Here is a 60,948-nt window from a genome sequence, read left to right as displayed (position 1 = left end):
CTTCACTTTTCTTTACTATACCTCTTGCATTCCATAATCCGATTTTTATTTTTGACAATGTCATTTGCTAGAAATTAAAACCTGAACTAGGTCGCGAAAAGCCTTGTTCGACTCTATCGTTTCCATGACTAATTTGAAGAGTTGATCCAGCCTAGTGCTTATATCGACGATTGCCTTCTCCAAAGTAGACAGATTCCTGTTTGGGTTGCAGTCGCCTCCTGGTATATGTGCGGCAGACTGCGGAGCTGCGGCGCTGGTACTGCTCGGAAGGTTATTCCTTGCCATGTCTGCATAAGAAACGCCGTCTCTGGTAGCTGACATGGAGAATAGTTGTCCGTGTCGGCTTTCGTTGATCCTGGTGTTTGTTGGGTTGCTCAACCTTATTCCAGATTTAAGTTTCCTGCTTAGTTCCATCCTAACTTTGCAACCTTTAAAACCGGCAGGGTGATTTTCTCCGCAGTTTCCACACATACATTTGTTGTTAATGATTGACTTGCACGATTTGGAGTTAGTAGGATGATCTCCGGCACAATTCCCACACATAGGCTTTATGAAGCAACAATTTTGAGTGTGCCCAAAATTTTAGCATTTAAAACATTGGACGAGGTCCTAGAGCGCGATTGTTGCCTTGTTAGCTCTATCCCAAACTAGTTTGACTTCTAGTCCAGTTTCCTGTCTAGCGTAATCCCTAGGTACTTGGCGCTACCGCTGAGGGAGAGTGTTTCTCCTGATAGTTTTGGAAGCCTTAAGTTGTTGAACGCATCTTCTATGTCTAGAAAAGAAATGAGTGCGTATTCCTTGTCACTAAGTGCCTTTTCGACGAAAGTAGTGAACTCGTGGAGAGCCGTCTCCGTGGATCGGCCCTTCCTATACGGATGCTGTGATCCCGAGATATCATCTGGGTTGATGGTAAGATTAATGTGAAGGCTGATTAGTCTCTCCATTGTCTTGAGGAGAACGGACGATAGGCTTATAAAGTCCTTAGGGGTGCAGTGCGAAGGTTTTCCCGCTTTGGGTATGAATACGACCTTCGTCCGCAGCTGAGCCGGAACAATGCCATCTGGGCCTGGGGATTTGAAAGGTTTGAAGCTGTTTGTCGCCCACCTGTCACTCAATAGGTATTCGAGTTGGTTAGGGAGGGAAGGGCTGTCCCCTCTGTCTCTGCGTTTCCAGGGTTGTTTCTTCTAGAAAGCCGGAAAATGTCCCGCTGTGAGGGCCTCAAGGGTTTCTTTGCTGGACGTGGTCCAATTACCTTCCGAGGTTTTAATGTAACCTACATTTGGTGCAGTTGTTGCGAGGACCTTCCGGAGTCGGGAGGCCTCCGATCAGGGCCGTAGCTAGAGCCTCGGGGGCCCTGGGACAACAAGTAAATTTGGGGCCCCCTATACGGAAGTCTTTTGCCCCAATGGCCCCTTCCCTTCGGGGGCCCTGGGGCACCGCCTCACCTACCCCATGCTAGCTACGGCCCTGCCTCCGATGTCTGTTGAATGTTCGTGCAGAACTAATTCTATTTATCTATGGTCCAAGAAAGAGTGTTTCTCTAGGAATCCCCATCTAACAATCTTGTCAGCTAGGGAGTCAGAGTAAAGAGTAATGTTAAGTACTTCTCTTCTGTTCTTGACTATGAAGGTGGGTTCTGTACCCCTGTTACCCACCAGAAGATTGGAGCCTAGGATAAAATCGAAGATTTACTCACCCCTCTCGTTCGTGTCAGTGCTTCTCCTCTGATAATTGCCCACTGATGACCGTTACATGCTAGAATCCATACTTTAACCGGTGCTCCGACCTTTCCTGGGCTTTCACGGTCTCCTCGTTGCGTGTGAGGACGATATGCCTCCGCAGTTCTACCGCCTCCTCCTTGGCGGAGGTCCTGGGTCGGATTGCACATCCTAAGCATTGTCAGGATGGTCTTAGGGTCGGCTGACTATTCTGTGAGCCACACTCGCGCCCTCGGTTTGCTTGTGATCTCCTCCCAGTTAACGGCCACCAGCTTAGCTCCGGAGTAGACCTCTCCAAGCGATGCTACCATTCGCTTGTAGGTCTCTACCGGTCGCGCGTCTTGGCAGGCCTTGACGCTACCCTGCTACCATCCTGCGCCTTCGCATTCTGGTGGGGGTCCTCCGCTCTGTAGCATCTCCTCCCCGAAACGTCAATGCAGCTCGTTGATCACTTGTCGCCAAAGGTCCTTGGGGATGAGCCCATCTTTGGAACCCTTGTCCAGGACTCCAATAAGGGTTCTTCCCTTCGTCGCTTCGGCGAACGAGCGGTTGGACGGCTGCGGCTGGGTTTCCTCTTCTTGGCTTGGGGGCTCCTCCCTCCGTGGCTCTCTGCCTTTTCGCGCTTTCCGGTTTGAAGTCGGGCAGGACCTCCCTTGCCCAATAATCTCATAATAAAATGAAGGCTGCTCGCCTCCTATCTTTATAAGAGCACTGCTGCGTCGAGTGAGACGCTCCCGGACCAAGGTTCGCCTTAGGGGCCCCGCCAGTTGGTTTAGAGGTTGACCCTGGGGTCTTTCGGCGTCTTCCTCTCCACGCCGTTCGGTGGTCCCATGGCTAGCCCCGCTTTGGAAGAAAATGCCTTGGCAGTCTCCTACGCACCGGCGCTTCCCGCCTCCAGATGTTGCCCCTCTGTGGCTTCTCCATCTCAGCAACTCCTTGGCTTTTGAGGGCCTTGGAGTTTGGCGGGTCACTGACCCCATTTCCGGAATTTTTTAGGAAGTTCTCCGCTTTGGTTTTTGTTTGGTAAAATGTTATTCATGTTTCAGTCCTACGAGTAGGCGGGAGGGGGTTCGTCCATCATGACATAGCCCGCTTGTCACGATAAGCCTGGTTGAAATTGGGAGTTCGGCGGGACACCCAGAACACGCAATCTCCCACCTTGGATTGGGGTGATTTGAGGAATACTACAATTTGCCAGCATCCACGGCAGAGACATGACCTTACTGGGACCCGTTTCCAGCCGCCCTGACGTGGAGAGTATAGTCGCACGTTACGGCACGCAATTGCTTGCTGACGGCCAACTCTGATTATAAAAACACCAAAGTTATGGTGTTTCCGATCAATCAGCTACTTGCCACCTATAAGATATAGTCGGCCGATCCCGTCAGTACTGTGTGCAAAGGAAAGAAAGGTGTGTGCAAGTCGATACCTTCAATACTGATAGACTAGTTCTCATAGAAACCGACAGACAGACGGACATTGGCCGAACTACCATATTATCAACGACTTTTCCCATTTCCCCACATTAGAAAATTAAATAATAACACGTTATTGGGTTTTTGTTTTATTTCACATATTTTTCGGTTTATTTTGAGTCAAGCTAAACATTACGCTCCGTCATCGCCGTTTTGAACTCTCGTAATAATAGTTATGTATATATATATATTTATATAAAAAATGCGGGTTGTGGCTGAACTTTATTACTTTTGTTTTTCATTTTGGAAACATGACGTGAGCGAGTGTGTGTGGACGTGGAAGAGAAGAGTGTTCGAGTGTCGTAGCATTTTTTTTTTGTTTTTAAGAGTGTACACGTGTCTGTTTAGATATAGTAACAATTTTCACACATTTGACGAAGAAAGGATAGGAGATTGGGAAATGCTTGGTACAAAACTGGAACCATCCATCAAATAATTGCGTATATAACTTATATATTTAATAATAATATTTACCATAATAATAATATCTTAAACAGTACAATACAGAATGCAGTTTTACAAAAGTAAACAAAGAAGCAAATCAATCGGGAGTAGTAGCCACATATATCTCCAAGGAGTATACGGACCCAGTGTACATGTATATTGGATGTGATTCAGAATGAAAGAAAATAACCATTAGTGTGTTCGGCTTCCCGATTACAATCATTTTCAATATATTATTTATATCTCATCTCCTTCTAATCGTTTTGCTTTTAGTTTAAAAAAAATTACAAAAATTGCATTAAAAATTTGTTTCGATTCATTTCGTTTACAATTATAATTGGAGATACTTTCCCATTTCTAGCGTTTTAAGTGTTGTGTGTGTGTTTTTTTTACTTTAGACTATTTTGTATACGTTTAATTATATATTAAGATGTATTTATAAAAAGCTTTTCTGTGTGGTTTCTTGTTGTGTTCTTTTTTGTTTGTTTGCATTTTGCTATTTATTTTAAATTACAAAAAAAAAAGAATAATAATAATAATAATAGTGTATAATAATATATATGCACGCAATATAAAAGTGAACAAGAGACGTATTATAGCATTTATTGAATTGCATACTTTAGGCGTTCTAAGATCGATTACATTAATAAGCCTGCGCTTTATGGATTCACTTTTATTTATAATTTAGTTTCAACATTTGATTGTGGGAAAAATACAAAAATTTGGAAATCAATGGAGGAAGTAACGAAAGCGCAACGACAGATTCTACAAAACCTGCCTTGCGTGCGGATCTCAATGATCTGATGGTTTTTGTGGGACATCATCTTGTTGCCTAAATAATATAGTTTATGTATATTACAATGCAAGTTACTCGAAATACAATGCTTTTCCCTTGAATTTTTTTTGTTGTTGGAGTGTCGCAAATAATTTTGATATTCTCTGCTGTGTGGTGTTTCTTGTTTTTAGTCTAAGTTAATTATTTATTAACATATCGTTCTGTTCTTTGTTTTTTTTTTATTTTTTTCTTGTTTTATGTATTCCTTTCCAGTTGATTTTTTTTTTTATTTATCCGTGTGGCCGTTGTTGTTGTTTGCTGCTGCAGTTGTTCATCGTGTGGTTGTTGTTGCTTGTTTCATGTTTTAATTTTATATTTTAGTTTTTATTTTGTTGTTCCATCCTACAGCAATTGGCAGCAATGAGAATTGGGCTTCGGCGGCTGTTTCACGTCCGTCTGACGTTGTTTTTTACGCGATGAAATATCCCTGATTAGATCATAAAATACCTAAACGGAATACAAAGCACACCATTAGTTTTCGGTTACATTATCATGTGGCATAATTGTTATTTTTGTAGTGGTGGGTGGGGTTAAGTTTGTTTTCTAAAATACAGAAATTTTGAAGAGCTTCTAGAAACCAAAGGTGAGAAGTAAACCAAATATTTTACACCAGAAACTAAGGTTTTTGTTTATTTTTATAACCAAACCAAACAAATTTCAGTAAAAACTTCAGGCAAACTCTAGAAAATCAATGAAATGCTTAAAAATAATTTCAAAAAATGGTTTTTTTTTTTTTTTTTTTTTGAAAAAGCGTGTTTGTGTGTGTTTTTGTACAGGAGTGTGAGTGTGTTAGTGTGCTATTCTTAATTTAAATAGACTTTTTAGAGACCCATTATGAAACTTTTGTTCATAGCAACCCTTAACCTCTCTTAGTCGAAAAGATCAAGTTCAAATATCCGGCAAAGAGCAAATATTTATCAAATGTTAGTGTTTCCGAGTGTACCTTGTGGGCAAATCAACAAATAACTGAACGATTAAGAAACTCAATCAGAAACTATATGAAAAAGGAATAAACCAAGTAGATTAGTAGAAACAGTGGCAAAGCAAAGCTAGGGGGGATTTCAAGCCAGGGATTGTGCGGTTACTGTGTCTACGGGTTAGGTGGATTTAGGGGAAGTGGAGTGCTCTACTAGTAGTCTAGGGTAAGGTAGCTGGGTAGTTATAGAGAAAGATAGATAGAGAGAGATTGTATAGATATTGTATGCACCTAATGCCTAAAGTAGGGTACACTTAAGTCTCCGCTTCTTGCATCTATCTTTAGCACGCCCGCTCGTGGCTTTTGAATCTTCGGTTTTTCGTGATCTTATTTCGCGCATCAAATCAAAAAACACCTGCAATTGTGGATTGGGAATTAAGTCATGTTCAGAATCAGAATCAGAATCAGCATCAGAGTCATAGTCAGAGAATGAAATAAAAAGTCAAAAACCAACACACACATACTATCAACTACATTGTCTTGGCATTGGCATTTATTACAAAATTATAAAAAAAAATAATAAATAAACTAAAAACACATTTAAAAAGCATTGTTTTTTTCGAGTGCATTATTTGTAGCTGTGTTGGTGTGTATCTGTGTGTGTTTTTTCGAGAAAGATTCTTAAAAACTAAAAGCCTAACAACTAAAAATACTTAATACCCTACACACTGCTTATGTTAAGTCTTATAATGACTGTAATCTCAAGCCCCCACTAGACGTTATCATTTGGCAGAACCTTGAATCAAGTACCCATAAAGATAGAAAAACCCAAGAGATATGGAGTTATTGTAGACTCCCGGGTTAATTTTTAAAAACTAAGCAAAAAAAAAAAATGGAAGCCCAGCTGGTACTTTCCCTGACAGATTAATTTTCTGGGCAAAGGAAAAAAATTCAAAAACTATCAAAATATCAAAAAGGTTATCAAAAATACTTAAACAATCGATAAGAAATACAACGAGTGCTTCGAAAATACTCAGCAACTTGTGGTTTTTTTTTTGTACTGGGTCTTGTTTTTTTGTTTCACAAAAACTAACAATCAAAGCTTAATCAATCCATTAAATATTTGTGAAATAAAAGTCAACTAAGGCGACATACACATGTAGAAATAAAAGTGCATTTATTTTGTTCGTTTTCAAAACACTTCTTAGCTTGCCAATTCCAAAGAGGTTTCTGTTTTCTTCCTAAATATTTATTTTCTGTTCTTTTCAATTCATTAATGTCCTTCGATGGCAGGCGAGTGCCGACCCTTACCTTGTCTACGTTCTCGCGCGTCTTGGCCGAGGTCTCCACGTAAGGCACCGACCACTGCTGCGCCCGCGACTGGCACTCGCTCAGCGGCACCTTCCGCTTGTCGTTCAGATCGCACTTGTTGCCCACAAGCAGGAAGGGTATGCTCTCGTCGTTCTTCACCCGCAAGATTTGTTCTCTGCAAGAGGGTTTAAATGGTTAATACTGGATTTGAAAAGAGGACTTAAATGCAAACATAATTCAAATGGTAGTTTCAAGGAGGTATAAGCATAACATGATACCCGGTACTTGGATGGTGGCTTTCTGTTTAGGTTTCTCATAGCAACAAGCTACTATACCTCACATACTAGAACTGGGACTAGGATACAAGAACTAGTTAAGTTTCATTAGTTTCAAGCTTTATAGTTTTAAAGTATGCAACATTAAGTCTTTCCGTAGGTATGTACCATAATACCATAATGTACTAGAAGATATAGTCGGTAGGGCTTTTCAAAATTTTCTATATCCCACTAGGTCCTCAGAGTATAAGTGTTAAGCTTTCAATTAAAAAAAAAAGAAAATGAAGGAAATTTTATAAATTTGACTAGCTAAGGAAGGTATAATGGACGAGACCACCTTTAATTATAGTATCTTGAAGAAGATAAGCTTTAATTTGTTATAAAGCCTTATATCATCCTAGAACTCCATTATCATCCGTTTGGTATACAATGTTTAAAAATAGCTATAATATTCATTTATTTTGTGGCAACTAACTTTTTTTCAAACACAACTAACAAGCTCTAATTTTGTGAATAAATTCCGAGCTTCTAACGCGTCGCTTCCACAGAGACGCCCCTCTTTGAATAACTTGACCATTTTCCCATCAGGCCAGTGCGATTATCTCGCCCACTTCCATCAGCCTAATTGAGTTATTCAAATCGGGCCAAAGCTATAGAACTGCAGGCGCATAAATTCCAACAAAGGCTGGCGAGGGCGTGTTTAGGCCCTCGGGGGGCTGGCCAGGCCTGGTATTTATGCGCTGCCGCATCCAGGTGATGATGGGCTTGCATAACACCAGAATACGAGGCACATTGCTGTGCATATGAGTGCGCCGGCTTATTGTTTATTTGCCGGCCATTAACTGGCATGACACACGCACTCTCACACGTACTCGCTCTGAGTCATTCCGAATCAGAATTGCAGGAGTGATAACCACTTATCTGTCACATGTTCCCCCTCTGCATGGAATGCTTATGTATTTCGTTTCTATTTTGTAAACAAGTGAGAGTCGAGTGACGAAAGTGGCCGGCACGATATTTATAAATTGAATTATAAAGAGCTATATGCGGCTGTTGTTTGGTTAACTTTTGGTTAGTCAGCAGACTTCTCACCTCAGGTGGCAGGTACTTTAAATTAAACTCTCACGTTAATTTATTGAAAAAGTTTGAATTTTACCTTTGAAACTGTGCTGATCAATACTATTATTTTGAAGTATGAGGAAGTATGAAGTATAAATATAACGCTTAAAAGGCTATAGTTTCACAAAAATACGGTCGCATAAACTAAGTGAAATTTATGGCTTTCGATGCTTGTGCGAAAATGCGTCGATGTTGTCTGGCTTTCTATTAGAAAAGTCTTAGGCCTAGCTTTAAGTAAATGCCTCTATAAGTAAATGATTCTTGATAATCCTATGGTATCTAAACTCTGAATTCTAGAGCTAAGGTGACAAAGGAAAAGAATATTAAGAACTTTCTTAGTGTGACTTCCCTTGAGGAGAGACTATATCATAGAAATGATTTAAAAACTATTGATAAACTTTCATGATCTTCTTTTGAATACAAAATAAAAACTAGTACAAATAATTACAATTAAAGAAAATACATTATTTCATTATTGTGATATACAAATTTATATTTATTTCAATATATTTTAAGCTCAAATAGATAGTTAAAAGTCCTTTCAAGAACCCCAAGACTTAATTTCATTTAAAATCAACAAAAATTTACAGTACATCATTAAAAATATAATACTCCTTGAAAAGTAATACAAGGTATTTCTTTACTTATTCTCAAAGCCCTCTGGGCATGAATAAAGATTTATTGCACACACTTAAAACACACCACCAGCCACCAGCACCCCCTCTCCGCCACAAGTTTCTGTGACTAATTAGCAAAGCTAAAAAATAAAACAAATAAAAAAAAAAACAAGATGCAAAGAAAAGAAAAATGAATGTACTTGTTGTGTGAGAAAGAAAACCACGACACTTGTCAGCTAGAGACAAACAAACCGGCGACATGAGACCCCATGACATGCGACTTGGGAGGGGGGCAGGCAGGATGGCTGGAAAACTCGGGGGGAAATAGCCCACGAGGCGACACCGCTTGACACACTCACCTGAATTCCTGGGTAGCCTGGAAGCTTTCGTCGTCTGTGATGGAGAAGACGCAGAGGAAACCCTCGCCGCTGCGAAAATAGTTGTCTCTGATGGCGGCGTAGTCCTCCTGGCCGGCCGTGTCCAATATATCTATTTGTACTTCTTCGCCATCCAGCACAACCTGTGGGTGGAAACGTATGAAAATTGGACTAAATAAACGGCTATACGATACCCGATACTGGTCATTGACCTTCTAACCTTGGCTTTAGTTTATTTTTAAAGTGAAAGGAGTACTATATGATACCCAGTACTTAGGGTTAACCCTATAACTATATTTTGGCTTCATAACATTGATAATTTCTTTAAAAACTATCGTATATCGTGTTTTATCGATTATTTCCTAAAGATTCTGTTCTTAACTACTTAAGTATTATATGTAGCTTTATTTCCTCAGTTTCTCAAGACCCTTTCATATAGCCCCAAATGCATACCTTTTTCCTATAGCTATCGGCCTTGGTGGGCTCGTAGTCCTCGACAAACTCATCGTACATGAACTGGAGTGTAAGGGCGGACTTGCCCACGCCGCCGCTGCCCACCATGATGACCTTGTGGAGCGCCGGTCCGGCTGTCGGCTTCTTGCTCATGATGGCGGGATCGATCTCTTCCTCACTTGCGCTGGCTAACTCTATCTGAAACACAAAATGGTTCAAATAAATAAATAAAATTGCAAAATTTCTTCAGGTGTTTCCTGTTTTATTTTTTTTTAGTGTAAGTGTCAGCATATTCGTTGTTGTTTCGAAGTGTCTTATGTAAGTGGCGAGCTGTGAATGGCTAGATAACTGTAAGGCCATAATTGAACCGCCAAGGCAAAAAACTAAAATACAAAAAATACAGCCGTTGTCAACTTAATAGTCGAGGCACAGAGTTTCCAGACCAAGAGTTGTCTTGACTATTTTTTTTTTTGTTTATATAATAAAATGGCAATGCAGTGGCTGTTGGAAAAGCCGTGAATGAGTGCCCCGGCCTGGCCTTTGTTGTGGCTCCGATCGGTTTTAGTTTTTACAATTTATACTCTCAACGGAAAAGAGTATAGCTGTTTACAGAAATATTCAAACGAGGAACGGGAAAAATGTGGAGTTTCGAACCCTGAACCTATAAAGATACCCAAACTAATAGAGTAACTAAAAGGATACCCCTAACTACCCTAGCTAAAAATTTAAAACTAAGAATATCGATTACATAGTTTAATCGATATTCTTAGTTTTAAATTCGATATTTTTCAGTTTAAATATCAAAAGTTTTAATTTTAATCGCTATTTGTTTAATTTTAATAGTCCTAGACTTAATATCGATATTTTATAGATTTAATTTCAATAGTTTTACTTTAAATATCGATTGTTTTAGATTCAATATCGATAGATTCAGTACTAATAAAAACCTTTAGTTTTAATATCTGTAATAGATAATTTAATATTTGTTGTTAAGTTCAATTTGTAATAAGAAGTTTTAGTTTTAATATCAATAGATTTAATTTAGCTTAAGTTTTAATAATCCTAGTTCTAGTATAAATATCGATGGTTTTGAATTAAATATCGATTATAGATTGAGCTGTAATAGTTAAAATTTTAGTATCGATCGATTTATTTCTGTTACCGATCGATTCTATATAATTTCATTATCATTAGTTTTAAAGGCTTTTAATAAAATAAAATAATAAATTAATAGGGGTCTATAAATACAAAAAAATTAAACTTTTTTTTTTTTTTTTAATTATTTTTTGTTTAGTCTTACGAATCACAACTTCGTTTGTTTAAATTTTTATTTTTTTTAGTTTTAAGTTTCTTTTTATCTTTAAATTTTATCTAAAATAGTTACATTTTGTAATGTTTATAGTGTTCATTTATTGCAAATTTTAAACCATTTTAATACGTTGTTTCTGAAGCCAAGATCCATTAAAAATGTAATATTTAAATAAATAATTCGTCATGGGTAAGGGTATTGCGAAAGAGGCTTTTCTGCCAGACCATTTCCGTCTCGTTTCTTTTGCTTTGTTCGAGTCGCAAATGAAGCATAAAATGGAAAGTTCAATGAACTATTTACACACACATGCCATCGGGCTGCGAGGCAACAATAGCAACATGAAACCTATGGGCCGCAGCATAATGCAGACCAGGCCAGAATGACGCTGGGCTTTGTTGTTGCCTGCAATTAGCCTTTTGTGCCCGCAGACCGCCTGCCCCTCCTCGGCCATCGATTGCAATAAATAAAGGCATTGAAAATAACGCATTCGGACGTCGGTAGGAGCAGAGTTGGCCCAAACACACGTGGCCATCTGGCACTCGGCCAATGAGCCATTTCTCTCAAGAACTGAAGATATCAAGCCTACAACCAGCTTTGGGATTATTTGTTAGTTAGTTTGACTTTGTTATTAATCCGATTGCAGTCCAAGGCCAGTTTGTTTATCAAAATGGCAAAACAAACACATGAGTGTAGCCACAAAATGTAATCCACTTGCGGTTGTCGCCAAGCATATTAGCCAAGTTAAGAGTCGTGGAATTCTCGAGTGTGTAATTGAAGAAGGGCTTGCGGCAGGGAGACGGTGCCGTGCAAGGTACGGCTCGATTGGAGGGCTTGGATCGGAAAGTGTTCAATCAACACTTATATGATCTGTATATCAATACTATAATTGTGTTTAAAAGTTTAGATTATTTTTTTAGAAGAAAGGTTATTCTCCGAGACTATTAGCAATGCCAGATAGTAGATAAAGGTTAGAATAAAGGGATTTATTGTGTTACTTTTTAATGCGTCAAGTACCAGTATATTCTTCAAGATATTATTTTTTTAATAATACCATACTTTAATCAATGTGGTGACTAAATTATGACTTAGTTATCGTCTTAAAAAAGCTATAAATTAGTAGTTAACATGGTGAATAATTTATTTTAAAATAAAAACATCAATTCAAAAGAAACCATTCAGTTCCTTTGATGGGAAGTTTGTTACGTGCTATAATTCTCTATTAGCTTCTAACCCTTGACCCTTTATAGGCCTCATATTCACCATCTTTAAAATATATTATTATTTTCAAAGTAATTCTGTAAGAAGCTATATCCTATCATATACTATAAGAACAAGCTTAAACCTTTAAAGCTTTGATTTTAAGATAAACTTTCAAGAAAGAAACACTGTCTTTTTGTGAAAAATCAACCCTTTAAGCCAAGAGCTCTCATCGGAACCCTTATTGCTCTTAACCTTTACCATCCCAGACCTTTGCAAGACAATGAAACCAAACCTTTCAAGAAAATACTCAAATATTTTAAGAAAAACATAAAGACATAAAGAACCGCATTGTTTTGAAAACATTTCAAGAAAAGGGTATGCAACAAACTGTACACTTTTCCTCTTTGAACTTTCCGGTAGCAGTGTTTGGTTTCCTTTTATTTTTTTTTTTGTATTTTGAATTTTCATTTCAATTTAACGCAGTCTGGGCGAGTGGAAGGAAAATGAAATGGAAAAGCCAGCGGCAGCTGCCAGAGCAGCGACGACTGGTTCCAAAAAGGCAGCAATTCGAACGGGCGGCAGTCGAACGAAACTAACAACCGGCCGGCAGTTAGTGGGGCCACACTGCGTATGAGTAATCGGCCCGGAGCTGCCCGTCAATCAATTGGACTCGCGAGAGCCAAAATACAAAATCTACCCAGAGCCAGACCAAAAAATAAAAAACAAAAAACTTCCCACACCCAGACTGAGTCAATTGAATTGTCAAGGAGGCTTGTTGGCCAATTGCTAACAACAACACCTGGGAATATCGGCAGTCGGGTCGTTCGTTAAGCTAAATATTACTCATACGCAACGTGGTGTCAGCCTGACAGCGGGAAAATAATTGAAAAGCTAGTGCTTCGCTAATTGCAGGCATTTGAAAGCTTAAGTGCGCTTCCAAGGTGTGTCTTATGGAGTTATTTTAGACTATTTATGGTTTCAGGTTTTAATCTTGAGATAATTTTGTTGAGAAATAAACTAGAGTTAAGATTCTTTTTTTAGATGAAAGTTAGTTCTTAGAGACTATTAGAATGACCGTAGAAGGTAGTTAAGGTGCTATAAGTACCGGGAATTTTATTCTTTATTTTTAAATAAACTTCTAAATTGTATTTTTATTGTAGATTTAACTATTAACTTATTTTTTTGTAGATTTAACTTTTCAATTAAAAGTTTTTATCTAAAGATATTTTTATTAAAAAATAGGGTAACTGAAGGTAGAAGTACCGGATACCATATACTTTTAAATTATTATATTTTGTGTACTTAGTTTTAACTTTATTTCTGAAGATATTGTTTTATCAAATATACAAAAAAGGGCGAAAAAAGACAGTACAAGTACCGGGTATTATATACTACATTTTAAATCATCTAAGTGATCTGTTTTGTCTAAAATATTAAATTGATATTTCTTTAAAGTTGCAATGAATATTACAAAGCATAAGTATGTATTCTAAAATGGATGTTTACTTTTAATAGCCATTAAAGTAACTATTATTATTAATATTATAATAACTTATTAATATAATTATATTATTCAAGTGACTATAAAGTGGCTTAAAATAAAGACTTGTAAATTTTTTTAATAAACTTACAAACTTTACTCCTAAAGCAATTGTTTTAAGACGCAACTAACAATAACCCCAAAAAAATCGATATTTATTTCCTATACATTTTTAAACAGAAAACTGCCTTCCAAAAAATATACATATTCTTCATAAAAAGTTGCAATCCCAGCACCACCAGACGGGAAGCCCATCAAAACACCACGATAATAATTTTTCGAAAAATACGTTTATGAGGTTCTAGGCATGTTTCTGCAGCTCTGCAGCTATATTTAAAGTTATGGCCATGATTATGTGGCTCTAAAAAGCGGAAGGAATGTGCAACATTCCACAAAAAACACTCAAGTTGGCAGTCTGGAAAATGTTCGAAACTCCCGTTTGAAAAATTGTCGTTCGATTCGAGAGCTTGTTTTTGCGAAAAAGTTAACAGTCCCGTTTAACGAGATATGACTGCCAATAGGCGACTGGATGACCGGTTTTTTGAAAAAACCACTAATTGCGAACCCCTGGAAATCCCACGGCAGACCAAAGAAAACGAATTTTTGGCAGAAGCTTGCGTTTACTTTTCGGAAAATCCTTTGATTCTGCCAGTAGCCCTATTGGCTCATGTAGGGGAATTATAATTGATTTTCAAAAGGCACTGGGGGATTCTGGTGATTAGATTGTATTTCTGCCAAAATATTCCCCAATCGACTTGCGGGCCAAGGCCTGAAGCGGTTGTTGCTTTAACCCGAATCGTAAAAACCATTTAATTGTGCTAATAATACAAAGAAAAGCCAGAATAACCACAAATGAAATTAATTTTTAGTTGGCAAAAGCATAAAAAACGGATTTTCCTTAATTAAGACTATAAAAGCTGTGAGATAAAACTACAGACCGTACAACGATATACTTGTTTGTGCTGATCTCGTGTGTGTATCCCCATATATACCATCGGAATATATAGCATCGGAACATCGTTAAAAGCTAAACAAAGGAAGACCGAATATATTCGGATTGTTTTTCCAAAATTTTCAACTCAATTTGTTGGCGGAAATTTGTTGTTTCGTTTGTTACCGTTGGACAAACCCAAATGGGGCAAGCAGTCGGTCGAGTCGCTTCACGCGCCATGACGTCACTATCTGGTTGTTTATCCTACGGGGCCCACCTTCCCTGCTAGGAGGGTCTATGTGGCCTCTGGTCTACAGGCGGCATAAATTAGCCAAAAGTTCTGTTCCCGCGAGTGAATAAAAATGGAATTTCGCCCGGTCTATATTTGGGTTCTGCATAAAAAGGGTTGACGGAATGGTTCTGGTAGTAGAGTTCTTAAAACTATGCAGGGTTAGTCTATTATATCCGGTACTCTTAAAGAATCTATAGATTTGTCTGAATCTTTTTTCTGTAGTGTATTATGATTATTATAATAGATTTTCATTCGATGTTTCTATTTAAACCTCTTTCTTTGAATAAATTTTACAGAAAGGCGGGATTCTTTGGGGTTTTAGAAACCCTGGCATAGGGTATCTAATATAATCTAATCTAATACAAATTGGAACTGAATAAAAACGAAACTTCGGCATGTCTATATTTAAGCTATTTATAAAAAGGATCGAAGGAATGGTTCTCTTAATAATTTTCTTATAAATGAGCAATGTTAGTCTATTATACAACATCCGGTAATCTTTAAAAATCTATAGATTTGTGTGAATCTTTCTTCTCAGCTGTATTATGATTCTTAGCATAGTTCTGCCTTGAAAGTTTTTATTAAAAACTCTTTCTTTAGAATATATCTTCAAAAAGATGGCATTTTTAGGGATCCTAACGAGGCGTTAGGGAATTAGACCTCATCTATAGGATGCAAACTGAAACATGACTTCTTGTAAGCTATTTTTTTTACAAATAATATCAAAATGTATACCTTAGTAACCGAAAACCACTAAATATTAATTCTGAAAACCATAAATCTTCATAACGGAAACAAAGAGGCATCTTCCCTGTCGCCTCCCTCGACAGTCTATTATTTACTGTCAGAACTGCTAACCCTAAAATATTAGTTTTAAGCATCGCCAGCAATATTTTACTTGATTCATTCACCGCTCAGCCATGTTTCAGATAAAAATATTGGCCCGATGCCGCCCGCTTTCATCTTTTCGAGTAAATCGAAGAGCTTGTACGATTTTATTTTCAAACTAATTTCCTTTCACCTGTCGGCCCGGCACTACACTTTGTGGGAATATCGCAGAAGCCCGATTTGTGGGCTATTTATTTGGTAGCAAATGATTTTGAACAGACCGGACCATCGGCGATCGGCCATCGGGGCCAATTTATGAAGTTTTTCGCAAACCCAACGCTATAGACTACAGATATTTATATTCTCGAGTCAGCCGGCTCGGTGGGGCGTCCGGTTTGTTTATTACTCATCATCGATTTTCATTTCGATTTCGATTTCAGTTTAGGTTTCGGTTTGATTCCATTCCTCGTAGTATTTGTATTATTTTTACCCCCTTTCTGGTAGTGCCCCGGCCCTGGTATGACGTCATTTAGCCGCATCTCTCTTTTTCTGGCCCTTTGTCATGCTCTCTCCCCCACCACACCATGGCCCTTTATGTTTTATATCTCGGTGGAGTATATAGTTTCTTGTGGGTGGCTACCCGAGCGTGATGTGTGTGGCATGTGCAACTCCGCTAGAGTCGGCTCTTAATGCTTAAAGTGCACGAAAGTCTACAGGTTTACCGCTATTGCCAGTTCCCATAGGCCTATCCCGTCCTCGGTCTATGCTTCCCCCCATTTATTTTCCCCCTTTTGGCTTTCTTCCGCCCTTTGTTTCTTTATTATTTTTTTCGCTGTTGCGCCCTTTGGCATTGCCTTAATTTGCTCCGCTTCTTCGGCCCGGTATTATGCCATTAGCGGGCAGGTTGCTCTAATAACCCCCGGGAAGGTATATCAGGTGAGTGAGACATTTCTCTCTTCCTTTTCTTTTTGGAAGTTTGAGGTGCGAGGTGCTGGGGTGCGAGTTCAAGTTTTTTTCGCCTTTTGAGGGGGTGTTTCTTAAAATAAGTTTTTCTTTATTTTATGCTTTTGGAGTTGTAGGTGTCCATGTAATACATGGTCGAGTTCATTGTCGATCTTAACGAAAGGGTCAACTTTTTGTTTAGTTTTTATAAAATAGAATAAAATAAAAACTGCACTTATTTTAACAATTTAAGCCTTAATACATCCAACAATCCCAGAGGTACAATATTCGGCAGCGCCCCATTAATTGGAAGAGTTAAGTCCAACGCTAGGGGATTATTAATTAAATTGTAAAATTATTTTACCCTTTCTAATATAATATTTTTTTAAAATAATATCAAAATTGAAACTAAGCTTTTTCCTTTCGTATGTATATCCAAAAATTCAAGCGGTACAATGTAAAGCAATGCCCGAAAATTATAAAGAATAGACCCCTACGACAGATGTTTTTTTCAATTATTTTGTATTTTTGGATATTCTTTCTTTAAGATATCTTAAAAGGGAGTAGTAATTATACCTATACCTTAATTTTTATTTAAAATAAGTAACATTTTTTTAATACCTATTCACAAAATAAATAAAAGAAACTTAAAACTGTCTTCCACTTCCAGTAACTCCAGTAACTTTTTCCCAAAGCATTTCTCAATGGGTGAGTGGTTTCGGGCCTAAATATTTTTGTATTTTATCTCTGCTCTACTTTGCCATTTTCCACCCCTCCCAAACCCCTACCTTCCACCACCCTTCTCACCCACCACCCACAACAATAACAATTTTCCATCATTTGGATGCGTGTTGCGTGTGCATTTCGAAAAAAAAAAAACCAAAAAAAATGAAACATTTCATGACAGAGTGCCATGTTTGCGTTGCTTTTCTGTTGCTTCTGCTTCTCCTTTTGCCTCAGCTTTTCTCATCGCTTCTGTTTTTGTTGTGAGCTCGATTTCAAGCCTAACTGTTAAATTAATGAATTTATTTTTAGTTTCTTTCAGTTTACAGTGGGCCTTGTTGGTGTTGTTGGCCGGTCGGTCGGTCGGTTGAGTGCCCCATGTTGTTGTGGTTTGTTGGCTCTAACCTTGAGGCGGCGGTTTCGTGGTTAACAAAGTAACAGTTAGTGCACACTCGAAGAAATTGTTGCGTGATTCATTGCCATTTCAGTGTGTATTAATGTGAGTAATGTTATGAGTAATAAATTGAGTAAAATAAATTTTAAATAAATAAAATAAAAAAATCACTTCAAACTGATATTACTTGAAATAAATATTACAACTAAAATTAAATTTCTTTTATTTCTATATTAAATAAATAAATATATTAAATAATATTTAATATTGCCAATTTTATTTTTTAATAACACATTTTCATTATTTTTCTCAGTACACTCTCCGTGCGAAAGAGATGGCAGAAAACAACAACTATTAACTAGAAACGTATTTATAGACCGCAGCCCCCAGTTTTGGGTAATGTTTATAAGACAATCCCCCTCCCATAGTTTATGGTAATTACTGGAATACTGGAATAATTTTATGGCAAAGAAAATTCCTTTTGGCCCGAAAGAGCCAAGCGAAATATAAACCAAGGCGATAAACCGAATTCTGCGGATAATTGAGCAATTGGAATGCTTGCAACAATCCCTTTCGAATACCACGCCCCCCTGCTTTGTGTCTTGCCAAGATTTCCCTCCCACTGGCATGCCCCTCTTTTGATCTATCTTTCCCTTTCTGCGCAATTCTCAGTGCATCTTTATGTCGCCTTTTTGCTTCTTCTTATTGTCGCCGCTATTTTTTATTTATTTATTTTTGTTGCTATTGCTATTGTTGTTGTTGTTATTGTTATTGTTGCATTCTCCAAAGTGTAGAGGCGTGATTTTGTAAAACTTCCGCACAAGATTAAGTTCAATAAACGGCGCCAGTGTGCCAGAACGAGAGGCCGCCTACCAAGCATGCAGATTCTTGAATTTTCGTCTCCACTTGTCTCCAAGTTTTCCTCCTCCTTCCTTCCTCCACCGCCCACAAAGTATAATTCGTTTCCTTTTTTTTTCCATCTGCCACTTGTCATCAACTTCTTTTGATTCTCTATGGGAATTTTGCATTTAATCTGTTTTATTTTTTTTCATCGTTAAATGCATCTCTTCCGCATATGTGTGTGTGTGCAAGAGAGATGGGAAATGGCCAAGGAAAAAGATGCAATGAGATTCGTCAAGTGAACTTTTCTCAGTTCTTTGGAGAGATTTCACCGTTAGATCAGTTCAGTGCACTTTTCAGCGATTAAGACACGCAAATTACACTGGGCTACATAACAGTGGGCTTTCAAGGGGGGATTAAAACCAAATACATAAAAAAAGTTATTTTGTCTTATTTTTGTATTTTAATTTTTATATACTGTAATATTTTTGTATTTTTGATTATTAAAGTATTGATCTTTCAAATAAATTTTTGTCCTATATTTCCTTTTTATCAAGTATCTTCTATACTTTTGGCTATACAGTTTCTATAAAAAATAACTGAAAAACATAAGTTATGAAAATATCTCATTTAAATAAATCCCTAACACCCCTATTTAATTACAAATTCTAATGCAATTCCAGTAACTCCAAGTATTTCAAGACTTCTAAAAATAAACAAACAAAAGCTTTGTAATTATTCAGCAATTGTTCGATAAATACATTCATAGACATGACATTTTTTTTAGGCTGAGTCATACATTTGTATATACATACAAAAAAAAAAAACATTTATCTACAAACATTGGGATTTTTGTTTAGCGAACGCATGCACTGAGACGCCGCTGCTTAGTCGCGTGCGACGCTTCCAATGTCAAGTTTGAATTTCACAGTCGCGACAAAACTGAGAAGGAAAGGGCACTGAGAGAAGTTGTAGTGATTTTTAAAGAAATATACTAAAATATGCTAAACATACACACATATACTAAAAATATGTGTTAATATACAATATTAGGGATGCAAATATGAATAATATAAAAATACTCAAATATGAATTTTCTTTAACTTTTGTTTTGAAAATTAAGAAAAGAATACTTTTTTTTTAATACTATATATTATATTATGAATATATCATACACACATTATAAAATTAAAAATACTCAGATTGGTCAATATGTGTGACTGTGCAGTTACATTCTAGGATTCGCAGTTTGGGGATGCGACCTATTGAAAAAATAGTTTTTAGTTTTAAATATTTTGTATCATCAATAAATTTTATAAAAAAAGATAGTTTTTTTTATCAACACGTAATAAATGCTTTAAAATACTTGAGAAAGAATTTAAATACTTCTGTATTATACCGATACTAATACCGATATAGAACATGAGATATATATTCTTTTTAATTATTTCTCTCAGTCTATGCTTAATTAATTTTATGGTTAATTGCTGCCTCTGCGTCCCTGTCACTTTGAACTATTCACATTTGCAATTCTACAGAGATGGCATCATTTCTTGACCCCCAACTACCGTGCTTCCCGGTAATTTTTTTCTCTTTTTTTTGTAGCCTGGGAAAGTGTTGTTGAGCATTTTTTCTTGCAACTTTCATTCCATTTGCGAGGAATGGAAAGAGGTTTAGGAAAACTTGTCGGACGGGACGACAAGCGTTGTTTCAAAGCCTTGTACAAAGTGTATTCGATTTGGTCGAAACAAGTCCACCATGTCTTTGGATTAAAACACAAAATAGAGGCAGCACACAGTTCACACCAAAAACACAAGAAATCAAAAATTTACAAATACGAACAATGCGTGGGAAGTGTTTTCTGAAGCGAGGGGGTGGGGGGCATAATTAAAACTTAGCCATAGGCAGGCTGCGATAAAAGATCTTCAAAGTGCGATAAAAGAATAAAAAGCCGTCACGGGAGAAGTGACGGATATTCACTTGAGCAACTAAACAAAAACAGCAAAAAAAACCTGTCCAAAGGTGAGAAATGCTAGAAGACTTCAGAGATGCTAGAGATGTTAGCGCGATGATGTAACAAACTCTATTCATTCTTCAAAGATGCTAAAAAAAAAAAAGGAGAGACTTTAGTCTAGAATTCAAAGATAATTGAAGCTTTACTATAAGAATTTTAATATTTTAGACTCTTAAAATTATAGGTTTTGATGTTTTTGGAAGGAAATTGTAAGGAAATTATTAATAAAACATTAAAAAGTGGGATGGTTTTTTAAAGACATTAAATTAGAAACGAATTCGCATGCAAAACATTTTTAATTCACTATCTATTATGCATTTCAGTGACGAAAAACATCTCACTTCGGCATTAGAACCTATACTGTTTCTTGCAAGTCAAAGAAACCTCAAAAGTATACAATAACTTATCTTTTTAATCTTTGTAAAGATTAAAAAAATTCTAATAAAAACTCCAAGATATCTAAATATAGGAATACCTAAATTATGAACAAAAGAATACAAAATGGAATAACCTCCTAAACTAGACCAACTATCGGTGGCTAATTCACCTGCAACACCCAAAATATCTTTAATGGATTTCAGTGACGAAAATTATGTCATTTCACCAATTAAACTGAAACCTTTTCTAACTAGGATCAGGATAAAAACTAAGATTTATTTAAAAAATATTAAAAAATAGAATAACCGCTTGCCAATATCGAGTTCACATTCAACACCCAAAATAACTTTATGGGTGTCGAAATTTCAGTGACGAAAAATGTGTATCTTATTTCGGGAGCAAAACTGATACTGTTTCTTACTAGTTTGAGGATGGAAAATAACATTAATAATTCCTCAAAGTATCACCATACCAAAGTAAACAATAACTTTTATTTTTAATCTTCTAAAAGATTGAAAAAATCTTAAAAAAAAAAGCAAAAATTCAGTGACGAATTGACATGCAACACCAAAGATCTATTATGAGTTTCAAAAAAGACGAAAAATAACCCTCTTCGTCAAAAAAATTATACTGTTTCTTAAAATCCGGATGGATAAATACCATAGCATTAGTTGTTTCTCAAAATATACTTTTTTTTCTAAAAGAATAAAAAAAATTGTAGTAATAATTGAAGATATTTAAACTTGGGAATTGCAGTGACGAAAATTCAAAGCCAAAATAAATTACGTTATAACTTAACTATGGATCAAAGGGGAAACCCTTGTTAGACTTCCAAAAAACTAACCAATTCTCCCATAAAACTCTAAGCTGCTTAACCACCAAAGACCATGCATTATCGCCTGGCAATTAAACTGAAACTGAACTTGTGTTCATCGAAATAAAATGCCATTTAGCAAGTCACATTAAATGGGCTCCATCCGGTGGCTCCATTCGAACCACGGAGTCGAACCACTCCGAGAACAACAAAAGTAAATCAAGTGTCCATCAACCCGCAGCCATTAGACAGAGTCTGGATGATATTGGGGGGAAAAAAAGAAAAAAAAACAACCTCCATCTAGCCCGTTTCCCTGATTTCAAGTCATTTAAGGCGAAATTAGAGCAAATCACTAGCTGATGGCTTTTAAAAGGGCCAAGCTGCCAGGTCGAGATAGCTGTTCTTCTGCCGCGGCGTTTGGGCCAAGTTAGCACACAAAGCAACAGTATTCTTCTGGGCCTCATCAAAAGACGCGAACGCGCCAGAAACTATGTCACTGCGAAGATCTGCCAAGATCTGTGAGTCAGTGTTCCGTTGTTATTTGACTTTTTTTCTCGCGTTTTTTTTCCAACTTTCTGGTTAATCTATTCTCACCTGCAGGCGAGTTGGAAGCGGACGAGACATAAGAAGCAGTATTAGAAAAAGGTTAAAAGTCAAGATGAGAGACTTGGAGTGCAAAGGTGATTCGACACTAAAGTACCCTGTATCCTGCATAATAGTTGAATATTTATTAGATTATTCATGAAAATTTATTATTTTTCAGTTTTAAAAATTGACATTTAATATAGAAAGCTATATTTTAGTAGTTGTTATTTTTTTTTTAGTCTTTTTTTTATATTTAAATATATTTAAATTTTTACGGATAATATTTAAATATTTATCTTATTTGAAATTCATATTATTTTAAATATTTTATAAATATTGTTTTTCAGTCTTTCTTTTTAAGATAAACCTTTTTTTTAAAACAAAAGTAAGTTATGTATTTATTTTTGTTCTTTATGAAGATTTCAATTGCTAGTTTAAGCTTATGTACTTGTTTTTATATTTATTGCGTTTAATTTATTTATTTAATATTTAAAGGCAAAAAAATCTATAAAACGCTCCAATGTCTGAATAAATAAAACAAAAAACTGTCCCGTTATTTACCATTTACTTAGCCTGGCAACAATTGTCGGGTAAAAAAAATGGCAAAATGCGAAAATTAAAAATCAATGAACTCAATACCCCCCGCCTGGCTCCACCACACGTCCACCCTGTCCGGGATTCAACTGTAAAGTTTCGAGCGGGGGGAACTCAGAAATTCAGAACGCATTATTCGCATAATTCTCTTTCCTGCCTCGTTCGCTGAAAGCTTGCGACGCCCCTTGGTAACCGGAGAAACAAATAATAATTAGCAAGTGGCGAGGGGTGGGGGGCGGCGGGTGGTGGTAAACTGGGATGCCGGGGAAAGGGGGTGATGACACACATAGAGAACAGAGTGGATTGGGGATTCATTTTTTAGTTGATAACCAGAAAAAATTGAAAACTGCAATCAAAAGCAATTGAACTTGAACTTGAGGAATTAAAAAGTGCAGAAAAAAAATTAAATTTTAAAACAAAACTGTAAAAACCTGTACTCTTATGAAGATTATTTTTGTGTCACGTTCCAACTTTATTTATTTCAGTGGGTAACTATGATCATGAATGTGCGGATTAAGTTTCATGCGGATTACGATGATCAGCTCGGATCATGATCTAACGCTGAAGCCAAAGTGGGTTGCCGATTATTAGCAGCCGTGTCCAAAAATTGGCACGTACGTCACACAACATTATAAAAAAAAGAGGGAGGAGGGGAAACGGGTTTTTAAGTAAGCCAAAAAAAATAAAGAATTGTTGTGGAAACTAAAAAAAAATATTATTAAAAGCGGAAACTTTTTCAAGAATCTGTAAGGGAATTCAGATAATATTTTCTGAGAAAGCAGACGATCTTGATCGTGAGTAAATAAATACCTAGATTTCTAAGAATTTCATAATTTATTATTCTTAAGCTTTGTTTAAACAAACATATGTTATTATTACTGGTACTATGAGAATACAAATTATTTTCCAAAATTATTCAACCCTATTTTTTGCAGTATTTGTATTTACAACCCAACCTGCAGTTATTTTTGGGAGAGTCAATAGAGTAAACGATCGAAAAGGGACGCGGCGATAAAAGGAAAAGAGAGTTTGTATAGGGGCAGGGGCAAGGAGTAGGAGTGCGTATGACTCAACGCGCAAATGCGGGTGCACCTTGCACACCCCACTAGCTGAGAGCAGGCGAGAGAGAGAGCAAAAAGGGCCAGTCTAGGGAGAGGCAGAGAGAGCCGCGGCCGCGGGAGAGAATAAGGTCAAGCGGGGTGCGGCAACAAAAATATTTCCGCTGATAGTCGTTGATAAAAGGCTCCGTTCATGCTCTCTGCCAGTCTCCTGCTCTCCTTGCTCCTCTCCCTTTCACCTCTTTCCTTTTGCTGAATGAACAATCAGCAAACAACGGAGGCAAGAGGAAGCAAACACACACACACAAACACAGAGAGATAGACCACACTACTATGCCGAAATGGCTTTTATTTCGCTTAGATTTAAATATTTAACAAGGCAAACAATAAAAATGCGAATAAAAATGTGCAGAGAAATTTCACTTTTGCCATGCCATGCACATTCCGTTATACATTTTGGGCTTGGTTTTTTCTCGCGTTTTTGCTTTGAGCTCACACAAGCGCACACAGACGCAGCCACAGCCACAGAAACAGAAACACAAACACTGGCGCACTTTCTTCGGCGCCTTTTGGCGGCTTTTACAATTTTTGTTTATAAAACAAAGGCTAGAGGAAAAGCAACAACTGCCAATGCGAAAGGCCTACGAACTATTCCTTTATATTCCCTTTTCAGCAATTAATCAATTTCAGGCAAGCACATTAAAAAAAACACGCACACACACGTACAATGGTGTAGAAAAAGAAAGTGTTGGGAATTCTCTGTGAACTGTAAAAAAATTTAAGAACAACAACAAACAACATACGAAATATGCGTAATCACTTTTTTTGTTGCCTTTACTGCAACTTCTGCTTCTACTTGTGTTCTGCTCCTCTTTACGATGCGTACTTGATTTTTTTGCGTGTCCGCTTTGGGCGCTGCTTCTCGGGGGTTTTATGTTTGTTTGTTTGCCGTTTCACTCAATACACTAAACAAAAAACACGCGCAAGGATCGTACTGGTAAGAGTTTGGCGTTTGGCGTTGGCGTTCACTGTGCGCTTCGCTGCTTTTCCGATTTTCTTCCGCACGCCGCAAATTATAAATAGGGATGTCTATCGTAATATGTTTTTCGCCACAATACAATCGTATATCGATTTTAGTTGCAGATATATTTTTCGATATTTTCTTTTTGGTCACACTGAGTTCCCGTACCGGCTGCACTGTTTTTAGGGTTATACAACACTTTCGCTCACACGCCAGCGCGCCAAATTTAAACGTTGTTACTCTATCGATAGGCTTTCAGGGGCCCCATATATGTATGTATGTTTGTTATACAGTATATATTTGAAGTCTGCAACGCAGTGAAGAAAACATCTCCGACCCTATAAAGTATATATATTCTTGATCAGGATCACCTTCTGAGTGGATATGAGCATGTCCGTCTGTCCGTCTGTCTGTCCATCTGTCTGTCTGTCCGTTTCTACGCGAACTAGTCTCTCAGTTTTAAAGCTATCGTTTTAAAACTTTGAACACACCCTTTTTTCCTTTGCACGCAGTATATAAGTCGGAACGGCCGACTATATCCTATACCTGCCACATAACTGATTGATCGGAAATGGTATAACTTTGATGTTTTTAGAGTAAAAGAGTTTTTTACATGAATTTTACATGAGTGCTACTTTTGGCAAAATAATACGACATGTCAAATTTCATAAGGATCGGCCGACTATATCCTATAGCTGCCTTATAACTGAACGATCGAAAATGACCCAACTTTCGAGTTTTTGAAGATAGAATAGATACATATTCTATTTTTAGTCAGTTAATCCAACCTACCAAATTTCATTAGAATCGGCCGACTATATGCTATAGCTGCCATATAACTGAACGATCGGAAATGGTATTTGGTAGAAATATCAACATTCGTATTTTTGAAGTTAGGAGCTTGGGACTTTTTTTTTAGATTTTTTATTGTAATTTATTGGTTTTATTATGATGTAATTATAAGGATCGGATCCGATGTTTGCGATATATATCCGGTTTTAACTGCAAGGGTATATAAACTTAGGCACCGCCTGAAGTTAGCTTTCCTTTCTTGTTTCTAATGTGAAATCGAGCGTTGGTGCACCCTAATCGTGGAGGTACGTCCTTGGAACTGTATCGGAACTCGGGTTTTCTCCATGATAGGTTCGTCTCATTTTTTACCTTTACCGAATCAGCATGGAAACATTTTATTCCTTCTTTAAATTCCGATATTCCCTGCTTTATATCTCGGAATTTATGTCGACATTCGGCACCTAACAAGGAAGAGTGATTTTGTATCGAAGAGTCCGGGAATTCTCTTTACTTTCATCTCCGAAGAGTTTATCTCCTCGACGATGTTCTGGATCTCCTGTTCTGCCCCCCAGACATGCGTTTCGTCTCCTATGTGGACTGCCCTCCACAATGATACAATGGATATCGATGTTTTTTTGCCATTTGTTTAAAAGTCAATGTAAATATGTTAAAAAAATACACTCTTTAATAATTTAACTGTGGTATACAATAAATATCCGTATTTTTAGTTGCTATATATGTATAAAATCAACATGGGTACTCATCTCACGCTTGAGGTACTTGATTTTCGTAACAGATTTGGTAATTTACATGGTTATTTACAATAAAAAAATATATGTATAAATATTCGTAATAATTCTGTAGAAATATCATCACTAGGGTGCGTTGTTTACCATTGAACGGGGCGAAAATTAATTCAGTTTTCGGGGTTTATCACAAATTTAAAGGAATAGGAAATAATTTGGATTTTATAAATTCAGTTTTTCATTTTTTTTTTTTTCAAAATTATTGGTTATTTTAAAACCTTTACTGAGATTTATTTAAGAGGAGTACTCTTCGGATTTGTTTTATTTAATTTAATTTTTAAATTGGAAAACTACTTTATGGTCTGCCCTCGGCGATCAGTGATGAAAGTTGATCAGTTCCAGAGCCAGGTAACCCCTAATCCTTTCTATACACATGCAACAACATTTCAAAAACACTGAAATTACACGACAAAGTAAATCTCCTCTTAAAAAAAAAAAATAATTGTTTAAAATAAAACAAAGCTTGCTTAACAAGTCTATCATCTAAAATACTCATAGGATCAGTAAAAGCCACAGTGAATGGATCTTAAGTTGGCAACCCTTTTTTAAAATCAAGTTTTATAAAGAATGAAACTTGTTCAGATATTTAGTTTAAGATTTAATATTATGGCGTCTTATGGAAAATTAGTGGACTTTAACTTGAGTTAACTCCACTAACGTTCTATCGACGTATTATACATAATACTCCCTACAGATCCCTTGACTGATTACAGATGATAGCAACGAAAACTAAATATCACTTTGCTTTTCATTAAACTTTTTAAAAGGTAATGATGGGTTGCATGAGTCTTGGTGTGGTGATGTGTTATGCGTCTGTCTTTTGAATCGACTGGGGGACTCCTAGCCCTGGGACTGATAAACTCTCAAAACTGACCCGAAAACATGCCGTGCAGGTCCAAAGATTGTTTTTAATAAACTGGAAAGGGACAGATTTACGAAAAACCCATGCACATCTATTCGCCCCGCCAAACTCCCAACTGTCTTTTGAGTTTCCCATTTCCATAGAACTGAATTTTCTGCTAGAACTGCTAGCTGCAAGAACTGCTAGCTGGCCCGGTTCTGTAGACGGGCACACCTGGGGCATCCTTGTACACTCCGGATTCGAGTCCGGTACTTCCAACAGCCGTGATGAAAGCAGGATCCGCACCGATCGCAGCGTTGCACTTTCCTTTGCCAGGGATATATCAGATCCTCACTTTTGCATTCCTCACAGACGAAAGCACGACCCGAACAGAGCTGGGAATGGAACATGAATAAATACATTATTGCCTGACCCATATGTGGTAAATTATTATATTATTTTATTTCTTAAAGGGGGGCCTTTTTTATGTGCAACATCTTCCGAGTATTGTTACAAAATATTACATTTATTGAAGGAAAATTGACGCCGAGTTCTTACAATTAAAAAACTTTAAAGCGCTCTTTACTGTTGAAGGCCTACTGAACCACCAATCGTCTTGAAATTTGGACGCAGAACTTCTTCAACTAAGAACTTCAACTAGGTCCCCAGGTAGAGGCGTTGAATTTTAAGCAACAAATAACCCGTTTTTTAGGCAAAAAAAGGTATTTTATTTTGGGAAACGTCTGGAAAACTTGTTCTTAAGAAAATTCTTAATTTTAATTTTGTTCCTTCGGATGATTTTCCGGAGAGTTTTTCCGTAGCTTCCTATAACTCGCTCGCTGTATAATATTTTCGAATACAATTGCAGAATATTCTTCGAGTATTTTTTTATTAAATGGAAAGATAATATTAAGTTCGCCTATCAATCTTTACAGAAAATTCTTTAAAAGTGTTTACTTTATACCGAATTAACCTCACCATCCTAAAGATTGATTTCAAGTTTACAGATTAAGTTTGACTTGGTTGATAGTAAAAGTCACAGAATCGACAACTTGACTTGACATTATTCTTTAGATTTTGCATCTTTGAAAGATTTTGCATCTTTCGTATAAAGATAAAGGCAAATAATCGTTGTTTTATAGACAGAAGAATATATAATTAATTATATAAAATTTCATTAAACTAAATTAAGGACAACTTCTGAAGCATTAGTTAATAAACTTTTTCGAATAATCTAGCCTTATCTCTTTAAGTGCTCATCTCTAACACAATCTATAATTGTGTATTTTTGTCCAAGTGCTATTTTTAATCGATTCGGAGCTATGCTGCCGGCAAAGGCAGACCCGCGGAAACAACATAAATTTTCGTGAACCTGCTTTGAAAATAAATATTATTTTAAGTAGTCTTACCACACAACTTTGGACATGATGTTCGCTGAGGACGACCAGCTCCTTAATGGAACGACCCATGCTCTTGTTTTGCACGTCGACAAAATCACACATGGACCACATATCGGGATCCTGGGTTATGTGCTCTGGAATGGCATTGAAGAAGGCCTGCTCTCTGTGGAGGAAGACAAGTGAAGGCAGGTGAATATTTTGTATATGAGATGATGTGTATAAATATATCATATATTTCCTCGTTTAAATGGTACCCCTATAATGGTGTGATTTATGTTTTTTTTTTATGGACATCGAATTAAATTCTCTTTAAAATTTGTGTGACTTTTGTTATTGTGTTTAAAAAAAAAACTAGATCATAGATCATTTAGATCATTTATGGCTTTATGGAAAACATAGATCATTTATGACTTCTAAGAGGTTAATATACTTTAGACAGATAACGCTAGCTGATTAAGAGTATATGGGTTTGGACCGATAACGCTAGCTGATTAAGCGTATATGGCTTATATACAAATTCAGGAAACTTTTCTTCTCATTGTCTTATGCACAACTGGCCAAAATAATAAGTACACGCCCATAAGGTTTCTTGCACATCGCGTTGAATTATTTTTATAAACAGAACGAACCAATTCGAGTTTCTTTAATCTTTTTTTTCTTAAATCTCGTCCCAGCTTTTTTCTGCAGATCATTACAATTTTTCCGCATTTTAAAATGTATTCCATAGGCTTTCGATTTTGTTGGAAGTCTAGAAACTGACTTGGAAAGCTCTTACTGTCTACCTTATTCTGTAAATCTCTGTAGACCTTCCCCAGCTTTAAGGGGTGTTTTGAATTGTTTTCTTGATTTAAAACTCATCAAACAGACGTATGTTCCTTAGAATATGGTAGAAATAAGCAAAATATATATATATATACCCGTTTCGGGTTATATAATTTGTTATACTGTGAATAGGCCCGAATCAATGTCAAGGAAATCATCCCGAAACATAATGCTTCTATCTCAGTCTTTAATGGTCTTCTTACTGTACCGGGAGTGGAATTAATTTCCTTTGGGGCATGTCTAAATGTCTTCTGGAGTCTTTCCTTAATAGATTTGGATTTTTATCGTCGCTTCACAGGACTTTTAATTTTTTGGAACTCTCTGGCCCAGATCATGATACCATGATCATTGTTGGCTTTGCGTCCCCGAGGCCTGCTTATGTAAGCCTACGATGAACCGGTCTAGACAATATTATATTCTGAATATGAGCTCCAATGACCTTCATGATATAATATATTCTTCCTCGCAATACTACGAATGCGAATTTCCGTCGATAATATATTCTTCCTCGCAATACTACGAATGCGAATTTCCGTCGATTGAGATGATTTCTTCTTCCATCCTCAAGTTCCAACGCATTTTACGGCAACCGTACAAGGTTTCTCAAAGACATCTTCCTTCCTGAGGATACGAAACAATTTATCCTTCTGTATCAGTATAATGCTTTTTTGGTCAATCATAAAAATACTTTTTTTCAGGGATATTCTTCCTTAGGAAGTATAGTCCACTTTATGTCAGAAACCTTGAAGAAACTCGAATTGTATGTGATCAAAGTTAAACGAGAAACCTAATGGCATGTACTTACTATTTTGGCCAGCGGGGTACATACATCCTCTCAAATACATATCCTACTTCACAAGTACCGAGTAGTAAACCCTCTAAACTCCACCTCATGCGAGCAAGCTCACCTCACGGCAAATCGGCAATTCGATATGAATCCCTTGACGGCCTGAAGCTGGACTCTCCTCCTTCTGGCCTTGGCCAGCTCCTTCTGCTTATACAGCTGCTCGTTGAGGTCCGGGACATGGAAAAGCGGGAAGGCGTACATCTGCTCGATGAGTTTGTAGGCGAAGGAACAAACCGGATAGCAGCGGAAGTCCCAGGAGCGTAGAATCTTGGCAGGAATGGCCGATATTTGGTTCCGATGGCAGCCGGTGCAGAGATACTTCCCCAGATAGTTGCAGTACCGATAGTGCTGCTGGAGATGCTTGGCCACGCGCATGCCGCAGCCGGCGCAGCGCTGGTTCTGCTTCTGCAGCACCTTGGCGCGACTCTCCGCCGGGTGTTCCGTGAATATGATCTGCTGGCGCGGTGGGGCCCAGTTGGAGGTGCCCCGAGTCAGGCTGCCGGCGCCTGGGGGCTGGTCCCGATCCGGCTTTGGTAGCGTCGGCATGGGCAGCAGCTTCTGAGGTGCCTCCTGCTCGGACACCAGCCACTTTAAGTGGCTCAGCTTGGGCAGCTGCTGCTCGTTGAAGCGGGAAATCAGTTGGAGGCCCACAGCCTCGGCGCTGTGGTTCTCGACGTCCCCGGAAATGGGCTGGACGTAGGGCATTAGATTGGGCTCATGGCGATGCGGTTGGACGCTAGTCGGCTTGGCCGACAGTCTGCGGCTCCACTTCACGTGCTCGATGGCCGTGATGCAGGCCTCCGAGATCCGGAAGTGGGCGTTCTCCTTCTCCAACTGGGTGTTGTTGTGCGTTTGGCGGGACATCTGCAGGAAGGATGCCAGCGACTGCTGGTCCATTTTGTCGCTGCTCGGTGTGATGCTCACGGAACTGGAGGCTGTGGTGGAGCTGGTGGCAGTGGTGGTACTGCCCTCGGGCCTTTGTATGTCCCAGGGTGCTGTGGAGGCAGCAGAGGCGGCGGCGGCGCTGCAGGAGGAGTAGCAAGTGGCAGAGGTGGTGGCCTCGTCCAGCATGCTGACACCCTCGAAGAGGGTTTGGTGTTTTTTCAGTTTCCGGCCATTCACCGCCAAGAAGTTGTCCAAAATGCCGTCGCCGTCGCCTCCACTAGCGGTCAGGTCCTCGCCCAAGCCCCTTTGAAACCAGCTGGTGTAGACGGGCGGCGAGCCAAAGAAGCTACCTAGGAAACTGCCAAACGGAGATGAGGATCCGCGGGGCAGGTCCAGCGGCTTCTTCTCCTCCCTTTCCGGCGGAGACTCCGTCAGCGTTTGGTCCGTCCAGATCTTGATGTCATCACAGTTGATCAGCTGAATCCGCTTGGAGCTGCCGCCGGAGGAACAGGAGCTGGGCGACGGCACGTCCAAGAACTGGCTGCGCGGAGTGCTGAACGTCTGGCAGCGGCGCCGGCTGGAAATCTTCTCCAGCTCGGGGTCCCTGGCCTGCTCCTGGCTGAGATTCGGCAGGCTCTTCAGGCGCCTCAGGTAGTTCCGCTTTTGGGTTATCTCCTCCGGCACGGCTTGCAGCTTGGGCGATATGCTGAAGTTCGGCTGCGAGCAGGTGCGTCGGTGGCGCATCTGAGCCCTGACCTCCAGTTGGCCCAGCAATGCGCTCTGGTTCAGCTGAACCGCCGTGAGACACACAAACAGCGACGTCACCTCGCCGGAGTGGCGCAGGAACGCCTCCTCCGTGGGATAGTAGAAGTCCATCAGCTCCGGGTCGGACACTAGGGTTTGGAGGCACTGCGATAGGCAATAGCGGCGTAGGCTACACTCCGTCCACTCTAACAAGAAGGCCTCGACCGCATCAGCACTGGTGTTGAGGCTGGGAGCGGGACTCTGGACCCTGGACTCGCCTTGTGTTCCGCCAGCACTAGCCAGCAGGAATTCGAAGTCATCCGACAGACGCTGCAGCTCCACAGGCTCCAGCTGAAAATAAAAGGGAAGGCTATAGTTTTGCGGTTTATAACTTTTTATAGTTTGAAGTTTTTTTTTTTTAGCTCGTTGGTTAAAATTAGCTTCATGTACATACCATTGATTACTTTTTAGGGCTACATTGCCTTACATACATGGCTTATTCTTCATAAGATCTTGAAATATTTTTATTTCCTTATCTATATTTAAAAAAAAACTTAACGATTAATTGACAGAAATTAGGCGAATAATTTAATAAATAAATAATTATAAATAAATATTCCTAGCTATTAGGAATTAGTTATTGGTTTTATCGAACCAGAATGGTTCAGCCCTTGCACTGGTTCGACCCTTTTTTTGGTCAAAAATTAATAGCTTAAGAACGGGAAAATATATTTTAGTTCTGCTTCTTGTATTGTTTTCATAAAAGCAATTAAAAAACATGTTTTCTAAAAACAAGTATTTTATAAGCCTAAAAATGGTTTATTTAAGATATCAGTATTAGATATTCGCCAACAAAAAACGGCCTTGAAAATCGAAATTGCAATATGCAATAAAATGACTTAAAAGATGTATTTTGATGTGTTTAAAATATTTCCATCCACCTAGCCATCTAAATTTTCTTTATTACCCTAATAAGTGCCTTGTTCCCACTCCACGGAGTGGTAAAAAGTGACACTCTGACAACCACGAGTCAAAAAATTTGTATTTTTAAACTCAATGTAAGCTTTTAAAATTTCAAATATTGAAGAATGCGCGCAAAAGTGCCATTTTGGACTCGTTCTATATCTCTTCTAAAACATTAGAAACCGACACTAACTTAAACCTGATATTACACACAAATTGTAGGCATATCACATTCAATTAATAAGATATAAGGACACATAGTCCTTACACACATAGGACATAGGATATAACACATAGTTTATAACACTCTTTTTGGACTTCAATCCAAACAATTGTTATTTTGCACGGTAAAATGCGGCATTGAATAATATGTAAATGATTGGATTTGCTTTACAGTGTCTCAAAATTTTGTGTTTTACAGGGTAGTACAGTTTTCTGTTAAATAACCCTAATCTTAAAAGATTTCTTAACACATAGCCATTACATGTGCCATTAATTTATTTCAAATTTTCAAAGTTTAAAAAATACATTTTTGTCCTAAATAGTGCTCGTCTGAACCATAGTGCCTTGTTGTTTCTAGTGCCTAGGGTTCGAGATAGACTTCAATCTAATTTAAATCAAATATTTGAAACAAAATAAAACTAATTAAAAAAAACAAAAATATTTGGATTTGTTATAATTTTACCTTCTATTTGAACCATAAGCCGAAAGAAATTATGGCATTTAATTTAAATATTAATTAATTAAATAATAATTTAAAATAAATAAAATAATTGAAAAACATGTAGATTTAAATGGAAAAGAATTTAATCCTGAAGAGATAAAACCCAAAAATGAAAAGTGAAGAAAAAGCCATCTAAACTTTATAGTTTTCAAGCTTGCTTAATCGCTAAGAGTCGCTTACTAAGAATTTTCACAGCATCTTGTCCAGATGAACTATTTTTTAAGGAAAAAAATGTTTAAAAAATTTTTGATTTACGCGTATATATGCCCCCCATTAATCATAATTTCTGTCTGGGATTTGTTTTCTTTTTTAAGAATTTAAAGCAACAGATACACGAATAAAGCCACTTGTTTGTGTGGATATAATTATTATTAAAGACGATCCGGGTCGATATCAGTTATATGAAAAATTGTTACACAATTTTTTAATAAGAACTGTTGGATAAAGTGGCTCGATTCGGCTTAAAAATCTTTTAACCATTTAGGTTTCTGCTTACAATGCATTCTTTTTCAAAAGAATTGTTGTTTCCTTATCATTTCCATGAAAGCTTATTACTCTAGCTTATGGGATTCTAAAAATGTTGAACGATAATTCGCATTTGAGATCGTCATGAAAAGTTATAGCTCGATAAAAGTTTAGTTGAGAAAGCCCCCCCTGGAAGTAAAAATCAGTAGATTCTAGAAGAAAAATATCGATCCATATTTGTGTCTCATCTTTAAAGGCTCTATGATTTATGACAAACTAATTATTTCTTCGTGTGTAAAAACTAAATAAATTTATATAAAATCCATATATGTATGTATATCTAAGTCCTTCTCTGCTGAGATTACCGACACAATCGGTTCTTCGTTATCGGGTCATTCAGATATGATAAGCTGTTCTGTTCCCTTGATAAAGTAAGAGCTTATTTGACGTATCGATGTGTTCCATTACAATAAAGTCAAGATTTTTGACCCACAAGCGTCATTTGGACAAAGTTTAGATTGTATACCTCATAAGCAGTAAAAGATCGGGATGGAAACCCAGCACTGAAGGCGACTTTAAGTTCATCAGGATAGTAAGTTGTAAGTTGAAATTATTAATTTCAATTAATAATTAAGGATGGTTTAAATTGTTTTGGTTTTATTTTGAAAAATATAATTTGTGAAAAACCATTTTTCTTACAAAGTACATGCAACGTCTTTATAATTTATGAGCGAAAAATAATTTATTGCATTAGGCTTGATTTGACTAGAATAAAAATTAAGTACGTTAAGCTTGTTTAAAAAAAGATTGCTTGTGATTTATGTTTTCAAATTTAAACGTATTGTTTAAGTTACTTGGTTTTGGGGGTAATTCTAGAATAACAAAAAATAAGTAAGAAAAAATAAATCTGGAAGCATGGTAACAAGAGCTAAGGGGTGACGATTTTTAACTTTTTTCCTGATTTTTTGCACTTGTGGTTTCTATTAATATTTGGACAGATGGTTTTTTTTAATTTCTTCAAATTGGTTTTGTTTTCTGTGGCATCAGTTTTGAAGCCGTCTGACGCATAAAAAGTAAGTTTCTTCTTAAAAGTAAACAAGGAAGGAAAGTCTATAATACCGGATCAGATATATATTGCGAAAATCGGATAAAGTTGGCAGAAGGTGATTCTGATGAAAAATATTTATACTCTATAGATTCGGAGGTGTCTCCATCACTGCGTTGCACACTTTTGACTAAAATTATAGGGGTTCCCGGCAATAGTATTGAAAATACAATCCTCATGTTATCATTGATGGAATAGGTACTTTTTTGAAAATTTTGATCAAGTTTTTTTATGAACTTTGAATATTTTTAATATAATTTATAATCGTTTATAATAATCCTGTCCTTTCTTTAATTTATGTAGAATATTATTGTTATTCAGTGTTCAGTGATATATGGAACTAAAATATAATCCTAAAACCCGAAAGTTCCTTTAAAAATTAGAGCTATTCAAAAACTTTTTATATAACAGTTCAAATTTAGTTTTGGGTCTTATAGATTTTTTGATAAGTTTTACTTTGGAGGTCCTATACCTCCTATGCGTCCTATACCTCCTATATACAATCGTAAAATAATTTAAAAAAAAAAATTTTCAAAAATTTTTAGGTATTTTCAAGCAATTAATTTATAAATCTTAATTTTTTCTTTTAACAACCTTTATGAATCTGGTGTCTTCTAGGGTATCTTAGTTCCCACCACTCATAAATTACAAACATATTTTCTCATAATTGTTGTATAATTTTGTAGGATTTCATAACTGCCTCCCAATACTCCAAACAAACATATCGTCCCCAACAATTGCTGACTAAGGCTTCTAGGGTATTTTTCTGTTTATCAGTGCTGGGATCAGAGTCCCCCACTCCCTGTCTCGCTCTCACTTGCTCACCATGCCATGCCTGAGGATGCGGGTGCAGCTTTGGGTCAGCAGCTGTTGTCCGTCCGTCGATTTGGCCCGGAACCAGAAGTTGGTGGCCCTCCGCAGCTCCGCCAGCAGAGAGTTCCTGGCCAGCTGCTGTTGGTGCTTCTCCAGGCGGATATTCCGCAGTTGGGGCTCCGCTGCTGACGCCACCGCCTCCTCTGCTGCGACGAAGGGGAGCGCGGCCATTGCGTGTTGATGATCACAGTTGAGGGGGGCGTGGAGGCGTGGTAAGCATTTTTGCAACTGAAGCGACGATCCTGATAGGCGATGGTGCAAATTATGACTTCCTCAAATCATATTATCGTTCGCTGTTGTACTTTTCGTTTAATTTGTTGTGAGTGAGAGACTGAAGCTGGGTATGTCATTACCCTACGGTCCTACTTCCAAGTCAGCTGTTTATCAGTTTTGGATGGTCACTTTAACTTTACACGTAGTTATCGATTTTTTCTGTAAGATGTAAGGGCGCCAAGTTTGATGGTGTAGAATGGTGTATAACGGACTGTTTGAAATTTATTCACCGTTACATTTATTTGTTAATGTTAATGAAAAAGAAATAAAAAAAGTTAAATATTGAAACTTTAAAGCTTTAAAAACTTTTAAGATGTAATTCTTATTTTGAATACTTAAGTACATTTTAAAACATTTTTAAATTATAGTCAAACACATTTTAATATTATTTAAACAAAATATTTTTCTTATAATTTTTTTCAAACAAAATTTTTTAAACTTTTTCAGTAAAAAAAATTAATATATCGTTTTTTAATATTTTATAATAGTAAAAATTTAAATTATTTTGATACAGAATAAAGTTACAATTAAATATAGTATAAACATAAAGTTATTAGAAGTTTTTTTATAAATCTAAAAAATATAATTAAATAATTTAAGTTTGTATATATTTTTAAGAATGATTTTATAAAATTTCTTGGACGTCTTTTAATATCGACTTGTGAACATGAAACTGAAATTCAAACTTTATGGTTAATTTTAAACTCTGTGAAAAAAAAAATTCTTCATAGATAATTTAAAGGTAAATACACCCATTTCAATTTCTTGATATTGAGTATATTTTCTTGTAGTGCTAATTAGGTTCCCTTAGATGGCGGCACTAAACCGTTATTCGAATCGTATGCTTTCCGTTCCAACCGCCAGGTGTCGCTACACGCCACCTGCTGTTCCCACTATTTCCGTACTCTGTGTGGGCGTTGCCTTCCACAAGACAGCTTCCACGGCAGCTATTGGCTAACCTGCGGCGGCCTGCGCAGCTGCGTCTCCAAAATGTCAAATCAGGACACGCCCCCTGCTCCACAGTGTGCCGCTGGAAGATGTCCAATGTGCGTGCGCCGACTTTGGCTGCGCTGCCTGCGTTGCTGCTGCCTGTTGTGGCGCTGCGGCTGCTGTTCCCCATTTTGTGTTTGTGTGCGTGTATGCGTGACTGTGTGCGTGTGATTTTGTTTATTTGTGTGTTTGTTTGTTTGTTTGTGCTTCGTTTGTCGTATAAGTGATGAGTCAATTAACCCAACATTCCTGGAGGCCACATATTGCTTTAATTAAACAGACAAACAAAATTGCAACAACAGCAGCGGCAACAACAAATTGCACTACTTTTGCCACCATTGCTGCTACTTTGGTGTCTCTTCTTCTTGCTTAACCAATACTACAGCACAGACCCCGCCAATCCCCACCACCCAACAGGGTTCTGCATTTTGTGACTTTTCGGGGCCAGTTAAATGGCAAATAAATATTTGCATTTATTTTCAAACACACACACACATACAGCCAGTCACATGCACACGCATACCATAACAACCTTGAAACAATAGCAAGAAGAAGCATACACCCACACACCCATTCAGCTCTACTGGCTCTTAATTAAACTTTAATTACTTGTAATTAATAAAGTTGATTGATTTGACGTCCATAAAATAAACGCACTCTATTTTATTTTTCCATTTGCCAATGAGCTGTTGCCATGACGGCCATTTCTGTAAATAAGGCTCTTAACGGTAATATACTGACGGCATATTTTCGGCTAATATGTGAATGTTGGGTGAAACAAAGGGCGAAGGAAAGGGCTTAAGTGCTTTCATAAAAATTATCATAAAAAGCCAACAGGCTTTATATTTATTTCGATTTATTTAATTGTGTTGTTTAAATCGATATTGTTTTAAAAATGGTTAAAAATTTTGAGCTTTTCACTTAGTGTTAAACTCAGAATTAGTCATTAATAATTAAAACATTTACGATGAATACATTTTAACACATTATACATTTTGACATTGATTAACACTTACATTTTTAAGTAAAGGGATCACTATTAATGTTGCGATGAGATAATATAAAATTGAGATAAGAAATCCAAAAAAAATCAAACATTTATAAATGTACGAAAATTCTAAATTGATTATACAAAAAATACTAAAATGTTATAAATTAAAATTTCATTCATATTGAAAACACATTAAAAAAATATGTAGAAAAAACTGATGTAATGGAAAAACAAATCCGAAAACGAATAATTCTATTCAGAAATTAGATTAAAAAAGAAGTCCTAAATGTTTCACCTAATTTAATTATAAATGGTAACATTTATATTATAATTATAAATAGTTCCAGAAATCAATGTTTCAAAATGTAGGAAAGACTGTGATAAATTTTATATACATTGTATGTACATAAAGGACAACAATGAAAGTATGTATCTCATGATATACGTATAGTTATATTTGTATCCTTTTATATCGAAATATCCTGTTTTTTTATTGCCGTATTCATAGACTTTTATGATCTATCTATTTTTGGAAATTTTTCATTGAATTAATCCTCGGAATTGGCCTTCAAAACTTTGTTAAGCTAATGAGCGAAAACTGTGCTGCATACGTTTGGGGGCCCAGCTCCCAGCTTTTTGCTTTCGCAAATAATTAGAGAAAAGATGGTATGATTCCCTCTCAAAGGATTTTAATTGCTGAAAAGGAGGCTTATCTCGGAACGAGTTTGGACCAAATCCCATTGCCAGATTGTGAAAAGATGTCTAAGAGTCTAGACAATCGGGCCAAAAGGATTGTTGGTCATAACGAATCGGATGTTAACCTGGCTTAAAAGGCCCCAATTCACTTTTCCAATGTGCTGGTTTAGCTTTTTAAACTCTTGCTTTTATTTGAAAACATTTCATTTATGAGTATATTTAAAATTAAAATTTCTTTTATTTCAAAATGTTTTTTTTATGTTTAACCAATTAACTATTCTTTTTCAATCATTATGGTAAGTCTTACGATAATAGGGGTTTTAATGTATTTAATATAAAGATGTGAAAGCAATATTCTTAGAAGAAACTTAGAAATTGTTGTACATTGGCTTTTGCATATGGTTTTTCAAATTTTATTTATTTTAATGTATTACCAAAAAAATAAATATTAAAAGTAGAAAACAAAAACATTTTCAAGACTATCAATAAATAGAAAATTCAAAATTTAAAAGCACCAAGTACTGAGATTTTTTTGTCTTGGAATTTTGCTTTAATTTGTGATTTTATATCAAAAATGACTTCAATATATATTTATAGATTTATCTATGATACATACATTTTTACATAGAGCTGTAAATTTATTGTAAGATCATTTTCATTAAATAACGAAAATGAAGTCAGAAAATGAGTAGTAATTTTGATATTATTTAAAAAAAAGTATTCTTTCTTTAGTAAAGTATAAGATTTAAAATATATAAATAGTAAATGAACTATGATCTGAGCACTAGTATCTAGTATTTTATGTCTAATAATTTTATTTTATGTATTTTATCAAATAATTTTATGGGCTTTAGTATTGTATAAAATCTTCAAGAAAGTCTTCAATAATTTGTCCACAATTAGTCAAAATATTGATAACCAAAGGTGATAAGTGGCAGACAAATTGCCGCCTTGAGGAGGACTCATTACCAACTCGGTGGGGAAAACATTTTCCATTTCTATTTATTATTTTTCATTTCCCGGCTACAATTGGCCGACGACGGGAGGGACAATGGCCAAAATGGGAACCGCAACATATGCAGACAGGACACAAAGGATCGGACAGTGGGGATTACTCGCATATATAGAAGATATAGATTCCTGAACAGGAATCTATGGGTAGTGCGGGAGGGGGCGGGGGGCATGCAAATTGTTGCGGCAAAAAGCAATTGAAAGGAACGAGGACGAAACAAAAGGCGGAGAACACAACCAGAAATAGAAATTGAACCAGGATATGGGTGATTCGACGTCCTCTCTCGTTCCACACGAGAGCATGCCATCTCTCTCTCTCAGTATTTTCAACACAAAAACTGACAATGGGCAACACGGAACAATGGACAGAAACTGAAAACAAATTTTGCATGCTAAATGCAACAAACAAAATAGTATCTCGAATACGAATATTGCATTCAATAAAGGATTTCCACTTCAATTTTTCCAGGCATCAGGCACCCGGGCATCCTGGCATCGAGGCACCCAGGCATCCTGGCACAGGACAATGCCGAAATGCCAAAAATGCTAAAATGGGTAAATAACCAAACAAGAAAACACAAAGTGCAAAACAAATGCCAATGAAATGTATCTGAATGCGAATTTCTGCTTCTACATATGGGTATCTCCTAAAAACTTCAAACAAAAAATATTTTTAAAATGAGTCCTTGGAAAAAAAGTAAGCTTTAAAAAGCATAAAAACATAGAAAGATTGATTTTTTAGGCATTTGACCAGGAAGAATTTTAATAATACTATATATTTTGAATTTTTTCCAAATTCTTAACTCTGCTCTGAGCTTATTCTTTTATATAAAAACTTACAGATTGTATTGAAATATTACGAACAATTTATTATATTCTATTGACAACATTGATAGGGTTAAAAATAAAAGGTCGTCATTTTATAAACGCATAAAATATATAGCACTTAAAAATTTGTTGAATGAAAATAGAAAGAAATGCTAACTTTGGTTAATTGTTGATATACCCTTGTATTGCCTTTTCAAATATAATCATCTTATTTTTGTAAAAATCTATTACCCACAAATTTTGTGGAAAGTACCTAGTTTCTACCTTCAAAAATATCTAATTTATGGCATTTCCGATGCATCAGTTATATGGGATATCGATCTAATATTGATCAAGAATATACATATGTATGTATATACTTTATAGGGTCAGAGATGTCCCCTTAACTGCATTCCAAACTTTGACCAAAATTATAATACCATCTACAAGGATATAAGATTGTTTTCATACCCATGGAGATGGTAAAAATACATATTTTTTTATAACTTCAATAAACAAATAAATATTAAAAGAAAATATCTAGTAAAAATATTGTAAGAATTATTTATATAGAATAACTATGTGAAATTTATAACAAAGCTTTCTTATTTTTTTCACTGCTCCAATATTAAATTTATTGATATTTTTGTTAATTTTATTTAAAATTTAATTTGAATTTTAAATGTGTTTTAAATGCACTTTAAATTCAAATCTAAGGTAAAAAGATACAAAAATATGAGATAGAGTGATATAAAGATACAAATATGAACTAAATAGATACAAAAAAAGAAACCAAACGATTCAAATCTAAAAATAAGTAAAAGCAGATGCTTAGGTACAAGGACTCAGTTACATATATACACAGATACATGGATAAAACTCAACAGATACAAATAAATAGATACAGATGCATCGGTTGATCGACTTGTGACTTAACGCAGCTCGGGCGTTTGGAATGCAATTTAGCGAACCTTGCAAATCTCACAACAAAGAGCGAATAACACAAAAAAATTGAAAAAAACGATGAAAATGAAAATGAATGCAAAGAATAGAAGAGAGAAGGAAATTCGAAATGTGAGAGGGCAATCATAAAATAAATATGTAAGTGCCTCTCGTCCTGAGTCCCGAGCTCAGAGTCCTTTATTTATGCGAACCATTCAGAAGCGAATGTAAATAGAGGAGAGCAAGACAAAAGACTGGAGAAAAGGATGAAAATGGGAGAAAAGAAATAAATAAAAATTGAAAGAGGAGGATGGAGAAAAATCGAAAAGGATGAGGCCCCGTCAAAGTCAAAGTCCTTTGAAGATATTTGATACAAATTGAAAGCGATGATCTGGAAACGTCGAGTCCCCGAAAGACGAAGATACGAGGCTGAAAGTCGGGGGACTTTAATTCGCCAGATCGATTGCGGTAGTTGATCTTTGGAACGTAATTTGTTCGATTGCTTCCTAAGGATGCAGCTTGTCTGGCGGGTATGGGATCCAGATTCCCGATTCCCGACTGAAGACTCCAGACTCCAGGGTTCCATGCAGATGGATTCTGATTCGAATTAGCCAAGCCTGGCTGAACTGGATGAGTGAACTCTGAGGCGATGCGATGCGGTGGCATTTGCGATTACTGCTCCATTGATAAGTTAAAAGAGTTATAAGAATTATGAATGGAGATAGAGGAATATACACGCATAAGAGCCAGGGGCGAAATTTGAAGGCCTTTATTGGAAGAAACGCCATTCATTCAGAGGGCTTACCGTTTTTGGGAGTCTACAGCAAGGAACTTGATAGTAATTTTAAAGAAATGCTTCTAATAATGAAACGAAGATTTATAAATAATAAAAATAAGATGAATGCAACCCAAAAAGAGCTTAAGACTTAGGACTTGTACACGATTATTTATATTGGGTTCCATCTCCATGACATGACTGTATACTACACAATTTCTTAGTGGGTATCCGGCTCTTATACTAAGATAATCTTTAAAGAAAGGTAACGTAAAAAACGGTAGTTCCAGTGATATTACAGTTCTTCAAGAATAAATATTCTAGCCTAATATCTGTACTTTCAATATATTATTTATAAATATTTCTTAACCAATAAATATATTTCTCAAGTCGCCCTCGTATAATATTTATGGGCATTTGATCAAGCATCACTAATAAAAATCATTTGCCATCTGCAGGCTCTTTCCCCTTCCCCCTCACGATTTCACCTCTCATTTTTTATAACTTCCGCTCCTTGCGAACAAAAAATTGCATTTGGAAAAATCGTTTTGGGCACGCATGTGTCCTGCGCCGTATGTCCTTTGACCCTCAGTCACCCCCACCCCTCTTCCTGGCTATATTTCCTCCTCCATTTGCTCGACATCTATTTTTTTATTCGTTCCCGATTTGGTGCATCGTTCCTTTTTTGTTTTTTGCACGTCGCACGCCGCCCGCGACGAATTTAATCTGCCCGTCCCTGTCTCGCACGAATTTTGGGTTCTTCTTCTTGCCGAACTACCTTGACTTCCTCTCCTCGTTATGTTCGTCACCTAGGGGATCCCACCTCTCCCATCCAGCCATTGTCCTCTCTTGGTTAGACGGCTCTCCTCTGCACCATGGGAAATTGGAACACTTTTCCTAGCACCAATAAATTACTGCCACAAACACTCTTAATTTTTTTGGCTTCGAGGCTTCAAAAGACTGCAATATATTTTTCTTCCTCTTAAAAATTTCACTTTTCTTAGTATATTGTAACTGTTATTACATAACAAATAATAATAATATTTACCATCTCTATAATCTTTTCAATCTACAATCTCTTGTCTTTAGACTTCACTGTATTTGCATCCAAGTTTTCTTCGGCCTGCAATTCTCTCTAATTAGTATTGTTGCTTTTGGTTCTTTCTTCGTGTTTTGCTCTCTCCTTGAGGGACTGTTGTTGCTGCTTTTGCTCTTAACAAAGAGAACTTTTGCAAGGCCCCTCTCCCTCTCAATGACACACAGGGCGTATGCTTGATTTTGGCAATGGGGCGGATGAACCTAAATGAAAAAAATTAAGTTATCTATAAACAATTAATGAAAATAAATTTAATAAAATAGGCAGCTGTTTTAATATTTAAGTAGGAAAAGGGCCAAGTCTTTGGACACAACCCCGCCACTGTTTTTGTTTGATATTCGCCACTGACGTTCGACCCCCCTACTCCTCCTGCTATTTGCCTTTTTATGAGCGTGGATGGGAGAGAGACCCAGTAAGGAGGGACAGCGCAGAAAGCAACAACTATAATTGCCGCGGAGGACAACGACGACAGTCAGTCTGGGCAGAGCGGCCATCATTTGGGATTAGTGTGAGGCAGTGGCAGCAGCAGTGGCAGTGGCAGGGGCAGCGACAGGGGCAGTGGCAGGGGCAGCGGTGTGCGTGTGTGTTTGACCTTTTGCATCTGCCAGAGGTCGCCAGAAGTGTGGTGGGGGGCAAAGGGGAAGCCGTGCTCGTTATGGAGTCACGCTCGTTGCCGCTGCTGCTGCCACTGCCAATGCTGCTTCTGCTTCTTCTATATAAATTAAGATCCCTAAATGCTGACAAAGGCCACTAATTCAATGGCAATAAAACGGATATTAAACACACATCGAACTCCGGCTACCGACGAAAGTCGGACGAAAAGGTAAGCGAAAAGAGAGTTGGGGTCACCCCCCATGGCTGTCGATCACTCTCTCCCTCCCTGTCATTCTCTCTATTCTTCTTTCTCTCTTACTCTTTCAAGGTGCATCGCTTGCATTAATGAATTAAATATTGGAGACTTTTCGAATTGGTAGCTATGGAAAAATGCGTTCAACGGTTGCTGCGTCTTCCACTTTTTATCATCTTTTTTCCCCAACCGTTCCTTGAAAAAATAAAATATTTTTTATGAAAGAAGCTGACAAAAATGTGGCTTGAAATACCCTGTAGGTTTTGTTTATTAGGATGAACCTTATAGGCGCAAAAAATTTGTTGGCTTTTAAAAACATCAAAAAACATTTAAAATTATATATCGTGCATCAATTTGGCACAACTTTTAAAGCCTTATTACTAAAATATATTATGTCCTTTAAGCTATATGAAAGTGTATATTTATTTTTAAAAAAGTATGCAAAATATCTCTTGTTAATTGATTTCTTTATGCAATTTTTTTTAATAAAGGAAAGAAAATGTTTTAAAATATCAAACGTTTAGGTATAAAACAGATATTAATTATTGTAGTAAACTATCTTAGGTAATTTATAAATATAATATTAATCTGATTCTATAAATTGATTAGAATATGAAAATGTTATCCAAGATACTACATTATTTTTTTTACTATAAAATTAAAGTAATACATAATTTCGGTCTTTAATATTTATATTAATTATAATTATAATTTATACTTTTCTTGCTGTAGAAATCAGACCAAGACATTTCGCCTATAAAATCTTTATAAAATCTAGGTAATATCTAAATTCGATTATAGAGGTCTTACAAATCTCACGTTTGTATGTCCCAAGCCATCCGCTCCGATCACTAATTCATTTTTCTAATTTCCCAAATGTCCAAGAAAAAGGTGAACCGCAGTGTGCGGTGTATGGTGTGTGGGGTGTGTGGTGTGTGGTGTGTGGTGTATGGTGTATGGTGTGTGGTGTGGAGTGGGGGCTATCAAAAATCGGAGGGTCCAAGGTCCGAGAGTGGCGATCGATTCATTATGTTGGGTAATTTATGTTCCGCTGTCATCTGTGAACAATTGCGCGGCTGCAACTGGTCTTCAATCGCTCTCTCTTTGGCTTTTCTTCTCCTCCCCCCTCTTCCTCTTGAGCCCCCACCTCCGCCGCATTTCCACCTTTCCTATTGTGTCAAGGGTCACTCACATTGAATCAGGTGCATCCTCTCAGTGAGCCGAGCCTCATAAATTAGCCATTACGAACCAATTATCAAGGCACCGGAGGACAATGGGCGGAAAATCGAGGGGAAACTCCAAAGGAAACCTCTGGAGGAAAACAGGAAGTTATCGCCTCTGTGTGTCACCGCTCATTGTCCATCTCCGATTGTTCATTACGGATTTCACCCATTTACCCTGTACGATTCTCAGTCCCATTCCCGTTTCCATTCCCGATCCGAATCCGAATCGAAGTCCAGAATCCGGTAGCCGATTCACGGTTTCCAGTATATTTTGCACGCAGAAAAATAAACTTATATTCTTTAGGTCTTTAAAAAAAAGATATATTTTGTACACCTTATGTTAGGTGTATCTTGAAAACGTTACGGAAATTTACTAATATTTTTTATATTAGAAAAAATGTACATCCTTCCATATAACATTTTCATGGTATGTTAAATTATAGTATGATGAGGCTATTTAACTATTATGCAGATAACTACTATATCAACAATGCAAACATCTACAAATATACAAATATTTGAAATTCTTTAATTCTACATAAATCGTCTATAAACAAAAATACATACATTTTTTAAAAGATTTATATAATTTTATTATACATAAATAAAATTTGCTAAAATACACCTTACAAATATCCTAAATTGTTTCATTTATATTTATAGTTTGTCATCCTTAGAATATTTTCTTCAATATTTGATCTGCCTAAAAAATAAAATAAAACGTGTTACTTTTTTTTCTTGCAGTGTATCTGCTGTGTGGCTTCCGTTTGATTCAATCGCCGGACTCTGCGCAAAATGCGGCCAAAAACACGACGACAACGAAGGGACGCCGAGGGGTAGGCACAAGGAGGCGGGCCGAGTCCTTACGGAAGTTGACCGGATATTGGACAGTCTTTGATGAGATGAAATGGTTCATGTGGCAGGAGAGGGCGCTGCGGGATGAGCACTCACAGGTGGGTGGTCCCCGCAACTCCAGTTCCCACACTCACAAAAACGTAGGAGGTTGAAAACTAGGGCACCTCGCTTTCCGTTTTTCATTAACGATTTATTGAGTAGTTTTTATAAACACTATGTTGTATGGTAAGGATGTCAAGATTACGGATTTGATAATAGTAATTGGTTTTTTTTCAATGACCAAAACACTTTTTTCTGGCAAGAAAGCTATCTTTAAACTTTCAATTCTATGTAGCTTACTATATACATTTTTTTAATTTTCTTCAAAATAGAAGTGTTACTTTTAAACTAATCCACCTTCTTCCAACTTTTACAAGGATCCGTCAATTTACCTCTGTGGAATATAACCTTGATTTCTATTCATATTTTGTTTATATTCATACTTCTATTTATGTTATACCTCAGTAAAATTGATAAATGTGCAACTTGTTTTTCTTGATTTTTTTCTAACTCCTTCATGTTAGATTTTTTTATTCATTTTATATATGTAGGTAGTAAATGTACAAATTGAATGAACTTAACATATATTTAATAGATCATTGTTTGATATTTATATAGGAACTTAAAACTATTATTCATAGAAAATTGATATATAATATGTGCAAAACTATTTAAGTGACAAAAAAAATATTATATAAATTTGTAATATAAGTTAACTTTTTAATTAATATAGTATCGTGTCTCCTTTTTGCTGATCTAATAATTTCAATCGCTTCGGCATTGAATTGGCCAAGTTTTGGAGGACAGCTATATCAATGGATGCCCATTCATTAACAATGGCCGCCTTTAATTCCTTAAGGGTCTTAAATTTCGTTCCACCTCCGAAAACTTTTACTGACAGGATGCCCCAAAGATCCTCGATCGGATTTAAGTCCGGACTTAAAGCTGGCCACTGCATCAAATCGATTGATTTACTTTCCAGCAACGTCTTCGTACACCGCGCTACGTGTATAGGAGCGTTATCCTGTTGAAAGAAAAAATTTCCGGGATGAAACTCTTCAGAAAATGGTACTAGCTCACTTTCAAAGAGATTAGTATACGTTTCCGCGTTCATGCGACATGGCACAAAGCATATAGGCGATTTCTCGAAGTAACTAAAGGCAGCCCATACCATAAGGGAACCACCACCATGGTTGCGTCTGTGGCAAGTTTGTCTGGGATGCCTGGGGTCTCGCCAATACTTTTGATTTCCATCTTGGCCATCTAAATTAAATTTTTTTTCATCACTGAAGATGACATTTTGGAATTCGGTGGTCCAAAATTTAAATTTCTCCTAATAGGCTAGTCGAGCCATTTTATGCCGCCGCAATAGCTTAGGTTTCGGGACCTTTGCTTCGTATGTGAGATGCAAATCTGTTCGGCAAATTGGTTACACCCGTTGCCTACATATTGGTAACTTCAATTGTGCCTTAATTTTGGCACAGCTCAAATTTTTGGCAGATGCCAAAGCTCTAATGTGCCGCTTAGTGCGGTTATCAATCTTTGGAATTGCACCTTTGCGATTGTTTTCGGCATATTTTTGGGGTGACTTTAAAAAGTTTCCTACAGTGTTTCGAAGCCCGTTTCGATTTATTGTTTTACCAATAGCACCAACTTTGACGCCACAGTCAGCCATAGTTCTTATATGGATCTGCTCTTCTTTAGATAATTCGGTTGCTCGTGGCATTTTTGATATTTAATACAATTTATTTAACGCAAACCTTTTTTTTATAGCTCAAGATAATTTTTAATTAAATTTTAAAATGTAAACAGTCAAATTTGTTATCTTTGTTTTACTAGGACCTTGCCGGAACCCACTCCAAACGTGAATGAAGCTTTTTGCCCATATATCAACTTTCTATTAAATTCCCCTCCTTTCGTTATTTTTTGGGATAACGGTGCAATAGGATGGGGACAGATAAGAAACTAATAAATGATGTGTAATTGAGGGACATCGGAGAAAAATCGTGTGTACTCAAAACACTTCTAGAGCTAATAAAATAGGAGAAATATAGAAAACAAATCTTGCACATATATCAATTTTACTGAGGTATTTCCAGTAACTCACTAATGATTTAAATAACTCTACAAGATGATTTATATGAGCATTGTTTTCGAATGCTATTACCAATTTTTACAAAGTTGTAATATTCTAAAGTGAATTCGTATTCGTTAGATTCTAAATATGATTCTTCAAAATCTAAAAGTGTATATGCATACCTTCCTTTTTTTCTTTATACTTATAAAAATGTATGTACTATCCAAAAGCTTGACTTTTTGTTATATTATTTATTTATACTATTTATTTTAGTGTTCATTATTAGTGATTAAATATTTCAATTTGCATTATTCTTTTGCTGTTGGCGATTAAAAAGTTGTGCATTTAATCAATTTTTTAATCGTCAGCAGCACCAGAACGTTGCAATTTCGACAAACTTAAACAAAATTGTGTAAAATTTAATTCCTTGTATAAAGTAATACAAGTATGTCTAAGAACATAGGAAGTAATTTGTGTATACCTTAGGACTAAAAACTGATTTATTTTTAATGGAACATCGAAATGATCCAAACATCCAACGACATTTGTAATAAAATAAATGTTTTCCCAAGCAAGTCATTTAATCTTTGGCCCAAAACACCATTTAATTGATGGATTTCCGAAATATTTCCCAAGACTTGTTCCATGTTCTACGCACACCATGACCCCGACTGCTCTTGTTAGGAAACCCCAAACATCATTAGCTTTACCGCCTGGATTCCCTGGACGGAATCATAATTTCTCCGACCATCCCCTTCACCTCCATCCAGGAAATCAATCAAACTGGACAGAAATAAAACATATTCTTTCAGAGTATTCAGAACCAGAGAGTCAACCCATTCCCTTTTTTGGCCAAGTGACTACCGATTCTGGCCACCCTGGGTGCGATTTCCAGCTGGAATCGGTGGATATACTCTGGGGCGGACTAAGGGGGGTAAAGGTGATATGGGGGGAGAGGGGGAAGCAGGCAACCGGTCGCCGGTCCCGAACTGTCTGCAGTTGGAACTTTTAGTCGCGACCCCGACTTTGAGGATTTTCTCCAACTTGAACAAAACGCAGATTGCAGTTTGTGTGGCAAGTGGCTCTCTTTCCCTTTTTTACAGTGAAAAAAAACGTTAGATGCTGAGTTTGAAATTTCCATTTAAAATGACTATTAATACTTTTGCTTTAATTATATTTAGTTTTTTTAAGCTTATATAATGCTTTATTTCTTAAGTAATCAGGAAATAAAATGAGGTAATTAAAAAATAAAGGTAAGTAATGATACTAACTGGTCACTTGGCGTGTCTGAAAAGGAGTAAAAGAAATTAATAGGGTTTTTTATTTTATATTATTTAAAAAATGGCTTATTTAATTAGATTTTAGAATTTTCGAACTTTCTTTTCAAAACTAAGTTAAACAGTTCCGAAAGTTAAGACCGGAACACCTGTCCTTCTCGTCAGTTTTTAGGTTTCTTATGTATCCCAAAATTATACTATTTCTCTTCAAGACTCTTTTTTTAGTGCATTTAACTGCCCCTGGTAGCCTCTGTCCCCCCTCATAAATGCCACGCTGTGTTGCTTATTAATGACACACAATTTTTGTATCATTTACGGGTCACAATAATGTGGCCCGTTCTTCGATCGCCTCTTGGGGACTTTGGGTCTCCGAAATCAGATCTCCACCTCCCGAATCAGGGTGCCCAGTTACCAGTTTTCTTTCTTACTTTTTTTTCTTATTTTTTGGGGCCTTTCGATGCACAGAAGCGCATTCTTTAAAAATCCCCTGGCCGGCCATAATTTATTATCCGAGAAATCTTATTCACGTGACTTATTTGCTTCTGAATGCCGCCAGAAGAATTGAAATCAGCGACGGAATCCGGATCCCCCGATCCCGGCCAGAAATCGTGGATACCTCCGATGACCACTTGGTGACCAAATGGATGACTCACCCGGCTTGGACAGGGAAGGATGGGCTAGATAATGGCGGCTGCCTTGATGTGGGTCCGATGATTCCAATAACAATTTCGATACCGACACACACACCCAGCCCATTCGATTTTATCCCGCGAATCCCATTGGGGGGCCGAAATCCAGTTGGTTGGCAAAAAAGGCGAATACAAATCTTGAAAAGTAATGGTTCCTACAGGGGTTTAGATTTTTGTGACGACAGCGGATCGTAGCCACGAATGTGAAATAGTTAATACATGACTGGAAGTATATTCAGGAAATGGTAGGTCATGTGCGAGGAATGTTTCTGAAGTAGGGTTCTGAAATGTATGTATGTATGTCTTTGGAGTTCAAAATTTGATTAGTTTATGGTTTTTTGGTGTAAATTGTGAATCGTTTTTAGAAGGTTCTATGAAAACTAATAATGGGTAAAAATTGTTAGTATAATTCTTATGGGTAATTCCTCTACTAAAGCTTTATGCTCAGCTTATTATACTAAAGAATATTATGATCTATCCGTATAAGGTTTTGTATAACTTATTTATTAGATAGTTCAATAAATTTATTTATTAAGTAAATATTTAATTAGTAAAACGACTTTAACTTAATTTCAATTCGAAAGTCTTCAATTATAACAATGTGTTGTTATGTTTAAAATAGATCATTCAATATTGATACACACATAATTTATACTAAAATTTTAGAATGTATTACATAATTTTAAAAGCAAATAAATGTTTCAAAGGAGTGGATTCAAAGATAATTACATAAATAGAAGAATTAAATTTAAGCATAGTATTGAACCTTGGACTCTTTAAATAATAAATCAGTATGAAGATTGCAACAAAAAATGTGGCATATAAAAAAAAATTAAAATAAAAATTATAAATATAATTATATGAAGTACTTATAAAATACTTACGGTAATACAGTCCTTACGGTTATACAAGCTTCTTTCCAGAATTTAAATGAAAATATTAATCTATGATTAAATATTCAAAAGGGAATAATTTGGATAACTATACTAAAATATAAAAAAAAAAGTATACAAAAAGATAATGAGAATACTTTTTAGATTTTTATTATTTTTGGGAGCTTCTTTTGCTATAATTTAATTTAAGTTTTAGTAATAATTATGGAAAATTCGCGTTTTAATCATTGAAGAGCATCCAGAAATGAATGCTTCCCTTGATCCCCGCCCTTTAATAATGTTTTTCTCGCTTTGCTTTTACGCTTTGGTTTAATTTATTTTCATTTGGGCCGCGTGCGATTTTTATGCTCATTTTTGTCGAAGACATTTAATGATCGCATATATAATTTGAGAGAATACCCCCATATATGCAGACTCTGGCCCCCCTCTAACCCTGCATCACTGGCCTCTTTTTTATTGAAATGCGAATCCGGGGACCTGAGGACCTAAAGACCTGTGGACCTGTGGATCTGAGAATCTTCGGATGGGTGATGGTTCTGTCTGTCGCTCCCTTTTCGCTGCAGTTGCTCATAATTTTATGGGAGCTGCTTCGGCAAATACACTCGCAAAATTTATGCACATTCCAGCTGACCACCTTCCCCATTCCCTGCCCTGGCCTTTCACCTCCATTCGTCACCACCCCCCCTCAATCCACCTCTTCCTTCCTTGAACAAAGACAATTTGCATACCAAAACGGAGAAGAGTTCGCGTTAAGAGTCGCGAACATACAGATACCCTTTTTCGGTAAATCTAAATACTCAATATACTCATAGCGGTTAATAAGAGTTTTAACTAAAAAAAATTTATTTCGGTAAAAAAACATTATAAATTTTATCAATGAAATATCAAATGAGTTTAAAAGTGCAATTTTAGAAATAATTTTTAAACTTAGTTTGAGAATATTAAGAATGTTTTTCGTAAATATATAACAAATGAAGTATAACAAGGACATGTCTTGGATAAGGTATAATCTATATACCTACATACATATACATAAGTAAAGGACAAAAATCTATTTTTTTAGTCTCCTTGACTATTAACCAGTATAAAGTACGAATCTAAGCAAAACCTTAATATCCCCAAAAAGTATAGGCCAAAGGGTATCTTTTCACTGTCCAGTTGATCCAGAGGGGCGGGTGTGCGAAGGCAGGAGAGCACGGGGCACCAGGTGCAAGGACGGATCCCCCGGATTCACTAAAAAGGAGCCGCCCGCTCAGTTGGAGCTCTTAACAAATTTGTTCGGGGCAACACGCCCAAAAAATGGCAACAACAAAATGCACGATCGCAAGGGAGATCCAATATGTTATTGCCCCAACCCCAGAGGTGGTGTACACTGGGATAAAATTGTAGCAAAATGTATAAAAATTAATTTCACAATATGCTAAATAACTATTTTTTGTAACATGTATGCTTACATATAGTTTATAATATTTTCATACATTGTTTAATAAAATATTCAAAAAAAAACATATTTTTTAAGATATGTATTAACAATATTAAAATAAATATACTCAGTTTAATATTTTGATTAAAATTTGTTTACACAAATTTCAACATTATTCTAAATAATAATATAAATTGATTTATATTTTCTTTTAGTGCAGCCCCCTCCACTTCCCCGTTCTAATTATGAGCTCGTGTGCTGAGCTTCGTTTCGGTTTTTTACAAAAATTATATATTTTTTTAGGATTTTCATTTTTTTTATTTTGGATTTTGTTGTTGTTGTATTTGTTGTGTTCGATCTGTTTCGTTACGCTTCTGGTTTTTGGTTTTCTTTTCACTTCTGCGCTGCGGTGACAACATAAGGAAGAAGCAGAGGCCGAAGAAACGCAGCAGTGGCAAGAAGAAGCGAGACCGACATCAGAAAGGCCGCAACAACAACAAACAAGCCAAGGAAAAACAACAAAGAAACAGAAAAAAAAACTATAACAACAATGACAACGCCTTGGATAAGCTGGGTCAACCTGGGAGAAGGGGGTGGGGGTAGGGCCATGGGAGGTGGGGGTCGATCACTTGTAGGCGCGGCACCGACTGACCCCAAGCCCCAAACCCCAAACCTTTGCTCCCCAACCCCCAAGCCCTTTTTCTTCCCGACTTCTTGCCCAAAATCTGTTGACCAATTTCGGTGTTTTCCTTTTTTATCGGACTTACAGTAGCTGCAACATAATTTTTACTTTAAGTAGCTAACGATGAAGGGATGTGTTGCAAGGTGGGTGTGGCAACAAAAAAGAACATGGTAATGAGCTGTCCAGAGAATATTCAACAAATAATGAAAGAGAAATGGAATACCTTGAAGTCATTTAAAATACCTTGAAAAACCTTAAAACCTTTTTTAAAATATACCTTTAGAACAAATTAAGAATAAATCTATAGTGTTCTAATAGGTTTTATATTAAAAATTAAATAAATAGTTAAGTAACCAGGCTACTTGTTCAAGGTACTTATATTGCGAAGTACCTTTCTCTGGAAGTTACATTTAAAGATACTTTTAAGATAAGCCATTCTCTTTTTGAGTACATTTTTTTAAATTTAATTTTATATAAAGGTTTTTGTTTTCTCACTACATATACATATGATATCCGGCAATTCTAACGCTTCTTATTTCATCCTTCATATTTATGTTTGTTTTAGAAATTTCTTATATAAAGAGGTGTAAAAAGGAAAACCCCTCTATACATATGTATGTACACATAAAGGGTAAAACTCATACATATTTTTTAACTTTTTAAGATAGGCCTACAACCTCAAAGCATAATTCATAATTTAAAAGAAAGGTTTTTTTTACTATATATCCGGCGCTTTTAAAGTTCCTGTTAATCTCCGTAACTTTATAATATAAAGTTTATAATAATCTTATCTCTTGTACTTGTTTTTAATTTTGTTGTCAAACTGTTTAAAAGTTTTTTATACCAATGTTCAATTAACAATATTAACAAACAACAATATACCAATTACAGAAATAATTATGAAGAAATACAATCATAATTTCTATGAGGATAGGATTAAGTATATATATATACTTAGGATATAAGTATAGTATTATATTAATTAATAAATTTAATAATTTTAAGCTTACGTATTTATAAATATTTGAAAAATAGCCAAATGATAGTATTAAGCATTATAAAGTTCTTCCATTTAATCAATAAAAATCGTATACATTTCTTTATCGCAAAGATAATGATCAAAACTTAAATATATACATGATCAGGAGCATGATCAGGAGTGTGCCAAAATATCCTCCTAAAATGGTTTTTCTCAAAGGAATCCAATCTTGAGATTATCTAGATAATTTTTGCATCCGTTCGTGCCAACTTGCTGATATATTCGTTGGGAAATGTGCCAAAAGTCAGTTGGATCTTTGGCCTGATCTTTGACCTGCGTCGCCCCCGCCACGCCCAGAATACAATTTGAGATTCAGATTCGATCTGATCCCCTTTCAATTAGCCAGGGGCGTTGGTCGGGCTAATTGGGCGAAGATCAAGACCCGCAGATAGCCGGAAAAGCATTAAAAGGCCCGGGAAATTCGAGCCCAATGCGGTTTGGGCCCAAAACAATTTTCCCCCGAAAAATGCCAAAGACTGTTTTGAAGGAAAATGGAATGCATACATATATAAGAAGTCGAGACAATTCATCTCAATATGCCAAAGTCGCTTTCAACGATCTCATTGTTTGGACATTGCCGAGAAAAATCTGAAAAGGTTTTCCCAGTTTCCCCTCGAATAATAAAGGAAAATACATTTCGGGCAGTCGGGCAGACTGTAAGACGCCCCGGCACAGTGAAGACCCAATTTAGAGTCCGATAAGTTGCTGGCAGCTTAGCCGTAGAAAATGGAAAACGAAAGGCGATGCAACCGGAGAACCAGAAGGAGGAGGAGGAGCTGGAGAACGTTAAACAATCGCCGCAAAATGAAAATGAACAATGGGGGAAGGATTATCCCGGCAATGATCGGCGGCCCCGGTCCCGGAGAATGAAGACATCATCTTCCAAAAACAGTAGGCCAATTCTCACACCGAACGAGACAGGCTGAGGAACGGGAAAGAGACTAAAACTTACACTACAAAAAATTACACATAAATAATATTAAAATAGAATGAATGTAACAAATATTTTAAAGAAAGTAATTGATTTTTCAAATAGAATTTTTCTATTGCCTAATACCATGGGCAAAGACTATGTATGATCATAAATCAATTATTAAAAATATCCAAAAAATAGTAGGAATAAACATGAAACAAGGTTAATGCAAAGTTTTTTACCAGTGCATAGGCTGTGGGATCGTTCTAGTTTCGGCCTTCCGTTGAACAACTTGTAGCGGAAAATTGAAAGGTTAAACAAAACAAAGACCGACAAGGGGGTGGCGGGATAGCCAAGGATGCTGATGAGGAGGTGGGGGAGGATCAGGAGGGGAGTCGGAGTCGGGGGAACGGTACGGACAGGAGCAGGGGTACGAGTGCATAGGGACGGAGGTGAGACAGTCAGTCAGCCAGTCGGGCGGACAGGTAACGTCGGTCCCCGATGAAAGAAAGTAAAAATCAATTTCAAGTCGAGCAAAACAATTACTTTCCCATATAGTGCTCACGTAATTACACTCAGAAAAAAATGTTGGAGTTCGTTTTTAGGAAAGATTTTTGTTAAACATTTTAGCAAAGTCAATCATTACTTAATCGATTTTCCCGAGCTAAATATATATTTTTTTAAATTCATCGATTAGGTAAGTTGCTAAAGTTGCTTTAAAGTTGCTAGTATAATTATTTCCAAGAACACATGTTTATGTTACTTTGATGTAAGAAACTAAGTTTAGTCACACAGTTAAATTTGTATTTTACATTATTTTTGTCACAAAAAAGGGTATAAGTTCGTCACCTTTATCTTACCTCGTTAGGAGGTTTTTTATTTGATAAGATATACCATATGATAAAATATGATAATATATGTATTTGTAAATATGTTACACTTGGTTTTAAATAGAATACATATGATTATAGAAATTATATAAAATAAAGAATGTAGAGAATATAGAACATTTTTTTATCTTTTGCAAAATATTTTTGAATTTACTTTCAGCAGTATTTTTCTTTCAGTGCTTTTGAGTAGGCAGCTAGCAACAAATTTGGTTCGGATGTCTTCAATCTCCAGTCTTCAATCTCCAATCTGCACACACAAATAGTGTCAATCAAAAAAGGTTGCACAACCAAAGGAAAGAAAACAAAAAAATATGAAAAGAAAATCTGTGTGTGGTGGAACCCGTTGTTGCACCGTTCTCAGCTTCTTAGTTTTCGTGGAACGAAGATATTCTATTATATAAAAAAAATATATTTATAGATATTCCCATTGCCCCAAAAAAGAGTAGAAATAAGCCCCAGTCCCTTGGAGGAAAATGCCATTTGAGTTTTCTGGAAAATGTTCCCGCATTGACAACGTTTTGATTTGATTTGATTTAACTTGCTTGATGTGGAGGGACTTAACTGAATCTGAATCTCCATCTGTATCTGAATCTGAATCTGGCCCAAAAGGCAATCTGTCCACTTGGCATTGTTTTTTTTTTGGTGTTTTGTCAGCATTGGGTTTTAAGCCATCCAAAGACTAGCCGAAGAAGTAAAAAATGAAAACGTTGATTGACAACGTTCATTGTTGAAGTGAAGTTGCCTCAACCAAAAAAAAAAAACAAACAGCAAACAAAATATGTTGGAAAATAAAAATCCAAATGCGGAAGGGGCAGCGGGAGTGGTCACACCTGCCACCGAATTCAAATCCGTGGGTTAAGTCACCAAGCAGTCAAAAATTCGAAAAAAACAGAGAAAATCTCAACAGAAAACTTTTTACGTTCCCGCCAATCAATTGGAAATTTATAATCGAAAAATTCAGTTATTCGAAGAAGATAATGTCTCTTGTTTACAGTTTTTAAGTACATTTTCAACAAATGACCTATTCAAATAATCTTTAATTTATAGAAACATGTTTCTTTGACTGAAACATGAAATTAATTTTAATGTCTTAGATCTTTTTTATGCCTAGATATAATATAATTTTAATTTTGGGACTTCTGCTTTTATAGCTATTAATATTTTTACAAAACAAATGTTTTAGTATAATTATAAATACATACATGGAATACAAAATTTTATCAATATATTATACATGTGTGAATATGTACGTACACACATATATTTTTAAAACTATACCCAATTTTTCTATTTCGGACTTATTTCAGATATTTTTCCTTGTTTAAATGGGGAGTATTTATTTTACATGGTATATTAATACATTTTTATTAATACTAACATATTTTCTTTTTATAATACTTGGTAAAATACTTTAAATGATTCAATACAGTGATGTAATATTTGCATTAATCAAAAAAAGGTTTTTAAACATTTTTAGAACCTTTTAATTCAATATACATTACATAATTAACAACAATATTGTAATTGTTAAACCAACATGTTACTTGGAAATAGTATATAGAATATAAGTAAGTAATTCTTTTCATTTTCAGGCTTTTAATTTCATCTTCCACCAATTGAAAGTTAACCAAACTATTGGTTAGAGAACCTAGAAAAGTTCTACCTTTTATTTTGAACCAAAACTATGAAAAAAACCTCACAGTTGCCCTTTCAATCCCCATCCTGCCCGCGGTTTTTCGCCGCCTTTTCGCCTTGAAAGTTGCATAAAAATCACGCATACGCCGCATTGGCCCTGCACCACTCTCACTCTATCGCCCTTTCTCTTTCTTAGTATTCAGCCGTCTCTTTCACGAAGTGCGACCGAAAACGCTCAACTGTAAATAACGGAGGGAAATTTTCAATTCGAAATTCCAATTTCCAACAATAATAAAAAGCCCCGACCAAACGAAATCTGTATCTACATATCTCTGTTATATTCAGATTTTTTTTCTTTTTATGCCTTTTCCAATTCAGTTTTTTGTTTGTTGTCTTCTTCTTTTTGTTTGCCAGGTTATTGTGTAGGCATTTCCGGTGTGTGGCGACTCTAAAGGAAATTTTTATGACGTCAACGGGCTCACAAAACGATCGGTTCTACGCCCAAAATGAAAAAAGAAATAATAACAAAATGAAGGGGCATGAAAATAGTAATAATAAAAGTGAGAAGAAAAATATTGCATTTCAAACTTTCAAGTTTACTTCGAAATTTTATTTCTGGCCTCATGGAAACCCATAAAAAATACGTTTTCGAAGCGAAGAATTGAAACAATGTTGTTTTTGATTTACAGTGGATATTCGAAAAAGGTTTTTTATACCTCTCTAAGTTAAGTATGTGTTTTAGTAAATAACATCAATCAAATTTAAAATATTTTTTAGGCATTAAATATAGTTTGTTATAGATAGGTTGAAAGCAAAAGTTTATAAATTGCTAATTTTATGCAGTCTTATATTATTTTGAAAAGTTTTATTTTAGAAAAGTTCGTAAAAAAAGTCAAAATCTATGTTTAGAATATCTACAAAATCCTTTTTTTTTGGTCATATATTATTAAGTATATCATTATTAGTTTTTATCAAAATATGGAAAAGTATTAAGTTTTTGACTTATCTATTGACTTTTTAGTCGGCTTTAGTATTTTCTTAATATTAGTTACCACTGTTTTTGTAATTTATTTGATTTTTTGCCTTGTTTTGTTGGATGTGTCTTTTTTTTGTTGTATTTCGTTTTGTATTTTGGCAATGAGCCTACAAATTGGCTGGCTTGTCTTGGGGCCACATATGCATAATTAATTTTGTTTTATTTTTCTTTGACAATGCCCCCGCAGCCCGCAGCCCGCTCCCCAACCACTCCCCCTTCGCCTCACTGGCTTTTTTCGTTTATTTTCTACGCAAGCTTCCGAGCAACAAAAACAAATTAATAACATAAAAGAAGCTACACACACATGTGTGGCGATCCCTACGACTATTTCGGACTCTGTCGCACCCAAAAAGGTTTGCTTTCCTTTCTTCGTCTTCTTCTACTGCGTCAGCTTCTTCTGCCCCTTCTTCTCTGACGACAACGAACCTTTTCGCTTGGCTTTTTTTTTTGTTTAATAATGAGACGACATTTCGAACGCATAAAATCGTCATAATAATTTTTGATATATGAAGCAGCACAGGGCGATACAGCCGCGCTAATATCAAACGAATTCTTTTCAAGATAAAAAGCAGCCCATATAGGCAGCAGCCTCACCAACACCACAAGAAAAACAGAAGCAGAGGCAGAAGAAGACGAAAATGGGAAGAGAGTCACCTCGTGGAATCTTTGAAGAGTGATGCTTTCTCGAAAACCTCTTAAGAGTCCCTAAAATGAAAAAGCTAAAAGCCTTTAAGGTAAAATTTTAGCAGAAATGTATGCTACATATTTATTTCTCCATCAATACCTCCTATATTACTTCTTTTATTTACTAAAAATTAAATTAAATCAGGAATCTTTGACGATAGTTGTGTAAAAATAATTGTATTAAATAGTTTTGTTTAAAGTTTAAACCAAAGTGAATTAAAGGGTAAAGGAAAAGTAAAAAATATATGTACACTTTAGTTCTGTAAGTTCTGAAAAATTTGGATACCTAAGAAATGCTTAATAATAATTTAAATGAAAGTTTTTTAGTCATTATTTAATAATTCGTGATCAAATTTAAACAAAAAATTGTATCAAAGCCAACCATAAAAATCTCAAAAAAACAAGCCATTTTTAGCTTGAGAAAAGCCAACTGGCCACACTTTCCTTCCAGTTGGAAACTTGATTTTGTTTTTGTGGAGCGACAGTAGCCGAGTTGCAAGTGACGGGCTCCAAAGGGCAGTGGGGCGGAGGTGTGTTGAAATGGTGGGAGGGGCACACGGCGACCGATGCTGACCAATTCTTATAAGAAAAGCCCCAAAAGACGCAAAAGGCAAGGGACATAAATAAATAAAACAGCCACAGAGAGTCAGAAAAATTGACAATAACAACAACACGAAGAGATGGTGGAGCATTGGGATTGGGATGGGGTATGGAGTATGGGGGATGTGGGGAAAAAAAAGAAATAAAAAATGGAAAAAGAAGAAGCATTAATCGTAACAATGTTATTAGTCGTACAACAGGGGATTAGGCTACCGATTCGTATTCGTGCATCCAAGGAGATGGGCATCCCAGAGAACTTTGTCTCCTCTCCTCTTCCAGCTCCACACCCTTCTGC

General features: G+C 36.3%; 2 protein-coding genes across 6 annotated transcripts; both read right to left on the bottom strand.

Annotated features, from left to right (window-relative positions):
- Positions 1–3,266: 3,266 nt before the first annotated feature.
- Positions 3,267–25,075, bottom strand: Rala (Ras-like protein A). 3 transcript variants are annotated; one of them, XM_043212990.2, is made up of 6 exons: positions 24,786–25,075; positions 9,541–9,738; positions 9,070–9,230; positions 6,700–6,874; positions 5,680–5,803; positions 3,267–4,919 (listed from the first exon to the last, which is right to left on the bottom strand). In XM_043212990.2, the coding sequence occupies exons 2-5, from the start codon at positions 9,691–9,693 to the stop codon at positions 5,687–5,689; spliced, it is 606 nt and encodes a 201-aa protein (XP_043068925.1). In that variant the 5' UTR covers positions 9,694–9,738; positions 24,786–25,075; the 3' UTR covers positions 3,267–4,919; positions 5,680–5,686. The 3 variants fall into 3 exon arrangements, with proteins under 3 accessions (XP_043068925.1, XP_043068924.1, XP_043068926.1); XM_043212989.2 differs by having other exon boundaries at positions 24,869–25,074; XM_043212991.2 differs by lacking the exon at positions 5,680–5,803 and having other exon boundaries at positions 24,869–25,074.
- Positions 25,076–26,458: 1,383 nt separating this feature from the next.
- On the bottom strand, positions 26,459–36,636 carry Rubicon (run domain Beclin-1-interacting and cysteine-rich domain-containing protein rubicon). 3 transcript variants are annotated; one of them, XM_017254542.3, is made up of 4 exons: positions 36,223–36,636; positions 30,573–32,491; positions 28,852–29,005; positions 26,459–27,837 (listed from the first exon to the last, which is right to left on the bottom strand). In XM_017254542.3, the coding sequence occupies exons 1-4, from the start codon at positions 36,439–36,441 to the stop codon at positions 27,646–27,648; spliced, it is 2,484 nt and encodes an 827-aa protein (XP_017110031.2). In that variant the 5' UTR covers positions 36,442–36,636; the 3' UTR covers positions 26,459–27,645. The 3 variants fall into 3 exon arrangements, with proteins under 3 accessions (XP_017110031.2, XP_017110033.2, XP_070139147.1); XM_017254544.3 differs by lacking the exon at positions 36,223–36,636 and adding an exon at positions 33,108–33,266; XM_070283046.1 differs by lacking the exon at positions 36,223–36,636 and adding an exon at positions 32,595–32,612.
- Between the last annotated feature and the right edge of the window lie 24,312 nt (positions 36,637–60,948).

Source organism: Drosophila bipectinata, chromosome XR (assembly GCF_030179905.1).
Source record: "Drosophila bipectinata strain 14024-0381.07 chromosome XR, DbipHiC1v2, whole genome shotgun sequence".
NCBI lineage: Eukaryota > Metazoa > Arthropoda > Insecta > Diptera > Drosophilidae > Drosophila > Drosophila bipectinata.
Note: the sequence above shows the minus strand (reverse complement) of the source record. Positions and strands in the feature narration are given on the sequence as shown.

Bases quoted from the DNA above. Each gene is read 5' to 3' on its own strand.
- Rala (XM_043212990.2), bottom strand. From the start codon at position 9,693: ATGAGCAAGAAGCCGACAGCCGGACCGGCGCTCCACAAGGTCATCATG. The intron at 9,231-9,540 runs GTATGCATTTGG...TTCCACCCACAG, and splicing joins CCGATAGCTATAGGAAAAAG to GTTGTGCTGGATGGCGAAGA. The intron at 6,875-9,069 runs GTGAGTGTGTCA...ACCCTCTTGCAG, and splicing joins CAGGCTACCCAGGAATTCAG to AGAACAAATCTTGCGGGTGA.
- Rubicon (XM_017254542.3), bottom strand. From the start codon at position 36,441: ATGGCCGCGCTCCCCTTCGTCGCAGCAGAGGAGGCGGTGGCGTCAGCA. The intron at 32,492-36,222 runs GTGAGCAAGTGA...TTTTATTTTCAG, and splicing joins GCATCCTCAGGCATGGCATG to CTGGAGCCTGTGGAGCTGCA. The intron at 27,838-28,851 runs GTAAGACTACTT...TTCCATTCCCAG, and splicing joins ATCATGTCCAAAGTTGTGTG to CTCTGTTCGGGTCGTGCTTT.